The 58985-nt window shown below is 32.3% G+C and overlaps 1 protein-coding gene and 1 long non-coding RNA gene across 3 annotated transcripts; one reads left to right on the top strand and one right to left on the bottom strand.

Moving 5' to 3' along the window:
- Nucleotides 1-7463: 7463 nt before the first annotated feature.
- Nucleotides 7464-58759, bottom strand: LOC132723997 (dipeptidyl peptidase 3-like). 2 transcript variants are annotated; one of them, XM_060708805.1, is made up of 22 exons: nucleotides 58070-58759; nucleotides 57854-57949; nucleotides 56589-57002; nucleotides 55357-55614; nucleotides 47495-47524; nucleotides 35517-35677; nucleotides 33957-34076; nucleotides 32940-33029; nucleotides 32477-32614; nucleotides 22018-22189; nucleotides 18867-19015; nucleotides 18471-18601; nucleotides 17962-18020; nucleotides 17280-17474; nucleotides 15434-15540; nucleotides 14710-14802; nucleotides 14139-14201; nucleotides 13419-13543; nucleotides 11513-11650; nucleotides 10521-10683; nucleotides 9842-10007; nucleotides 7464-8602 (listed from the first exon to the last, which is right to left on the bottom strand). In XM_060708805.1, exons 1-22 carry the CDS (start codon nucleotides 58647-58649, stop codon nucleotides 8466-8468), a joined length of 3585 nt encoding a protein of 1194 aa, XP_060564788.1. In that variant the 5' UTR covers nucleotides 58650-58759; the 3' UTR covers nucleotides 7464-8465. The 2 variants fall into 2 exon arrangements, with proteins under 2 accessions (XP_060564788.1, XP_060564789.1); XM_060708806.1 differs by lacking the exon at nucleotides 13419-13543 and adding an exon at nucleotides 13265-13389 and having other exon boundaries at nucleotides 7466-8602.
- LOC132723996 (uncharacterized) lies at nucleotides 22435-29332 on the top strand. The gene is made up of 5 exons (XR_009624828.1): nucleotides 22435-23879; nucleotides 25366-25470; nucleotides 25845-25986; nucleotides 26504-26667; nucleotides 27206-29332. It is a non-coding gene; the product is annotated as an uncharacterized LOC132723996 (long non-coding RNA).
- Nucleotides 58760-58985: the final 226 nt, after the last annotated feature.

The raw sequence follows: 58985 nt of genomic DNA on the forward strand, positions 1-58985 counted from the left end.
ATTTTATTTTATTTTATTTTATTTATTTATTTATTTTTATTTAATTTTTTTTATTTTTATTTATTTATTTTTGAAGAAAATGAAAATGATTATGTATTAAATAAGCCGGTAAATTCTATAAAGACTCTAGAAGCTACGCACGTGAATTTTATATAAAATAATAACCAAAGTTCGTACTTATTGCATTATCTAATTAACTCTTTGTCTTATTCGACTGACACTCTAATTAATGAATATCACTTAACTTTATACCAGACATATTAATATCCACATCAAACATAACAAGATATCATCTTTATAAAGAAGATATCAGGCCTGTAATTGTCAGAAAGAGTGCCATCTTCTAAATACACCTCTTTTCAAATGAAACAAACCAAAACGTAATGTGACGATTATCTAAGTCGTGAATCTGATTAATATTAATTTATGATGATTTAAAATAATAGACCCGCATACCGAAAACTGATGGTCTAGATTAAAATAATATGCTATCAAACTTTAGACTGTTTTATTTTTTTTTTCAACGGATTTGATTCATTCTTTATATAGAGAGGAAGTAGGGATACAGGCAAACCTTTCTATAAAGGACATGCATAGGAATGAGAAAATGGATGGTCAATATTTACTATTTTTGTCACTGAAATACCCGTTACTAACGGAGAGAGAGAAATTTCGGTTTAAAGGGTAGTATGTGCTTTTATCCAGGTGAAATCACCTATTTCGTACACTTTTCAAGTTTGTTACTCATTAAAGTGAATCATTCCATTGTTCCATAATTTAAATTTTTTAATACCATACATAATTATGTTGTCATACATGGCAACAAATCACGAAAAAATTCTATAATTTTCTATATTATATATATGTTATATATTATATAATTGAGCCGCATCCGCGCAGTCTGATCAGGATCCATGCTGTTCGCTATCAGTTTCTCTACTTGTAATAGGGTTTGTAAGCGAACAGCATGGATCCTGATCAGACTGCGCGGATGCGCAGGCTGGTCTGGATCCATGCTGGTCGTAAACGCATTATGTTGGTTTTGTCGTGACGCGGCTCATATAATGTTGTTGGTAAGTGTGAGATATATGATCCGAAATTACATATCTGCATTTAGCAAGAAATAAATTGTTTTAGAATACAATATTATCATTCATCATATAAATGTTTATACGAAATCACCTAGAACTATTTCAACATTTTTTACAAGAAATATTTCATAAAAACATCCAAATGATAAATTTCTATTGTATTTATCAATATTTGAAATACCTATGGAAAATGTGAATCCACTTTGAACCAATTTGTAAGATTTCATTTCTATTACGCATATGCAGCATTTAGTACAGTGGAGCCTGTATCATAAAAAACAAATAAAATGATAAAGATGTGTATTTTGTTTCATTGCAATGTTTACACATTAATTACCGAGGTGACATTTACTAAATCTGCAGCGAAATACTGCGAAATTTATCATTCCGCAACGTGATCTGAATATTCTTTACTGTGATAACAGATGAATGAATTAAACGGGCATGAAAGAATGAAAACAATGTGAAACATGCAGAAAATATATTCACAAGATTAAATTGTACGAAATGTAATGAAATTCATGTCTGCATAGTTACCTGTGCTATATATTTTTCACTGGAGAATTTTTCTTTTTCTTACGTTCTTTTATTTTTGATAGCTTTGTCATAAGTGTAGATGATATTTTGTTTCTCACAAATGAAATGAAAAATCCATCTCTTTAATGTGTTATGAATACAAGTTTAGAATTTACTTTTTATTTCCTTTCCTAATCTTGACATGAATAATTAAATTTAAATAACCTTAACATTAAAATACACATCATAAATAAATAACTTGGCGTGAGAATTTTGAGGTATAAATTAGTTGTGTGCAACCTTAAAGCAATGTCATTATCAAATATATGCCCAAGACAGTGTGCACTTGGTTACTTGGAAAAACTGAATATATTCTGGTGGCAAATTTGGTATCTAATTTTGCAGGAATGAATCGGCCACACAATGATTTACTTGTATTGAATTAAATTCTTTGCTTTTTCTGTTATTTATTGCCTTTTCTGTTTGTTTTATTTGCCTTTTCTGTTATTTTCTGCCTTTTCTGTTATTTTGATCTTGCAGAAAAACGGAATGATAAACATGCTAACCCTTGACATCCTACAGACAAACAAAATAATACAAAAGGCAAAGTAAACAATATCTAAAAAAAGGTGCTTGTGCTCAGCAAATATATCTGCTACATATCTTTGACCTTTTAACAAGAGGCAAAGTAATAAACTTGTTTGTCCTTGACATACTTAAGAGACGGCAACAAGATGAACAAACACGTGTCTTTGACCTACTTAACGGTGAGAAAGAAATAATCATGCACGTACTTGCCCTACTTAAGGCAAAGTAATAAACATATATATATTTGACATCCAAACAAGCGAAAAAAATATATAAACATTCATGTGCTCGACATTAAATCTCTGCGCAAAGTAATAAATCTGCATGTCCTTGACCTCCAAACGAGGGTCACAATCACAATCATACATGTCTTTGACGTCCAGACAGAAGATAAAGTAATAAACATGCATGTCCTTGGCCTACATACTAAAGGTAATGTAATAAACTTACTCGTAGATGTCCTTGACCTCCAACAGAGGCACTATAATTTACATATACTAATGTATAGCCTTGACCTTGAACATCAAGAATACACGCCATTGGTCTGATAGAAGACGTTAACAGCGGACATAGCTTTGCCCAAATGACCAGATGTGTGGTGAACATTAAAGATAAAAGGATAATTAATGTAACATGTATATTAAATGTTCTTAAAAGTTTTTTCAAAGTAATTTATAAATGTAAATGCAGCTTAAATGGCCTGAAAGACAGTATATGCAATGAAATGTTCAACAAATGCTTAACTTTATAGGTCTGCTCAACTTTTATACAAAATGAATAGATATACACTTTTTTCATCTGTGAAAATACTCTTTGTGTGTGTGCAAGCGTGCGTGTGTTCGTGTTTTTCAAATAAATTTAGGAAGCAGACCGGTTTTGGAATAGGTTCGTCTGCTTATTATTGGTAAAATGATTCCATCAATCTTAGCAGTTCCGATTGTAAATTATGATCATTTCTTTCGCCTAATCGGGTAAATCGTGTTCTTATTTAGAAGTATCTGAGAGGATATGGTTGTGCATGTCTGTCTTAGCTTTATTCAATTTCAAGCAAGCAACTACTGACTAAAGCGTTTTGTATCTTTGGCCTAGTTCTGTGAATTGAAGTACAAAAGAACGATATGAAATTTTCCAAATAAACGGAAAAATAAATCAGGAATTACAGGGATATTTTGACGCTTACGATAATTGGTAACATGGAGTTACTTCATAGTGACCTTTTGTTTTATTAAGTAATCCGATGGAGTTTGTTCTAATGGCGGTATGTAATAATTAAATCGCTTACGGCTTTGTAAAGGTTAACAGGAAAATGGTCCACGGGGATTTCATATGTAAAATTTCAGACAAGACGAATTCCCAGTGGTCGTCTGCTCAAATTATTGTCGTTTGCAAAAGGCAAATATATCACGAATTCATCACATTGTAAGCGCTGTATTTGAAAACCTATACCATACTAAGTGTGATGCTCACTGGAGTTTCCGCGAAACATTGTTGAATAATTGACGCTGACCTTTTCCATAGTTTACAAATAACGGTCGATGATGTACACCCCCGCGTTAGGCCAAAACTATATATCCTTTGTTTAAAGTACCCTGCCCATCAACGCACTAGAGGTTCGTGCGTGTGCGTCTGTGTTTGGCTGAGTTTAAAGTTACATCTACACTGAAAATGTCATATGGCGGCATTCCACAAACCTTCCAGGAAACAGCTGGTTAGTTTTCAAACATGAGTGAAATTATGTGCGGTCATGTTTGATAACCTGTATTTCAGTGTTTCATTTTCCCTTTTTTCCTTTTCCTTTTTAAATTTTTCATACAAAAATTTCTCTTATTTCGCGTTAGAATGAATGCACAAAGACACCCAAGGTGTTCATTTTATCACGGACTTTAATAGACTTTAATTGACAATTAATTGGACTAAAGTCCGTAATTTTATGTAAAAAATTTCATTCAAAGGTTCAGGCATAGTAAAATACGAAAACATTTAGTTGGTCTGACTGTTAAATAGTTAGTCAATATATTGCGTTAAGAGGGGGACTTTATTTTAAGTATTTTGAATTTTTTAGTAACATCTGCCAAAATTCCAAGCAAGGTAAAAATACGTTTGAACTTCACGGGAGGTAACTATACAGGCATTTTGGGATAAGGTAACATTTTTGACACATGATGGTCAATTGGTCTAAATCTCAGAAACAATGAACTATTTAACCGTTGCCTTGTCACCATTTTATGCTGACGCTAATTTCACCTGTAAGAGATCACGAGTACTCATATTGCCATGCATCGATCTGTATTTGTACCCCCGTCAGGAACGCTGACGATATTGAATAGCAGTATTAATTTGTTTGTCGTGGGTGGACAGTATTGGAACTAAAATCCTCACAATATGAATAATACATCATATGATCAGTTCAGAATAAAATTAACGCATTTTCCTGTTGATGTTAATTGCAAAATTATTTTAGTGTTTTTTTGCTTCAGTGTATTATTTAATCAAGTGAAAATGTTTTCCGATGACAGGAAACAAGCTCGATGGAGCAGACGACACTGTATTATATTTTTTAACGTTAAGGAAACAGTCGATTGACATCGGAATAAATGTAATGTATACTTTGAATTAAGTAAAAAAAAGGGCCATAGATCTAGAGTACAAAACATTTTAAGCAGAGGTCAATATAAAGGTACTGGACATCACTTTGTGTGAGAAGAAAGGTAACTTATCATGTAAGCTATCAAATAATACTTAATGGTATACAAATATTCTCCAACATTAAATATAACATGAACTTTACATCCAAATTGAAATTACCAGTAAAATATATTAAGCCATTGAAACTCAAACCATATAAATCATTGAGTTACTATAAATCTCTTGTAGAGTGCACACACAAAAAAAATCAACATATAATGCTGTTTGTATATTACTCTTCATACTTAAATTCCATGCATATGGAGAAAAATGCGTTTCTGTTTCATAAAATTTTCGTTTGTAACCGACAATAATACTGACTTTCATATGCCGAAAGTGCATAGCACTGCAAGACGCCCGTATCAAATTCCCCCAAAATCAACAATCGACTATTCCAAAAATGAAATCAGGACAAGGCCATTATTAAAATTTAGGTATGTCGGTGAAACAGAATTGACATTTCATGCATCGCTTCAAGCACTTTTCTTTAAAGGACATTTCTTACCACTGAATAATTCTACACTATAATATCGCATTTCAATCTCGTATATTAAAAATTATATATGAGAAAATTGCAATTTAGTTATGTACTGTAATATAATGTAATGTATTAAGGAAGATTAATACACCGATCAGCATTATCAATAAAATGAAGTGAGTTAACTTTTAATATCTCTGAAATCTGACCAATCCCCTGCTGATAAAGCATCATACCCTTACTGCTCAATTTTATTATTTTCCATACTGAAATCCCTTACTCTACTAATGGACTATTCCAAAATTAAAGCAAGGAAAGTCCATTACACAAAATTCAGGATATCGTCAAGGATGATATTTTACTTACATTCTAGCAGATTTGTTAGTTAATTATTGTAAAGATTGCAACATAATTAGTGGAAACATAATTTGGTTTAAGCTCGATTATGATGAAAACTAGGAGGTTAATTGAACCACTTTAGACATGATAGTTTCTCGGAACTAGCCCGTATTTGTGTCATAGGAGGAAAACCTTACCCCAGTAAAGGTTCAAATCCACAAGCTAGGATTGAGAGGCAATCGCCACCACAACCCAACATGACAAAAATGGCTAGCAGAGAAACTTGCTTCGAAAAGGTCACTTTGCAGGGTTATTAAGTAATTACCTTTTTGTCAATGTAACCACGATTGTAATCATTGTTACCACAATTGCATTTTAACATTCTTATAGCTAAAGGTCTCCTATTAATTATGTTAAGCTTATAGATGATAACTGCAGTGCAGGGAAACAATAAATTCAGTTACTTTCAACCCTTAACCTGCTGGGACACAAAGTGATTAGCCTACGACACCAATATAGAGCCAGGCCGGTCTGTACATCAATGCAGCAGTCTGACCAGGCTGTGTACAATTGATAGTTTTTTTTGCATTTTGATACCCATACACTTCGGACGGGCAGTTCAAAAATCAAACAGGGCTTATCTATAAAAATCAGAAGTTTAAATGTTAAGTATAAAGAAAGAGTGGCGTGGCCGAGTAGTTAACACGTTGGACTAGTAATCTAAAGATTGCTGACTTCGTTGGCTCAAACTTCTTTTGAGTTAAATTGCAGACCATCAAACTGCATACAGGTATGTCAGTTTTCTGTTAGTAGTATATAATTTAATGGAATTTATTTATTGCCAAATAGCAAAACAAAACTAGGATGAACTGTAAATGAAATTGCATTGTGAGCTTATAAACTATTTTAACGTATTTATGAGATGTAAATTTAAGAACCTGCCCATGCCACATCCCCTTTCTTTTCTGCCTTCATCTTATATTTGCCACAGCACTGTAAAATAATTATCAGACCATTCCTCACCCACTTTCTTTTCTGCCATTGTTTTATATATTAGCCATAGCATTATGCACGACTTACCCAAACCATTTTAAACACTATAAATATTTAATAAAAATGAGCTTCGCCATGACAAAACCAACATAGTGTGTTTATGACCAGAATGGATCCAGACCAGCCTGCGCATCCCATAGTCTGATCAGGATCCATGCTGTTCGCTATCAGTTTCTCTACTTGTTATAGGGTTTGTAAGCGAACAGCATGGATCTTGATCAGACTGCGCGATACGCAGATTGGTCTTGATCCATGCTGGTTGCAAACACATTATGTTGGTTTTGTCATGGCTTGGCTCAAATAATCTTTTCCCATAAATTCTATAAATTACAGTACTGTACACATAAAAGACAAGCATATAAACTGATAAACAAGACATCATGACATATGATAAATTCTGTTTAATTCCTCTGTTATAAAACAACATTATAAATAATATTATTATACCTAACAACAAATTTGTAAGTAAACAGAATCACTGATGGAATTATAAATATTAGATAATACATAGAGGATATTTGTTTAGTTCAGTGTAAGATCGGAATATATTTCACCGAGTGAGCACCAAAAGGTATATTTCACGAGTGGCGCAGCCACGAGTGAAATATGAACTTTTGGTGTTCACAAGGTGAAATATATTTGGATCTTACACTAAACTAAACAAATTTTCTTTTTATTATATGCAAAGAAACGTTTTAAAAGACATTAAACCTAATACTTAATGAAAAGCGCGCCAAATAATAATACAACGTGACGTCATTTATGACGTCACGTCATGAAGTTGGTACCCAGTACTGTGCACGCTGGAATTTCACTGAAACAACGTAAGGGGCTTAAATTCAAAACAGTGAAATTATCAAAGTGGTAATTTCACTGTTTCAAAGAGTGAAATTACCAGTTTTATATCACTGATATATTTCTATAAACCACCGAAAAGCATGTAATAAATTCTGGTAAATGATTTGTTACTGATAAGTTAGAAAAATAATTTGAATCATGCAGATCCCTAAAAAATATAATCTAAATTTAATGGTTTGACCGTTTCATACATATGCTTTATCAATGTCAACCAAATTTCACAATCTTAATGTTTAATTTCACTAACAGATCTGTCCTGTGTCGTTTTTTTTCATCCTTAATCATAAATATTAAATGTTAGACAAATACATTCTGGCAAGTAATTTGTTACTGGTAAGTTTAGAAAATAATTTGTTATTGTGCATGCAATTCTCCAGAATATAATTTTAATTTAACAGTTTCATACATATGGTTTGTTAATGTCGACAAAATTTCATTATTTCAATGTCACTTTATATTCACTTACAATTCTTTCATTGTGTTCTCTTTATCAAATTTCATTATTTCAGTCTCATTTTAATTTCACTAACAATCCTTTTTTGTGTATTTTCAACAAAGTTTGTATGTCCTTAATCATAAATATTTAATGTAACACAATACATTTTAGTTACATTAAATGTTAGACAATATATTCTGATAAGTTATTTGTAACTTGTAAGTTAGAAAAATAATATTTTATTTAGTGCATGCCATTCCCTAGAACATAATTAGAATTTAACAGTTTCATACATATGCTTTTCAAATGTCAACCAAATTTTCACTATTTCAATGTCTCTTTAATTAAATTTTCACTATTTCAATGTCTCTTTAATTTCACTAACAATTCTTTCCTTTTTTCCGCCATCAGTTTGTATCTCCTATTCAAAGTAAGGCTTATCCTTGTTCCACAGCTCTTCGATAATGTTATCAACATCAGAGTTAGGGAATCTATCCACCCAGGATTTGATCAGACCTGCTGGACTAGCCTCGTAACTCTCTAGGCTGATGCTGCCATCTAAAATTATACCAGAAACATATCATATTACATATATTTGTTTCATTGCTTATCTTCTTAATAATTTTCAAATAAGCCACAATTTTCACAACTAAACATTCTGTGTAAAAAGATGTTATCAGGAACTCGGCAATTGTGGGTTTTTCCCAGCTAATCCATAGGTCCCCGACAGGGACTTTGGATTCTTTCATGTGAGGAAGTTATCCAGCTAGCTTACCGAACATCGGTGTTTCTACTCAGGTACCCGTTAGTGCCTGAAATAATGCACAGAAGGGCATCGGAGGTCTTCCACCACCAGTAAAGCTTGAACATCGCCATATGACCTATACTGTGACGGTGTGACGTAAAACATGAAATAATGCACAGAAGGGCATCGGAGGTCTTCCACCACCAGTAAAGCTTGAACATCGCCATATGACCTATACTGTGACGGTGTGACGTAAAACCCAATTCAACAAACAAACAAAAAAATCTGTAGGTACAAACAAACTTTTACCATTATAGCTTCACGTTTCACTACCCGTCAAAATAGATTAATCAACCTGTTGCACTTATTTTTGAAGCTGTAACTGTAAAAGATTGTTTGTACCTAATGATTAGCTGGTAAAAACCCAAATATTCTAAATTCAGGAGTTGATCTACTGTAAACCTTGTCCTGTGAGTAATATTATACATTGTTAATTCAATCACTTTGAATAGTTGCAGCAGTGTTAAAATGCATCTCCTGTAAGAAGAAACCTATTATCAACATTTCATTCTTTTTTTTGCTCTGGTTTTAAGTTACAAAACACTTTCAAGGCAAATTTAACAGAAATGAGGTCAATTTTTCTTTTTTAGAAAGGGCAAACATGTGTTTTATAATAGTGTAATAAAGGATTTAGAGCATGTTAGATGCTTATCACCTTAATAAATTAGTGCTGAATGTGAAATAAAATGCCTTTAAGATAGCGAAATGTAATCTAAGTGGTATATTAACTTCCATACAAAATACTGAATCACTATAATGGTACTGATAACCAAAAAGCAATTGTATTTCAATGAAACAAATCTTAAAATGCCATTGGCGCTTTTACACAAAATATTACTGAACAGCAATAGCATACCTCAATTTGTCTTTTTTATTAAAGAATCATGGAATAAAATGAGTATAAAAAAACAACAATCTATACATAACATACTATGAAGGTCACAGTGACAATTTCAAGGTAACTGTAACCATGACAACCAAAATAAACAAACCTCCACATAATGATGTGTTGTGCTGCACAAACATTTTTCTAGGCTGCTTTCTGGCTAGAACTATTTCTCGGAGGGATATAAAATGTGGTTCATCACTATCATGTACATCAGAGTATCTGTCATACATTTCCTTGCCATTTTTAACATCTGCTGTTGCTTTGTATACCTGTATAGTTTATAAATAACACATCATATTTAATTCTTTTATAATAACAATACATTACAAACATAAGAAAAAATTTAATATGATTAAATAAAGGCTATGTCTCAATTTTTAGTGGTAAGTGGTACAAAGCAAATAACATAACATATAAAGCTATTCTAATTAAATAAAATATACCATACGAGTACATGTAATGAAAAAAGGATTGAAAAATTTCAAGAGGCTATGTAATAATAAGGACATGATTATTTCTTTTGCTTTTCTCACAGTGTTACCTATTCCAGCCTTTAAATGCAACATTTGCTTAATTCATGAATTTGAGATCATAAAATATCTTGATACATGTCAAAAAAGTAAAACTCTTGATTTTCAGGTCCTATGAAATAGCGCAGAAAACAAACACAACTTATCCTCTGATTTTCACAAATCTTGACATAAAGTAAATCAAGGGAAAAATTCTTCACTCAAAAAGTATGAATAATACCTCTTTGGTATTGGTGTTAAGCATATACCTACCTGCAGTTTTCTAAGGAAGTCACCAATGGCAGGTTTACCCACAGAGATGATCTTTGACCTATCTAAGGTTATACGAATATCTGGATTACCATCTTCACCTTTTATCTTCTCAACTTTTACGAGGTCCTCACCGGCTTCCAGCAGTACACGAAGTATCACAAACCTGTAACAGGTAATTTTGTTTGTCACCTTACCCTAGTAAATTTATATAATGGACTTGCCGTGCTATGATTTTGGAACAGTCCATTTGTTATTATATCCTGAAATGCTAAATTTCTTTAATGGACTTGTCCAGGTTCATTTTTGAAACTGTCCATTATCAATTTTAGGGATATCAAGATGAAAATTTTGTCAGTAATAGTAATGAACCTGGTCAGACTGCATAAAATGTGAAGGCTGGCCCGACTATGCAGATGGCAATGGCTAATCCAGGAGGGAAAGGGTTAAGGAAAGTGTCATATAATATTACCAAATTTGAGTAAGAAACAGTAACTAGCCTGGCATGATATACATGTATGTACAGACTGGTTCAGTTTTTTCTTTCTGTACTTATGCTTAAAAAGTTTAGCTTTAGATTTTCATCTTTCTTAAAGTTCAAAAGTTGAACAAATAATTGTAACTTTTATCACACACCCGTGCCGATTTTGCGACTCCGTAAATATGGTATTGCACGGCCGTGCATATATTTTGCAATGAAAATGTTTCTAAGTCAGCAAAATTTAACAACCATGAAAATCATGGTAGAAATCAAAATATCATATAAAATGAAATGTTTCCAGGTCAGCAACATTTAGCAAACATGACAACGAGACGTTTCACATTCAAATGATTATTATCAATGATTATTAATATTATGATGTGTTGGCACAGCCAAGTAGTGAACTGTAAATGCTGTAAAAATCTATAAGCTTAGAGTTGCCTTCTCACTGAAACATAAATAAATGCTGCATAAACTAAATGATTATCTCTTACAACTCACGTCAAAATCTTACCTGGCATTCATATGAGCTTGCCTCCATGCACGAGTCTCGGGAAAGTAGAATTCCAGGGCTAGAAGTCCAGCACGGACCATGTTTAACCAGTTTATATAGACAATGTCATCCCCATCATCATCCTCATGACCAAATATCCTGTAATAAATATAAGATAATATTTTTGCATAGCATGACTGTGTTGATGTATAATTTAAATTTCGACAACAAAAACAGGCTTCAAACATCTCTCATCCAATTAAGATTAAACATCTCAGCCTATATTATAAAGCATTTAATCACAACGCTTGATCTGATTTTGTATTTTAAATCAATTTTTTTCCTATCACAGCATAATGAGATTACATGAGGAAACAAGAGCTGTCACAGGAGACAGTGAACCTCGACTAATTAAATACTGGACACAGTATTGAAGACAAAACTATGAAAGAAAAATCAATTATGATATAAATATATCTCTTATTTCTTCTTATAACAAGAAGTTATTGTTGTTAACATAAATTCCAAGTTCAAGGGGGAAAATTTCTGGAAATAGTTACACTAGCGTTATGGACCTTGTCACACAACATGTGTGTAATGATAAGAAATATATATTTGAAGTTTGAAGTAGATACATGTACCTTAAAAAGACAAGAAGTTATAATATTTCTTTAAGAAATTTCTTAGTTCAAAGGGAGATAAATCTGAAAATATTGCTTCAAGAGTCATGAACCTTGTCACATAAGATCTGGTTGATGATAAGGAATATGTATTTGAAGTTTAAAGGAGATACCTTTAAAACTAAAGAAGTTATAGTAAAAATAACATTTTTCAAGTAAAAAAAACTAAGTTAACGGGACTAGTACTAGAGTTATGAACCTTGTCACATAAGATGTGGTTGATGATAAGGAATATATATTTGAAGTTTGAAGTTGATACCTTCGGAAATGACAAAGTTATAGTGAAAAATATTTTCCTGCACCAAAACTTTTATCTGAAATCTGGACAAGGACGCTGAAGCCGACGACGGGGCAAGTAGGACAGCTCTCCATATACTTCGTATAGTCGAGCTAAAAATAAAGTTAACCTAAAATTCTGATTATAAAATATATACCTTAAATCAAATATATAGCATTACTCTTTATTGTAGAAAGTAAAAGTATAGCTGAGCATACAAATATTTGCTCCACATATAAGGTTATCCCTAGGAAAGAGATATTTTTCACCCCATGATTTACAAAACTTTTAGATAACCACTTGGACTACTCAATGCAAAACATATAAGCTCTGGGCCATGTAGTTTTAGAAGAGATTTAAATGTTTTGTTTTATTTTTCACATATCAAATCTATGAAAGACCAAACCTCCAAGCAGGGGCTATTTTTGAGTTATTATTATAAAACTTTGTTGAGGACCACTAGGCAATAATACATACTAAATATTTTAAGATCTGGACTTTGTACTTTCTGACAAGATTTTATTTTATCTTTAAAAATGTATTTTTTCAGCTTCAATAACTACTTACGCATAAGTCTAATACCATTTAATTAACTATTAAAGAGGAACACCGAGCAATCATTCCTGTAAAAATTGGTATAGTAAATCTACTTCAATGTTAGGGAGAACATATTCTTTAAACAAAATTAAGAATACAATTATACATGTTTCAACATGCAACTGATAAAAGACAATCACAACAGCAGACTTGTGGGCACCTCATACTCGAGTGTACTACAAAAGGAACAAACAACAACAACAACAACACAAGAAATACCGCAGAGCTTCTGTAGCCAAGCACAAATAAATTCCGACACACTCAGCTCTGCATTCCTCATATGTGGGAGCAATAGTGGAAAACTGACTTTCCCATGTCTCGCCAGCCTTGTACCATTTATCTATCTGTGAAATATATAAAGTATCAGATTTACCTCAGTGCATCTGTAGACAGACATAAATACAGTCCGACACATTCAGCCCTACACTCCTCATATGTCGACGCCACAGTAGAAAATTTACTGTCCCATGTTTCACCCGACTTGTACCAACTAGTAACCTGTGGTATTAGTGGCACATATGAGAAAATGTTGCAGAAATGAACATACCAACTTAATGGTCAGGTTGTTATATGCAAGTGTCCTAACAGTGTTTTGCAATGGTTCTATCCTGTTTTTTATTTAACAAGAAATTTAAGTACAAAAGGAATACAAATATAACAGCATTAAAAAACGTTGTATGGGTTGTTGTTTTTCTCCTCAAAATTACTCTAGCTTTGCAAAAAGACTGATCATGTAAGACCAGATGATTTTAGATGAATTTGTCCATCTAACAATCAAAACAAAACCATTCATTCATTTTTTTTTCAGGATAATTTCAAAATATGTACTGACTAAAAAGTGAACAGTGCTGACTGATTTTCAGTTGGGTAATGGCTAAAATGATCTCATCAGTGATGAGTGTTGTTATATTTTTCTGGTCCTTTGGGATCATTGATTTGTTGAAATCTGAGTACCACTCAAGCCGTTGCTAGGGGCATGAGGGATGCTGCACTCTTTCATTATACCTCATGTACAGACTCAAACCAAGTTTACAACGTCCAGAATTTTGAATGTTAATCATAACTAGAAATATAACATTAAATAGTTACAAACCTTTCCACCTGTCTCTGTATGTGTCACTGAGTTAATGTCAAAATTAAACTTTCCATTCTCATCCTATAATAACACAAATGATACTAGAAATTATCTTTTAAAAAATACAGTTCTCATTAAAGTGTATGAAAGAATCTAATTTGCTAAGTATTGCTTAAGTTCTTTCATAATTGATATATTTCAATCTCATTTAGTTTAAGAAAAGTTAGTAAAATATGGGAATATTGGAGAAAGACCATTGAAAAGAAAATAGGAGTGGTCTTTATTGACAGGTAGACTCTAGTATAAAATTTAAGTCTGCACTATAATCAATCAAAAGATCTAAAATTTAGAATTTGATATCTTGCAATTTATAATCATAAAATGTGTATTGTTAAATTTTTACTTCTTGTGCATTTCATTGTTAACACTATATTGCTTTATTAGATATTTGTTGACGCGAAGCCTTTCACTGAAATAAATTTGAAAGTTTTTAGTAACAATACATCATTGCAATATGTTTTTTTTCTCTACAAAAATTAAACACGGAAAAGAGTTACTCAGCCAAAGATGTCTATGATAAAAAAAGTACCTGATGAAAAAGTTTTCCACTTCCATGTCCCAGTAACTCGTGTAGTCCCACTTGAACTTCAAATGATGGTATCTTCAACTTGGTATACAACTCCTATATAAACAAAATGATATCCAGTTTAACGAGGGGTGATCAATAAATAATGAAAAGACCTTATCTCTGATGTTTATTGTCTAATATTTACAAGACTATTTACATTATATACTGAACATCCCTGATAATAGAAGATGTAAGAATAAACTTACACTTGTTTTTTCTTTCAGTGACCATAAAATGCAACTAATGTAATAAAAATTTTGCCTTATTTATTTTTTTTCGAGAGGGTAGAAAAGAGTGACAATGCTCTTCAGGTCATATATAGCAACTCTGTTTAATTCCAAAAACAAAATAATCATATTGTTTTCAAAGAATATTTAAAAAAAAACCCCACAAAAAACAACATTATTTAAACTACACAAGTATCATAAATTAACAGAATAAAACATTATTGTATGTAATATTCCATTGGTGTTATTTTAAGCAGTGCTTGTCAGTGATTCAATGTATACATGTCATTCCCTGTCACATAAAATTACAAACATTATTCTTAAATTATAGGTACTCTGGCATGATTCTTGCGTTATTTCTGGCACAAGCAGGTATATGAGTAGAACCAATGACTTTCCAAATTCCAAATGCTACCTTAATAGCTCTCATATGAAACAACAATCACTATGATACCCACCTTGTCAGCATCAGAGAGGAATGTAACTTTTGTATCCTTATAACCAGCTGTTAGTACATTTCCCAGAGATACATTCTTGAACCCTTCATCTTGACGAATTTCATTATCTGCAAGCAAGATAAAGACATTCAGATTCTATTCTTATCATATGTAAAACTTTGTACCATCTCTACAAAACTCGTTTTAACTACTACATGCATATGGTCTAACTAGACTGCTTTGACAGATATCAAAAGCATTAAGAGTAGTCTTTTTGTAAACAATAATTAAGTGTTTGAAGCTTGTAATTTTTGGTATAGATAAATCTAATTTACCCATGGCATATTGCTTTTAATCATTACTTGTAAAACAGATGTTAGCTTACAAATGTAGGTATATCAATAAATCTTCAAACTTTTTAAAATTTTAATAATTATTTGACAAATAAATACAGGGGAGTCACGTTTATCTGTTTAAATGGGTTTAGTTGGTTTATAACCAACAAGAGCTGTCACAGGAGACAGCCAAGCTCGACTAATAAAATACTGGACGCAGTAAGGAGGACAAAACTATGAAAGAAAAATCAATTATGTATAATTATGTATTAAGTTATAGTAAAAAAATAACATTTGTTAAAATAAATTCCAAGATCAAGGTAAATAAGTCTAGAAATAGTCACGCTAGAGTTATGAACCTTGTCACACAACATGTATGTAATGATAAGAAGTATATATTTGAAGTTTGAAGTAGATACCTTAAAAAGTAACAAAGTTATAATATTTCTTAAAGAAAATCCTAAATTCAAAGAGAAATAAATCTGTAAAAATTACTTCAAGAGTTATGAACATTGTCACATAAAATATAATTGATTATAAGGAATAAGTATTTGAAGTTTGAGGTAGATACCTTTAAAACTAAAAAAGTTATAGTAAAAAATAACATTTTTCTAGTAAAAGAATCTAAGTTGATGACGAGATAATTCTTGCAATATTGGTGCTAGAGTTATGAACCTTGTCACATAAGATGTGGATGATGATAAGGTACATTTATTTGAAGTATGAAGTTGATCCCTTTAGAAATAAATAAGTTACAGTAAAAAATAGTATTTTTTAAGGAAAATTCTAAGTTCAAGGGGAGATAAATCTGAAAATATTGGTGCTAGAGTTATGAACCTTGTCACATAAGATGGGGATGATGATAAGGTACATATATTTGAAGTATGAGGTTGTTCCCTTAAGAAATAAAGAAGTAACATTAAAAAATAGTATTTTTTAAGGAAAATTCTAAGTTCAAGGGGAGATAAATCTAAAAATATTGGTGCTAGAGTTATGAACCTTGTCACATAAGATGTGGTTGATGATAAGGAACATATATTTGAAGTTTGAAGTTGATACCTTAAGAAATGACAAAGTTATAGTGAAAAATATTTTACTGCACCAAAACTTTAATCTGAAATCTGGACGCAGACGCCGACGCCGGGGCGAGTAGGACAGCTCTCCATATACTTTGTATAGTCGAGCTAAAAACCAGTTAGAAAATTCAATAACCAATAACTGAGGTTAGTATAACTTAAAAAGTTTTATATATTACCTTTGTTTTACTATGATAAGATCAGACATTTTGTTTTTAATTAAGATGTACAGACCTGTGTTTTCATTGTGTATGGTAAAGTCCTAGTGGAAAATAATTACTCTTTTGTAATCTTGATGAGCACAATAAAATCAGAACTAAATGTCATATCTTGTTATAAAGAAACAAAGTTAAAATGTTTTTTTGTGATGGTTAGTTTACCGTTTAAAATGGCTATTAGGTTCCATTCAAATGGTTAGCATTTTTGCTAACCTTGACACCCGTACATTATACTTACAATTTGGTATGTTGATACCAGCTGGAATTCCTGATCCACCAAATGTTAACACTTCCAAAGATGTGAAATCTGGTCTGAGAAACTTGTCTTTCTCGTAGGACTGTGGCCATGGTAACTTGGCCAGTAGATGTTCAGCATTTTCTACCAGTGCACCAAATTTCGCACTCATTTCCTTGCTCACAACAGCAACAAAGCCTGTAGAAAATATAGTTGTATTTATTTAACTAACATTTAATAAGGTCAAAGGTCATAATTCATTTCTACAAGGTTGGAAGTCCTCACTTGGGATGGAATTTAGAAGTTAATAATTATACCAAAGTCCTCACTAAGGATGGCAGTGTGGCATCTACAAAAAAAAATCCTGTCCATGCAAATACTTCTTGAACATTATCAAATTTAAGCATATAAACTTTACAAAATACTGCATTTTGTTGTTGTTTTTTTTTTCTTTAATTTTTTTAGCTTTCTTGGTCCAAGTCATATAACAACTTTTTAACTAGTGGTAGACAAGCATAGGTGACAACACACTTTATTTAGAAACATACAGGTTCCAGAGTAAAACCAAAAAACATCTGTTATATAGATTTTTGACATGACATAATTCAATGCTACTGTTAGGATGAAAACTCATAGACAGTGAGGGGAAATAAATCTGACATCAGAAAAGATGTAATAATTATACCTTCAAACTCTCCTCTCACACCAAAGGGATCTCTGTATGATTCAATAAAGCCTATGTACCTAAATATGACCAAAAAAAAAAAACAGTTATACTAAAATCAATACAAACAAAATCTTAAAACTCAAACATGATTAAATATGCAAATTAAAAGTTTTGTACACCTAACAGAAACTACCTTAAAAGAGTGTTGGCTATGATTTATTATAGTTTTACAGGTAAGACAAGCAAATATGTTTTGCAACTCTTAATATGCCAACTTTTCAGCTTTGGAGGTTAACACTTCTTTCATGACCCACCAACCTTATGTAAGCAAACTAGATAGCTTCCTCCAATAGAATCAAAAGACACTGACTGATAAGATTATATATAACTGACAGCATTGAGAGGAAAGTGATTTAAAGTCAACAATGTTTACCGCTTGACCATGAAGGCCCAACCATTAGTTCTGAACTCTTACTCTTAAATGATTGATTGATATATCTTATCATAATGAAAACTAATAAACTTACGTTTCAACTACAGGGCCTGTATTTCTAATCCAGTACCTTGAACCATCTTTGTGGGCAGGTATTGACCCCGTTTTAAAACTCTTTATATACTCTCTCAACATTTTTACCTCATTATCATTGGCAGCAGCACTCTAAAAATATATTATTTATATCACCTTTACACTATAGTTGTTTTTTAATTGCCTTTATCCACTTGATATGAAATAGCGAATATCATCTGCAAGATATATATATATATCTATCATTCGCTTTCTGTAAATTCATTTTAATACTGCACAATTGTAACGTCAATTTACAATGCTTAACTGTGACCATTTTATCATTTATATTCACAGCTGCTGAAAACTACACTCATTTTCTTTAATTCATCAAAAAAGTTATTTCAAGACAAATTACCTTTGCTTTTTCCAAAGCTTGAGCTACATGGGCCATCAGTTTAGAGTAATCACCCCTTGTAACATGGAATGTCACTGGAGTGGACCAGCCTTTTGGTGTAAACTGGTGACTACCCAACATACCATCTGGACAACCAGGTAGGGGTCCATCTGTAAAATATATCCAAATCAATGACCTATAAAAGTTTATCAAGATTAAACATTATATCACAGGTTTTATTTTTATATTTTGAAAATAATAAATATGGAGCCATGTTGTATCAATGCAAAAGTGGCTGCCTGCAGAGCATTTAACTCTTTACATGATCTTTCATATGGGGGCATGGCCGAGTGGTTAAGGCATCAGACTAGTAATCTAATGATCGCTAGCCGCATGGGTTCAAACCCTATAAAGGACAGGGCGTTGTTTCCTTGAGCAAGAAACTTTTCACTCATTGCTCAGTACTGGTTGGTTCCAGGAACAGATTTGAAAGTGTGTCTATAAGCTTATAGCTTCCTACACAATCAAACTAAAACAAGAGCCCGGTTTGAGCCGGGTGATGCTCCCCGAATAGGTTTTGGACACAGAAAGTACACCTCTTGTAGTTTCAGCGTTATGTCCCTGGAAAAAGTTCAAAGTGCAATAATTCCAAAATTAGGCAAGGCAGAGTAACTGTTCTTTGCACTGCACTTCTAATCAATGTGATCTATCAACCTACAAAGTTTCTTGATGATATCTCTTATGATTTCCGAGTTATGTCCCGGACAATTTCAAAAAGTAAAAATAAACAAAGGGCAATTACTCCAGAATTAGGCAAGACAGAGTTATGATTCTTGTGCACTGCACATCTACCTATTGAGATATATCTACCTACAAAGTTTCATGTTGATATCTCTTATAGTTTTACAGCTATGTCCTGGACAAGATTTTTCTAAAAGGGGAGATAATTCAAAAATGAGGCTTAACAGAGTTATGGTTCTTTTGCACTGCACCTCTACTCAATGAGATCTATCTACCTACAATGTTTCATCTTGATATCTCTTATAGTTTTAGAGTTATGTTCCGGACAAAGTTCAAAGTGTTAAAATAAACAAAGGGCAATAACTCCAAAATTAGGACAAAAAGAGTTTTTGTTCTTATGCACTGCACATCTACCCATTGAGATCTATTCACCTACAAAGTTTCATGTTGATATCTCTTATAGTTTTAGAGTTATGCCCCAGACAAGATTTTTCTATAAGGGGAGATAATTAAAAAACCGGGTAAAATAGAGTTATGGTTCTTTGACACTGCACTCCCCCTCAATGCCCTCTACCACTGTATGAAGTTTCAACAAATTATCTCCAAGGGTTTTCAAGTTATGCTCCGGACAAGACAACGGACGGACGGACAGACGGACAAGGCGCCGACTATATGCTCCCCCGAAATTTTTCGGGGAGCATAATAAATTCTGTATAAACTCTTTACAACAACAGTACTGATTCTTCCTTAATTAAGATTTAACAGTATATTCATCTTTTTTAGAGAAACATCTCCCAAATATAACAAATCTCTGTCACCCAAATGGGGTTGCTCTGCAGAGGTTTTGACTAATTTCAGATGAAAAACAAAATGCTGATATCATATTCATGGAATTAAGATTCTTTTGTAGCTTTCAGGTTGAGGTTATTTTTATAAAAACATCTCATGTACTGTCTATGTACTGCAAGGACCACTATTCTCAGTGCTTGATAGTGGAATAAAAGCAGGTTAAAGTAAAAAAGGGAAGTAAATTTATGTACCCTTGACTACCAGTGGATATAAAAGTAACAAGAGCCATGTCAACATGGCCATCCCCCGCCGAATGTGTTTGCTCATTGGAAGAATGTATATGTAGTAGAGCAGAATAATTCCATTTTAAGGGGTCTTTTGGTAATGAAAACTGATGGCTATAGTGATTACAGATTTGAAACCTATGTGCATACTGATGGCTGAAAATAACAAAGGGCAATAACTGAAAAATAATGCAGGGTAGGTTATCATTCTTGTGTGCTGCATCCCTCCTCAGTAAAATCTATCCACCTATGAAGTTTCAAGTTGATACCTCAAATACTTTTTGAGAAAAATATTGAATTGAAAATTAAGTATGAAAAATAACAAAAGGGCAATAACTCAAAAATTATAAAAGGTAGAGTTATCATTCTTTGTGCAGTGCACACCTCCTGAGTGAGATCTATGCACCTTATGAAGTTTCATTTTGATATCTCAAAGGCTTTTTGAGTTATGCTCTGGACAAAAAATTAATTTTGAAAATAACAAAGGGCAATAACTCAAAAATAATGCAGGGTAGAGTTATCATTCTTAAGTACTGCACTCCTCCTCAATGAGATCCATCCACCTTTGAAGTTTTCAAGTTGATACCTCAAATACTTTTTTGAGATAAGCTCTGGACAAAAATAGCATGAAAAAAAAACAAAGGGCAATAACTCAAAAATTGTAATAGGAAAGAGTTATCATTCTTGCACACAACATTCCTCCTCAATAAGATCTATCCACCTATGACATTTCATGTTGATATCTCAAACACTTTTGAGTTATGCTCCACTCAGGTGAAAAATTAGGTATGAAAAATAACAAAGGGCAATAACTCAAAAATTATGAAAGGTAGAGTTATCATTCTTATGCACTACACACCTCCTGAGTGAGATCTATGCACCTATGAAGTTTCATGTTAATATCTCATAGGCTTTTGGAGTTATGCTCTGGACAAAAATCAATTTTGAAAAATAACAAAGGGCAATAACTCAAAAATCAAGCAAGGTAGAGTTGTCATTCTTGTGCACTGCACTCCTCCTCAATGAGGTCTATCCACCTATGAAGTTTCAAGTTGATAACTCAAATACTTTTAGAGATATGCTCCGGACAAAAATGTCGGACGGAAGGACGGACGGACGGAGACTATTTCTATATCCTCCGCCGAAATTTTTCGGCGGGGGATAATAAACCATAAGTTTCATATCAATACCTCAATAGAGTCAGTGAAAAGGTGTAATACAAAAGAAATATAACTTAAAGTGTTATGTTGAGTGACAGTGAAGAGAATAGCCCTTCCCTTCCGTTAAACAGTCAAGTGGATGATGAGCCCTGAAAAATGACTTAGCTAAAACTCACTGTTCAATAATAATAAACTTACTTTCTGTCTCTACTGAAGCCAGCCTAACTTCATATTCAACAGGGCCTGATCCCTGCGCACACTTTTTGAACAGTCTGGTATTATAGGCACTGAGATTCTTCGCAGTAAGGAATTCTTGAGCTACTTCTGCATCTTGTAAGTCACAGTTGCTTGAGAAATATGTGGTAGTTCCCTGTGAATAAACATAGATAATTCAGAAACATGTAACAATGAATAATACTACCAATGTATATTCAATCAAGGGCATAAATGTACACTAACTTGACAATCTGAAGATATTTTCCCATGTATTCTTTTAAGATAATTAGATAATTAGAATTTAATACTATATTCATATATTCACTTTCAAATGCAATTTCAAAGAAAAATTCAATATAAACTTAAAGTTATATTCCTGGTCAAATTCATCAAAACAGATTGTCAAATTAACGCCTTATTGTTATCAAATGCATTATTTAACTAGTATTGACAAAGTTTTCCAACTCAGAAACGCTCTCCGTAACATTTCTGACCATTCTAAAAAATGCATTTTCTTATTTGACTGGGTTAGTCAAATAAGATTTATATTTTGGCGGGAAGCCCTTCGATTATTTCCGTAAATGTTCGGATCTGAGTCACGTGATATGATTTACCAAACCAAAATAATGGCGGACAATACGAAAGGTGTGTCACGTATACGATAAATAAATTTTGAGATTGGAAAAGGAAAAAGCGAAAAGTGGAAAGAAACTGTGATTTAATTCAATCAAGGATATACTCCGGTAGTGATTCAAAGCGACGAAAAGTTCTAAAAAGGGTAATTAAAACCAAAAGCGACCGTGAAGTTGTTATCTGATTGACACTGACAGCTGAGGTGATCATCGTTTTTGTTTGCATTTAATTTTTTCTTGGTCTTAGATCTACTTATAGAAAAATTTCACCTACGAATATATAAACACAGATATTGTGTTATAGTTTTTAGGATGGTTTTGACTTATGATAAAGAAATTAAGCTTGCAGATCCACGTCCGTGTATCAAGTTTTCGTTCACTGTAATTTTCGTACCAATAAATTGTTATTGTTAACAGGTTAAATAAAAGATCGGCTGAGCCTAATCGTTTACAATTTTATGGCGTATGTTCATTGTAACCATTGTAATATTGTTTAAGATGGCCAATCACTATCTTTTAACAATCATTTAAGACACAACAAAATTATATTTTGAATAACTTTTATTTTCCAATCACATTATTGTTTTTTACTGTAAGCTGTACTGTATAGTAACTACAATGCTGTGAAATAGATTAGCCACATGTGTCTCAAAAAGGGTTAGAACTATTGACTAGCAGAACAGGCATTTCTTCAAAGCATGTTCAACTATCAAGGGTAGTCCTATAAATGTGACGTCCTTTGATTTTGAGATATTTTTGCTTTTGGGCAACCTTGACCGACATTTAAGCAATAACAAGCCCGTAAGTCTGATATATTGATCTACTATCCAGGGTTGTCGAATCTTCATAGAAATAAAGTAGAAAAAATAAAATGTTGTCTAGAAAATCGCACAAAAATCAATAATTTTGTCTCATTTGAATCATTTTTGCAGTAAAATTTCAGCATTTCACAATTTGAAAAATAATCATGGACAATAACCATAATTGTGCTGGAAACGTTAGATAATTCTTATTGACAACCCTTCTTCCTTATAAGCAGTGCAGCAATTCATGTATTGTAATTGGTTTGAATAGTCAAGATTTAAGGCCATGGTACTAGTATGCTATATTTTCAATTACAGAAATAAATCAATTTCATAGTCATCATGTGTTGCAATACCACTACCAGGGACATCAAAGATGACCTGGACTTCAGTGCATATGCAGAGGAGAGTAAGTACACCATTTTTGTTGAAAGTGACAGGTTATAATAATACCTTTCAAAATTGCTATATACACATGTAACTATATACTTGCATAACTAATTTACTTAAATAATTCATATAAAAACTGATTAATCTTAAATACTGCTGAATTCATGTTTTTTTATTAGTTTATTGAACCAATTAATGGATATATACATGTCAACATGTGATCCATATATATCATGATCAGATATTCATATGATTTAAATATTAAACAATAATGACATTTTTTAAGTGGCATATAAATTATAATACTGTATTAGAAGAAGAAAAAAAAAACATGCACTACATGGTTAATTTTGGTCCAATTGAAAGATTTTGGTGTCATCTTAAATGATGAGTTTGAAATTTGTATGACTCCATAATATTATTATAGGTAATTGTTCACTGAGGTGAAAAAATAATAAAGGGTCATTACGTCACCTTAGTGCAAAAACTCAATAACTGCATATAGATAAAGAAGCAGATATTGAGTTCTTGCACTAAGGTGACGATTATAGGTCTTAAATCCACTTGTGAAAAAATATATATGAGCCACGTCATGACAAAACCAACATAATGGTTTTGCGACCAGCATGGATCCAGACCAGCCTGCGCATCCACGCAGTCTGATCAGGATCCATGTTGTTCGCTTACAAACCCTATAACAAGTAGAGAAACAGCATGGATCCTGATCAGACTGCGCGGATGCGCAGGCTGGTCTGGATCCATGCTGGTCGCAAACGCACTATGTTGGTTTTGTCGTGACGAGGCTCATATATGGTTTTTGGAAAGGATTCTGTTATGTAGTCAATTCTCAGACCATACAACAAAATAGTTACAGATTCCTCAAAAGTGGAGTATACTTTCTTAGTTACAATCAAACATCATGAATTACTAGCTTCTTTTTTTCTTTCAAAGCTATTACATTCTATGTCAGATTGCTATGTTGGCATACAATTGCATTATTTAAATATTTTGAAATGTATCAACATGAAACTTGAAAGACTTGCTTATCAGGACAAAGTGTAATTGTTAAACAGGGGAGCATACATGTTCTTATGAAAGCAGTCATTGAATTTAGCACTGGCCCGGTGGCCCATGGCCAGTGAAAATGCGTTTGGGCCAGTGTAAATTTTAAGAAAATGTAGTTAAATATATAGTAGAATAAATTCAAAACTGGAATTGGGGCCAGTGAATTCAAAATCTTAAATTCAATGACTGTGAAAGCAATATTTTTTTAAGTTATATCCCTTTTAAACAAAGAATTTTTAATAGACTGGTGTTATCACTGCATGCAATACTGCTGTATTTGTTGTTAATAACAAGGGCAGATTCATGTCCTATAGTAAATGTTGGTGAAGACTGAATATATACAATTCTTATGTAGAATATTTTTTTGCTAAAATGAAAAGGAATTCCACAATTGATTTTTTTTCTTCTAAATCTTAAGCAAGTTATGGTTTAATCTTCAGGTAGCACTAAAGAAAGCCAATAAAATCCTTTTGGAGTTGAATTGAGACACAACCATTCATTTCTGGTTTAGTTATAAAACTGCTACAGACTATAAACTATTCATGGTAAGTAAACAATTATTATATATTTGATTTTATTTAAATGTTTGATATTTTTATATGATTATTCTGTTGCTTAAGAAATATTTAGATAAAATTCTAGATAGCAATACATAATTGTCATTTGTTGCAAGAAAATTAATGCATGCAAGATGTTTTGATGCATAATGTGGAATACTTCATAGGTTTATGGTAAGCATTTTATATGTAAAATAAATGTGAAATGCTTAGTAATGTTTCATAAAACTTGTTGAAGGCTGACTTCTTTGCCATTTTTTAATGCATGCTTATTTGTCTTGATATTTTATTTCAGGGAATAATATATTTTAGTGTCTGCATCAATCTTATAGTTATTGAGCATGAATGGATTCTGTTTTCAGATGATGGAATACACCAATGCCTAGTACAATCATGGCCCATTAGAAACCAGAATAAACCATGGCTGCAAAGGAAATAAGATGCACATAGTCTGAAAGTTCTGGCTGTTGTTCTGAATAAGATGACATAATATCTCAACTGCAGGTATGTTCTCATCAGGTACAATAAAAGAAATTTATATTGACAGGGTTCCCCCTGGAGCAATTTTAGTTTGCACCACCAGATATTGGCCAATCAAAAAGGTTGAAGCCAATGGCTCCTATGTTGGAACCATTAATTCTGCAAAGGAGATATGTCTATCTTTGTTAAGATATGCTAGCAGTTTAGAGTGAAATTTTTAAAAGGATTTATTTTCCTAACTGGAAAGGAGTATATGTCCTGATTAATACAAAGCTCATATGTCTATTGATTATAGAATGTTCAATGTTTACAGCATCTTTATATGTTAACGCAAATGGACCTACAACCATTATGTATAAATTAATTGGCACCTTTATTGCACTAATCAATTGAAGGATAGAGCTGTGTAAAATCTTTTCAAAGATAATTATTTACATACAGAGATTATATCAAGCATATGAATATGTTAATGTTAAAGGATTTTTCCTTACTAAAATCATTTAAATGAAAATATCTTTCCATTATTTGTATTCATTTTTAGAAGTACAGCTGGCATGTAGGGGTTTCAACAGCACATCTTGATGTATTGTACCAAAAGATTTGCTTACACACCACCTGTTTATAGGACGCACAATCTTCTTGCAGCCATAGATTATAATATACATGCAAATAGACCATACATCACCAACAAGGGGGATCTGTTAGGTATGCTACTAACAAAAATCCAACATGTAATGTTTCACAATTTTACAGAATGAAAGAAAACAGTGTCCAGTTTGTGTTAATAAAGTGAATTGTTTGGAACTATAATAATGTTCAACATAGATGTACTCTGTACTGAGTCTAATATGGATGTAGCATGTTTCTTTGTTTATTTCAATAGAAAGATTTCAGTTCTTCAAACATATAAAGAGGCAAAACCTAAATAAAATGTTGTGCTTTATCTTCTTTGGGCATATAGATTCTCAACATTTTTTTTTCATTTTTGCATATGAATATAAATGCTGCATATCTTAGTATTAAATATTCCTGCCTCTATGAATTATAAGATATTTTTATTGAAAGTGTGATCACTATGCATTTATATTGCCTATATAATATTAATTTCAATCAAAAGAGATTTTGCAGTCTCTGACCTGACCTGACTAATAAATTTTGAGGACATAATTACATGTAATGCATTTTGAGAATTGTATACACTTCTGATTTTTGTTATAACAGGCTTGTTAATTTCTCATTTCAGACTTCAGCAAGTCTGGGTGAATTAAAGAAGAAGAAAAAGTATCATTATACCATTTTTCATGATGCTATAACTCTGAGAATTAGTGACATGGAGCGGATATATAAAATAGAAAGTTAGAGGAAGATGACCCCCACAGACTTTCAAAATATTTGGCCCAAGTTAGCCCGAAGCCTACCCGAGCCATTCATGAGGAACATAAATCAAGATATGATTGACTTTTTATGGAAAAGAATGATACATAGTGTGTTACACTGATTGCCCATTTATTCAAACATATTTAAGCTGACATTGAACACCTGGTATTCATGATAGTTTTATGAAATATCTTTTTAGATATGGCACTGTATCTATCTTGTTTCGAAAAAAATTCTCTTGATTCATTTGTCATGACTCAAGGTCTGTTTTTAATATTTTGTCAGAAAAATGACTGCTTTTTATACAAGTGCAAAATATTATCCAATCTATTAAACTATAAGTGCTGCTATGAGCTTTAATGTAGTAACGAAGTTAAAAGTATTATTCAATTATATCTTTTGATATTCATGTACTATGTCATTCACTTTAGCTCAGCTTTTCTTTTTTTTTTTTGAAAAAAGAAATAGAGGTTGCTGCCGTTGCCTTCTGCAAACTTAAACCTTGTTCATAACTTTTAAAGTTCTTGGTGTATTGTCTAACCTTTGCCTTCATTCATAATTGACCTTGACCTTCAAGGTTAAATGTCTAAATTTTGGCTTTGCTTGCTATTTGCTATTAGTGGCTTTAACTTTATGCCCTTTGTTAATTTTCATATTTCATTTTTGTCTTGGCCATTTCTCCTGAACTATATTGTTCACAAGGCAACACATCCGACTCGCGAAGATCTAGTTGGTATTAGTCCATGAATTGTTTGTAGTCCAATCTAGTTTATTAGACCAATGACATAGGGGCATTTTATATAAAATCCTTGTTCAATCAAAAAAGGCAAGCCTTAAAATTATCTTTGTATTTACTCCCTCATCCCATTCCAGTTCAGATAGGTTAGGTGGGCTGATAAAATATTTATTTTTGTGCCCCCACTTTAGTGGCGGGCATTTAGATTTACCCTTGTGTGTCCGTCCGTATTTCACATCATGAAACTTTACTGTAATGTTGATCAGCAAGTGTAGTTGTTCACCTTGGTGTTTTCATCTGGATATTTTTAGTATTTTCAGAGTTACTGCCATTGAATTTTTGCAATTTTCAACTTGTGTTGCATGTTACTCAAGAAGTATTTGACCTAGAGCAATGAAACTTTACAGGAATGTTGAACATTATGTGTAGTTGTGCACCTGGGTATTTTCGTCTGGATTTAGTATTTTGAGAGTTATGGCCCTTGACTTAGTAAAATTTTGCAATTTTCAACTTGTGTCGCATGTAACTCAAAAAGTATTTGACTTAGAGTAATGAAACTTTACAGGAATGTTGATCAGCATGTGTAGTTGTGCATCTGGGTATTTTCGTCTGGAATTAATTAGGATTTTTAGAGTTATTGCCCTGACTTGGTAAAATTTTGCAGTTTTCAACTTGTGTCACATGTAACTCAAAAAGGATTTGACATAGAGTCATTAAACCTTACGGGAAGGTTGCTCAGCATATTTAGTTTGGCACCTGGGGTTTGGCTTGTGGATTTATCCAGTATTTGTAGAGTTATTTCCCTTGACTTAGTAAAAAACATTTCATTATGTTGTTATTTGTTCCTTGAGTGCTTGAGTGAGAATCAACCAACTTTACAGGAATAATGATCAACATCACTGTGAAGCTATGAACCTGTGACTTTCATGTGGATTTTTTTCAGTTTTGTTAGAGTTATTGCTCTTGACTTACAGTAGTATAAATTTACAATTTTCAACTTGTTCATGCATAGCTCAAAAAGTATTTATGTTTTCTTTCATTTTATTCAGCCAAACATAAATAATTTATCATTTAACTCCATAATTAATATCCTACAGGGATAAAATATAAATAAGAAAGACAATATAGGAGTGGCTACTACAGGTTCACTTTAATTTATCGAATAATTTACAATTTTCAACTTGTTCATGCATAGCTCAGTAAGTATTTCACTTGTAGGCCTGAATGTTTAAAAGAATGTTGGTCAGCATATGTACTTATGGGGTTTACTTGTCAATTTATTCAGTATTAGTAAAGTTCTTGCCCTTTACTTAGTAAAAGATTTTTAGTTTTCAAAAAATATTTGACCTAGAGTCATAAAATTGACAGAACAGTGGCGCGTAGGGGGGACCCGTGTCCTATGGACACATTCCTAGTTATTCAAAATGTTTGTCTTGTTTTATTTTTCATTAAAATTATATGTAGTTAAAACAAATTGTGAATGCATGAAAGCATCTGTTTTACTTGAAAATTTAGAACCATATTTTCAGTTTCAATCAACAAATTTCCCAACATTTTGTATATTTACAATTAAAAAATCACGAGACAGTTAAAAAGATGTCATTCTCATTGACACTCTGATTTCATTTTAGTAAACAAATCCTGGGCAATAAGATATTTTAGGTAGCTGTGCTATTTGTAGGTAGGTCGCGGGAGTGGGGAACAAACAATATTTTACATTCAGGGGTAAGCCTAAGTTTTTAGGCTTGGTAGGAACATTGCCCTTCCCCAGATAATGGCACCAACTGATTTTGAGGTAATAAGATTTAAAGCTCAAGATGGCATAAAGTTTAACTTCCTTTAAATATGTGTAACATTGTAAGGTATAGTTTATGTAACTCAGAAGGAAAAATTCTGATTGCCATTAGTTTTAAGATTGGTCCATTTGATTATAAGTTCAAGGTCTCAGTGACATGTAAACTCATTGTCCCAAGGTTTTGAACATTTCCAGGGACATTGCTTAGATTAGTAATTAAGCATTAGTTTGGAGTTAATAAGGTCTAAGGTCACAATGGCTTAAGCATAATATCCTTCATCACCAGAAACCCATAAGGGGTTAGCTCAAGTTCATATAATTTGGTTGGAATTAAGATATTATTTATTTCCTTCTACAATATTGGCCATCTTCACGCTTTATCTTCCTGTTAAGACAGCATGGATTGAATAAAAAATAAAACTATAGCTGTAAAGAAGTCACTGTTGCACAATTTTAAGAGTAAGAAAAAGAAGATATATATGCTGTTCATTTGAAAATATTTTATTGTTGTTTTACTGCCAATGTTCAAATACATGTTTCAATTTATCTGTGTTTTTGTTATTTTAACAACATTCCAAAATGTGTCCTGAAACATGCTAAGAGAAGTTGAGTGTAAATTAACATTGAAAGGTATTTGTAAAACATTGTTACAATCTGTGATCTTATTTGAATTTTAAAAAAGTACATTTGATATCAGAAAATAGAGAAATAAAGAATTCCTGCAGAAAGCCCAAAATGACAAAATTGAAACTGTTGCAGGCTCTATTTGGTGAGCCTGTTGGAAAGTGCAAGTTACCTTCCATGCCCCCCTAGCACCAGCTTTAGCAGAATTCAACATTTGAACATAAAGTGGTGAAATTTATGGTTTTATGCCATACCGGTGTACATAATCCAGAGATTAGGATTTAATTCTTGGCAATCTTATTTTCAGTGGAATGCAACTGTTCATTGTTAACAGAATAATATTTACACAGTTTGCACTGTGTTTGTATTGGAATGAAATTCTCATTAGTACATTATTTTCCATAATGTGCACTTTTACAAAAGGCTAACATAAAAATCAGGTCTTGAGTGATCATTTTCAAAATTATAGGCATCAGAACTTTAACTTGGTCCTTTTTCCATTCTTGTTTGCTTATAAAATGAAGTATAATTAAGTATACATTATCATATATCAAACGGTTGAGTCTGTAGATGTTAAATATGTATTGGCTTTTGCATGCAGTTGACTGGTTATTTAATCTGGTAACACCCTATACAGGTTATTACACCAGATTGCCAAATTATATTTCTTTTCATTATAATTTCCTAACACAGACACTTGGGTTTGGAGCTCAAAACGCCTTTAAAATAAAAAAAAAAAAACTTAATATAAGCCGTTTTGAAAAAAAATCATATTTCAACATCTATAATATAATACAGATTGAGCACCAAAGCCCAAGACTTTTGTGTCTGTGTTTCATAATATTTACATGACGCACACTACTGTATGCCATATTACTACGATGGAAGCTTGGCAATAGGTACGTATTATTTCTGGTACGAAGCGATCATAAAGAAAGGCTAATTTACCGATTTCAAATAACCACAGCAACCGTACGACATAGACATGACCAACGCTCCATTTTCTTGTTTACTGTAGATCAAGTGAGAGTCTCAGACTTTGTTCTTTTTCCGATTGTTTCGTAACGCGTTACGAGGATATAAGCTACATTCTTTAGCTAATAAATAGCTTTTCATATCGTTTATTAATTACAAAACATAAAATAAAATTGCATCCCTCATTTATATTATATCTCCTAATATCGGGGTCGCAAGTTTGTTGACGTTTCTAATTATAGCGTTTCCGAACTTGTTTCTAATTATAGCATTTCCGAACTTTTCCGTATGCAAATGAGTTAATTCCGAATGAAACCGATCGGGCCCGAGAGCTTTTACAAATGGCGGGGATTTCAAAAACTGGCGATATTATATCCAGTTGCATCCGAGTGTTTCGGCGAAATAAGATTAAAATTGTATAGCAGTTCATCATTAATGAGGATATACTTATGATTGAGGTGATAATTTCTGAAAACTAAGTTGTAGGGTAAAATATCATCGTTGAACAGTATTATAACTTTAAAAAATTTGGTATGATGAATCCATTGAGAGGAAAATATCAAATCCTATATTAACAAAATTGGCTTTTTAAAGTAAGCTCACATTGTCACAATCACACATTTTTTTTTTAATTCTTCAAAGAAAAGGCGAAACAAAATGACCACGTTAAAATGATCTTATTTCGCAGCATTTTAGAATGGAACTATGTGCTAATGATAACGTCATTTTGCGGTTGTTATTAAAGTTGTAAATTCATAAGCTAATGTGAGAAAATAATTATGAATGAAATGAAATAAATTTCCATGAACAAATATCTTATTGAGGTAAACTATTTAAAATATGAAAGAATATGCCAGAATAGGCAGGAAAAAATATCTTGCATATGTCTGTGGTTCAGATCAAAATATCTGTCCCTCGGGTACCAGTCCACTGGACATTAACAAGGCTTGCCAAATATTCCGATCCAAACCATAACATATGACAGATATTATTAAATTCAAAATCACCTTTTCTCCAAGTCCAAGTTCTCTCTGCCTGTTTTCCAGGGAATACAATCTTTCAGATACAGCATTCCATAGCGCCTTCATCTTGTCTGGGTCAGATTTGCATGCAGCACTGCCAAGGACAACAGCTTCAAATTTTTCCTACACAAATTGACAAATTTGTAAAAATTATATACAAAATGTATAGAAATAAACATTTAAATATTTCATATTGTCAAAATAATGGTACTTACAGTTTGTTTTTAGTCAGAGCACAAAAAATAAAGTCATAACATTGCATGCATACCTTTGCATGCATAGTCAAATTTTCCTTCACTCATCAATAATCTAGAATCAATTATCAAATCAATTCTAAACCATAAACTTCTAAATAGGTTATACATGTTATCTTATTTCATGGCAGTATCCTCACTTCATACCGTCAATACAATAGTTGTTAAGTGCTAATGAGTTTAAAACAATATACCTTTGGTAGGTTAGGAATGAATTTGCTGTCACCAAATGACTTGTAGTTTCCCATATTAGCGTAGAAACCTGATGCATAGATTAAAATGGCCTGAAATAGGAAAAGATCTGTACATGTTTAATACATATTTAACTGTTAAATATTACAAAGCCATCTGGTTAGCTCAATAGGTAGTGTGTTGGACTATGAATCTGGCAGCCCGGTTTGATAGACGGATAGTGCAGGTCATTTTCGTTGTGATTGATTGTGAAGTTCTTTCTATAGTCATTCCCACTGTAATTCTGCTCAGGCATGTACAGAAGTTATCAGTTCCTTGTTAAAGTAAAAGCAACAAGTACTGGTAAACTGCTTTACATCCTGCCCAGGAAGTTGCGGTGGCTGAACTGCACTCTGGTAAATTCAATGTGGCTCACTGGTGTGATCCAGAGTGAAAACTACCAACGCCACAACCATATAAGACTAAGCTGTTTCTTTTGTAGATTTATCATGAAACAATGAATTTCATTGATTGACCACTGACATTTTATGTTATTAAAATCTGATTACCATGTAGAGTCAAAGTGCAGATGACTCTATTTTTTCTTCAAGCAAACCACTTTGGATGTTAATTTGATGTCATCTTAAATTGAGACCAAAAAGGCAGAAAAATTCTTTAAGGCCACCAAAATATCACCAAAATCAGATATTTTCAAGTACCTTATAAACATTTGTGAACAAGCTATACTCCTTTCAATGCATATAAAATATATTTTGACATGTACCTGTACTTAAAAATGAGAAGGTTTAAAGTTATAAGAAGCGTTTGCTTTGAAAATTAAATAAAAAGAAGTGGCTTAAAGAGTTTTTGTAATTAGTCTTTGTTTTTATATTTATCAATTATTCAAAATAAATTCTCGCATATTTCCCATTTCCTTGCAATAAAACTTTCTCGTTTTTTATATTTTTCATTTACTTCTATTGTAAGATAGGAATAAATAATAAATTTTCAATGATATATTATAACTATTAAAAACTCACATCAAACTCTTCAGGTGAGAGCCCAAGTTCAGTTGTTGCCAATGTTTTAAGCTCATCTACAGACTGAGCTCTGAACATTTTCTGCAGAAGCAGGAATATACCAGGTGACTCTGGGGAAGTCTGAAATCAAATGTATATCTTAATTATAAATACATAATGTTTATCACTGGTATTTATGTTTTTTATCGACTGTCTGACATTCAGTTCAGCAAAACTTCATACATTAATTTTTACATCTTCATTGTATTGTCCACTGAGGTTTTTTGACATAATGGGACTGGAAATAATTTTTCGAGATACGTGTTACATTTGATGTAGGTCTAGACATATAACTTGTGTGCACAATATTAGATTATTCGTTCACTCCGTTTTTCCAGAAGTGAAAAATGACCTGAAATTGAAAAGCGATACAACGCTTTTCACTTTAATCGGGCTAAGAATAGCTCAAAAATACAAATTTCAATATATTTCTGGGCATATTTTTTAATAATGTTTTGCAAATCTTTCTGTTATAAGTGACAAAGCCGATCAGAGTAAAAAATCAAATGTTTTGGACCTCAGTGGAGTTCCTTTAATTGCGAAAATCCAAATCTAAATTTAGACTACTGGTTGGGGACCACCAAAACCGGACAACCACCAAACCCGGACAGCCCCGAAATGCTTAATTTAGAATTTTCTTTGTTCAGTGGTGGTCAGTCACTTTTATATCAACAATAAATGCATGTTTCTTCTAAAATTAAGTAAATAAATTTATTTCAACCTCCGTAAATGGTAATATTTAAATGTCTATTTCAAGAATGTTGACATTGAAATTTGGGGGCCAAGAAAGAATGCCTGACCTCATATACCAGCTATAATCATTTGCAGAGTATACAATATAATATCCAAAACTTCAGCATTTGTTGCTGAAATATTGTATATCATATTAAAAATAAAAACACCCAAGCTTTTATCTGAATTAAATCATGTCATGTACATATCTGTCCGGACACATGGTACTGTAGTGTTGACAATTTAGGTAATTTTGATACCCTCCTTGACGAGCCTCAGATATAAGTGTCAATATAATCAGAAAAAGTGAAACTGGTTTGTTAGTTAGGAGAGGAACCTAGCTGTACTATGTCAAATTTTTAGGTCTCTAGGTTTGAAATTATGAAATCTTTATGGAAAAATGTTCAAAAAGTGTCCGGTTGATGGTCCCCGACCAGTATGGGAAAAAATAGTAAATACAAAAAAAAATTAAAATTGAATGCCAGCATGAGAAAACAACACTGAACGCCATTCACTATATTCTTTTTAAATTGACATTTTGAGTTCTTTAAGATATTCTATTCTTTAGCTCTTGAAATAAATTTAAAACAGAAATTTGCTGATTGTTACCTATTCATATCTATTTTTAAGTTTAACATTTCAAGGGTAATTCACTTTTTTATTTTCAACATCATTTGACAATGTTATCGTCTTCTGATGTCATTTTTGCGTTCATTATTATTTTATTTTGATAAATATGAATCATCCTGAGTGTGGATTGTAATTGTAAAGGTATGACTAAACCATTACCTGTACAAGTACAATAAGTCCCCCATACCATGCTGCCTGTGACACATGATGGGCATACCTCTTCTCTTGGTCTGTGAGATTCTTGAATGCTGTCATACAGTCTAACAGACAAACATCTGTACTGTTTGGTAGTGTGTACTGAGACAAGTCTGCCATTTTTGCTGAAATTTAGATATTATAAATTACATGCATATGTTTATTTAGCAAAAAAAGAGAACATAGTTGCCTGTTGTTAAAGAAAATCACTTATTTTGAGCATGTCATAGTTAGATTCTAAATATATATACTAGTATGTACTTTTGCTCAGTTCCTCTACAATCTTTGAATTATATACATGTACATATATATATATATGATGGAGAGAAAATCTGTAGACAGAGAGCTGTCTCTAACTATCCAAACTGATGTAAACATAAATTAAGGTGTAATGACAGTGGCACTGAGTATTCTGATCAAACAAAACAGTCATTTGATTAATGTTTAACCTTTACTGTACTAAATATCTTAATGGACTTGTCCAGCTTCCATTCTTGACAAAAACCATAAATCATTGTAAGGAGAAGTTTCAAAATATGGTTATACTGAAAAGCTAACAGTGTAGACTGTGATAAGACTGCACAGTTGTTGGCAGTTGATTTTGGTCTGTTCTGGTCAAATGCATAGAAACAGGATAAGTTTTAAATATATATTATCAATTTATAAACTCATAGGATCACCTTCATGATATTTGTAACTCAATCTACATGTATGGGAAGTATGATTTGAAATACTTGTTTGCCAAGTTTAAAGTCAAGCAAAATAAATCATGTGTGATAATTACTTTCTTAAATTAATGGTGGAAAAAGATTTAAGTGCCACTTGGTGGATTATTGTCAGCATAAGAGACATGGCATCATCGGTAGAACCACTGACCTTACATACATGTAGCTAATCATTGATAGCATCTTCAAAAGGAAAGTTTCCAAATCCAGTGCAATACTCAAGCCCACAGTGTAAGTTGCAACTGGTTAGAAATCAGTGATCTTTATTATTCTTAATCTTACAGCTAAAAAGGTCCACAAGATAAAAAATTGTTTACAAATTGATTTCTATATAGTATAATTATTTACTTGTTTATTAGACTATTGTCATAGTTTGCGGATAAAAAACAATGATATCAGACAGGAGCATGACATGCTGTGTCAACGCTTATTTGTTAAAGGCAACAACTACCAACAAGAGCCACCGCCGGGCGGGGGCAACGCTCAACTTTTTACTTTTTCTAAACGCAAACATAGAAAGGTTTGAACATATCTTAACGTTTCCTTTTTATAAATTTAGTCGGTCTGTTTTGTCACATTAGTTTTGTTTATATATTTTGTATATATATATGAATAGAAACATTACGCAATTTCTAAAAATAGCAACATGACGCAATTTCTAAAAATAGAAACAATGACGCAATTTCTAAAAATAGAAACAATGACGCAATTTCTAAAATGACGCAATTTCTAAAAATAGAAACAATGACGCAATTTCTAAAAATAGCAACAATGATGCAATTTCTAAAAATAGCAACAATGACGCAATTTCTATAAATAGAAACAATGACGCAATTTCTAAAAATAGCAACAATGACGCAATTTCTAAAAATAGCAACAATGACGCAATTTCTAAAAATAGCAACAATGATGCAATTTCTATAAATAGAAACAATGAAGCAATTTCTAAAAATAGCAACAATGATGCAATTTCTAAAAATAGAAACAATGACGCAATTTCTAAAAAATAGAAACAATGACGCAATTTCTAAAAATAGAAACAATGACACAATTTCTAAAAATAGCAACAATGATGCAATTTCTAAAAATAGAAACAATGACGCAATTTCTAAAATTAGAAACAATTTCGCAATTTCTAAAAATAGAAACAATGACGCAATTTCTAAAAATAGAAACAATGACGCAATTTCTATAATAAGCAACAATGACGCAATTTCTAAAAATAGCAACAATGATGTAATTTCTAAAAATAGAAACAATGATGCAATTTCTAAAAAAAGCAACAATGACGCAATTTCTAAAAATAGAAACAATGACGCAATTCTATAAATAGAAACAATGACGCAATTCTATAAATAGAAACAATGACGCAATTCTATAAATAGAAACAATGACGCAATTCTATAAATAGAAACATTACGCAATTCTTTTTGTTGTTGTTGTTGTAAATATATATATACACACACACACCAATAAGTATACAAGTAAAAAATTGCTGGGAAATGCAGCAATATAATTGTCACGGCGAAAAACAACAACAACAAAAAACAAAAACAACCCCCACACACAAAAAAAAAACAACAAAAAAAAACCAGTTAAATATATTGATAAGGTATCTCCAAATAGCATTGTTTTGAATTGACATGTTAACTTGTTCAGAAGGTTTTAAAATATCATAATCATGTAACTTGTTACAAGAGCCATGTTTATATGTAGTAGAGCAGAATAATTATCATTCTTGTGTACTGCATACCTCTCGAGTGAGATTTATCCACCTATGAAGGTTCATGTTGATATCTCAAAGGCCTTTGTAGTTATGCTCTGGACAAAATTAAGTATGAAAAATAACAAAGGGCAATAACTGAAAAATAATGCACGGTAGGTTAAATGTCTTGTGTGCTGCACTCCTCCTCAATGAGATCTATCCACCTAATAAGTTTCAAGTTGATACCTCTAACACCTTTTTGAGATTATTATTATTATTATTATTATTATTATATACCACATTTCTATAGCACTCTTTTCATAAATAATAAATGTTCAAGAGTGCTTTACATAAATCCGATAAAACATAATCATATATATATAAGACATAATGAACAACATTAATTAAGTAAACCTATTAAACAATAATGATAATCTAAAACCAGTAAAGGATGGTAAGAAATACAGACACATTTAGTTTAAAATCAAGGCTCAATTAATAATAATTGAGATAAGCTCCGGACAAAAGTATGAAAATTAACAAATGGCAATAACTAACAAAATATAAAGGGTATTATTCTTTCGCACAACATTCCTCTCCAATAAGATCTATCCTCCTATAAAGTTTCATGTTGACATTTCAAATACTTTTTCAGAGATATGCTCCACTCAGGTGAAAAATTTAGTATGGAAAATAACAAAGGGCAATAACTCAAAAATTATGAAGGGTAGAGTTATCACTCTTTTGCACTGCATACCTCCTGAGTAAGACCTATCCACCTATGAAGTTTCATGTTGAAATCTCAAATGCTTTTGTAGTTATACCCTGGACAAAAATAAAGTATGAAAAATAACAAAGTGCAATAACTGAAAAAACAATGCACGGTATGTTATCATTCTAGTGTGCTGCAATGCTCCCCAATAAGATCTATCCACCTATGAAGTTTCAAGTTGTTACCTCTAACATTTTTTTTAGATAAGATCCGGACAAAAAGTTTGAAAAATAACAAATGGCAATAACTCAAACATTATAAAGGATAGAGTTATCATTCTTGCGCACAACATTCCTCCTCAAAAAGATCTATCCACCTATGAAGTTTCATGTTGACATTTCAAAGACTTTTTCAGAGATATGCTCCACTGAGGTGAAAAAATTAGTATGAAAAATAACAAAGGGCAATAACTCAAAAATTATGAAGGGTAGAGTTATCACTCTTTTGCACTGCATACCTCCTGAGTAAGACCTATCCACCTATGAAGTTTCATGTTGAAATCTCAAATGCTTTTGTAGTTATACCCTGGACAAAAATAAAGTATGAAAAATAACAAAGTGCAATAACTGAAAAAACAATGCACGGTATGTTATCATTCTAGTGTGCTGCAATGCTCCCCAATAAGATCTATCCACCTATGAAGTTTCAAGTTGTTACCTCTAACATTTTTTTTAGATAAGCTCCGGACAAAAAGTTTGAAAAATAACAAATGGCAATAACTCAAACATTATAAAGGATAGAGTTATCATTCTTGCGCACAACATTCCTCCTCAAAAAGATCTATCCACCTATGAAGTTTCATGTTGACATTTCAAAGACTTTTTCATTTACATTTACATCTCAAAGTTTGTTTTTTTTAGTTAATTTATGCTCCACTCAGGTGGAAAATTAAGTATGAAAAATAACAAAGAGGTATAACTCAAAATTTAGAAATGGTACAGTTATCACTCTTGCATTGCACACCTCCTGAGTGAGATCTATCCACATGAAGTTTCATGTTGATATCTCAAAGGCTTTTTGCTGTGGACAAAAATTGAGTTTGAAGAATAACAAAGGGCAACAATGAAAAAAATATGCAGCGTAGAGTTATCATTCTTGTGCACTGCACTTTTCCTAAATATGATTTATCCACAAATGAAGTTTCAAGTTGATACCTCCACCTATGAAGTTTCAAATTGATACTTTTTGAGATATGCTCCGGACAAAAACGTTTAGAGTGACGGACGGGAAGGACAGACGGACGGATGGAGACTAATTCTATATCCGTCTTTTCGGCGGGGGGTAATAAACATTTTCTTGTTCATATCTAAAGGAAACTCAGAATTTTGCTCACAATAACGTGACATGAATTCTGAATGAAGTTTGATGTTATGGTAAAAACTGATTTAAGGACCAAATTAAGTTATTTTACAACCTGGTATGGTGAATGTTAATTGTGAAACGCATATAGAAAAAAACCAAGTCTCATTTTAGAGAATTGCGCAAGAAAAATGAAATTATTAAACAAGAGGGCCATGATGGCCCTGAGTCGCTCACCAGAAACAACTGTTTTTCAGTGTTGGAAATTATTTTTCAAAAGAACTTGCTGAAAGGCAAGTCCAGCTCTTTCGGCAGTTCAGCTCGATCAAACTTTAACTTGCCCCTTTAGTAATATACTTTCACAACACTGATTGTTTTAGCTTTTTTTCTTCATAATAAACAATAGGACCACTAAGATGGCCCTAGATGACTCATCTAACCCATCATTTCATTATTCACTATAAAAATTGTAATATTTTGCCCTAATATTTTGGAAAGGATTTGTTAAAATATGTATGTTGCAAGTGTGTTCCTATGAGACTATGTAGAATAAATGCAGAACAACTGACCACTAGAGCAGGATTAATTTTGATTGGACAATTTTTTTTTAAACTTTCTTTTGAAATGAAAAACACAAAATGTCACATGCAAAAACATGTAAGGTGTAGTTGTTTGAAGTTCACAGTTTGGGACAATTTATTTTATACATTATGGTAACATAACTGTACCTCAAAAAAAGACAATAGGTCAAACATTGTAAAAAATATGAAAAGTAGGCCAGTTAATATCACAATTCAATTCAGCATCAGAAATTACACCCCTAGTCCAAATTTCAAGTCTGTATGTCAAGAACACAAGAATGAAAGTCAAATTATATCAAAAATATCAGAAAGTAGGTCAGTTTGATATCAAAATTCATTTCGGCATCAGAATTTACAAAACCTGGTCAACATTTAAAATCTGAATGTCAATATACAAGACAGTAGGTCAAATGATATCAGTAATACCTAAAGTAGGTCAGCTGGTATCAAAATTGAATTCAACATCAAAAATTACACAAATTACACCCATAGTCCAAATTTCAAGTCTGTACATAAAAGACAAAAAAGTAGGTTAAAGCGATATCAAATATATCAAAAGTAAAACAGTTCATATCAAAATTCAATTCAGAAACAGAAATTAAAACCCCTTGTCCCTTGTTAATTCAACAACAAAAAATGAAAAATTACAATTTTTTACAAAATTCTATAAGAGAATTGAGCAGATAAACTCATCTTTGATAGTAAAGTACAGGAGAAACCAATTTTATGTTTCTTTAGGCCTATTTTTTTCCTGGTTAATGACCTACAACTGACCTTACAATGATGCAGTTAGTCCGAATTCCAGAGCTGAAATATATTTACACATCATAAAACAGGTCATGACCCAAGCCAATGAAATTTATTAAAATTTCTTGCTGAAAATGTCTTATTTGGATAAAAAGAATGAATATACTATGTACAGGAAACTGCATATGCTATTACAGGCAATGTAAAGATGGTCTTTTCTATAAAAAAAAAAAAAGTTTTTGTAATGACACTATCATTATATTTATACTGTGACCACGAATAGTGTTAAGAGTTTAAAACATAACATATCTACTTTGTGTGAAGTCAAAACACGTATATTTCATATTTATATTTATAAGGAGACTGTGTATCCATATTCAATATTTTTTTTATATTAAAATTAGAGCTTAGAATATCTTTAAACTTTAATTTAAAGAAATGTTAGTGCATTTAAGCTTTAGCTTTAACAGGACCAATCAAACTAATATGAGCAAACTTGATTAAAGACTACCCAAGAATGCTACAAAGTTTGGTTATCATCCATCAATTGGTTCTGTAGAAGAAAATGTCTAAAGGTTTTCTATTTTAAGCTCTAGTGACCCCTAAAAGGGGCCAATCAAATTAATATGAGCAAACTTGATTAAAGACTACCTAAGGATGCTACAGACAAAGTTTGGTGATCATTCATCAATTAGTTCTGTAGAAGAAGACGTTTAAAGGTATTTCTATTTTTAGCTATAGCAGCCCCTACAAGGGGCCAATCAAATTAATATGAGCAAACTTGATAAAAGACTACCCAAGAATGCTACAGACAAAGTTTGGTGATCATCCATCAATTGGTTCTGTAGAAGAAGATGTCTAAAGTTTTTTTCTATTTTTAGCCCTAGTGCCAATCAAATTAATATGAGCAAACTTGATAAAAGACTACCTAAAGATGCTACAGACAAAGTTTGGTGATCATCCATCCATTAGTTCTGTAGTAGAAGATGTTACAGGTTTTTCTATTTTTAGCTCTGGCTGAACCCTAAAAGGGGGCCAATTGAAAATGACATGAGCAAATTTAAGTGTGACTATCACAAGGATGCTACAGACCAAATTATAGTTAAATCTGCCAGCAGTTTCAGAGAAGAAGATGATTGTTGACGCATGACGACGGACACCGGAGTATCCCCCCTTTGATACTAATAGCTCACCCTGAGCCTTCGGCTCTGGTGAGCTAAAAAAAAGAAGACAATTTTAAGTTCTTAATTGCAAATATAGAAATTAGGAATGTAATGTTCAAAGACATTTTACACGTGAAAAGATTCACTCCGAGAGAACATAGATCCTACATGAGAACACATTAGTCAAAATATGTCGTCCCTTCGTGTTTTCACATTTTCGCATTTTGAGGCGAAGACGCGAAAATATTTTGGATGGCGTTAATCAGCCACCATACATAATCTATTCAAGGCGAATTTCTCAAGCATGTCGAAAGGATGTCCGGAAATGTGTTAATATAAAACGCTGATATTTCGTGTGTTGATAAAAATACTGTTTAGATTCTATATGGTTTTGAAAAAAAAACTGTTTCTATGTAACTTTTCACGGAAATGGGCTGTACAATGATTACGTAAAAACAATAAAATGTCGGCTGTAGAAATCGAAAGGCATTTTGTCACGTGACTTTTGCCCATGCTACCGAAAACTACCCATCACAATATCATGGCGTTGAGACGCCGTGAAATAATTATGGTCATTTAATGCACAAATCTGAGAAAATTCAGTAATTTAACCTTCAAGGTCAAGGTCATTAAAGAGCCCAAGCAAATTTGGGTTTGATAAACAACAAGGTCTGGTCCTTAAGAATGTTCTGTTATAATATGAAGTTGATCCCTTCAATAATAGCAAAGTTACAGTCAGTTACCGCCAAAACAATGAAAATTTCAATAATTTGACCTTCAAAGACCATGTCATTAATGAGTGAAGGTAAAGGTCTTTCGGTATATTTTTAACAGTTATCTTTGAAGATTATTATGTTCAAGTTTCAAGACAATCCATTCAAAAATAACAAAGTTACAGCCAATAATAGCCAAAAAAATGAAAATTTCAATAATTTGACCTTCAAAGTCAAGGTCATTTATGAGTGAAGGTCAAGGTCTGTCCAGTTATTTTTAAGGGATATCCCTGAAGTTAATTATGTTCAAGTTTGAAGACAATCCATTCAAAAATAACAAAGTTACAGCCAATAATAGCCAAAAAAATGAAAATTTCAATAATTTGACCTTCAAAGTAAAGGTCATTTATGAGTGAAGGTCAAGGTCTGGCAGGTTATTTTTAAGGGATATCCTTGAAGATTATTATGTTCAAGTTTGAAGACAATCCATTCAAAAATAACAAAGTTACAGCCAATAACAGCATGAACAAGCAAAAATTGTACTTTTAACCTTGAAGGTCAAGGTCATTTATGGATGAAGGTCAAGGTTAGTGTGGTCTACTGAAAGGTCTTGTCCCAAGGGTTGTTGTGGCCAAGTATGAAGACAATACACCCAGAAATAAAAAAGTTATGATCCAGGTACAAGTTTGCGGACGGGAACGGCAACGGCAACGCCGACCCGACTATAACAATACCTCTACTTTTTTTTTCAAAAAAAAAAAAGTCGAGCTAAAAACCAACTTTCAAAAATATTAAAGTTAAAAAAGGATATGAAAAGGTCAGTATTTACAAATAATAAATCTTTGTACTGTTTGTAAATTGCAGTCAGAGCAACAGATAAGGTGCGTATTTGTGTATGTACGCAATTAATTTTATAAAATACGCAATTGATTTTTTAAGAATGCGTATCAAACCCCATTAAAAACAAGATATGTTTGTAAAACATGTATGCCCCCTATCTGCAGCCAATTAGTCATGTGATCAAGGTAATAATTATTGTGACCCCATAGGTTGTGTGCAGCAATTTAAGTTATTACAAATCTTACCAAATAATATATGCATAAATTTTATGAATCATGTAGGCCTCATTAATGACAGCCAAGTTGTTATATTGCATAAGACCTGCAAATGTGTATACCAAAAGCATTTTTAGTTCAATATAAAAATATAAACCAAGGCAACTTGAGTTGTTGAGTTATTGGTCAGAAACCATCATTAAGTACAGGGTCAATATGACATTGACCCCTTGACCCAAAAATCAATAGGGGTCATCTACTGGTCATGACCAATCATCATACCAAGTTTGAAGTTCCTAGGCCCAAGAGTTCTTTAGTTATTGATCGGAAACCGTTTTTACCTACAAGGTCAATGTGACCTTGACCTTTGACCCCTTGACCCAAAATCAATAGGGGTCATCTGCTGGCCATGACCAATCATCGTACCAAGTTTGAAGTTTCTAGGCCTAAGCGTTCTTTAGTTATTGATTGGAAACCGTTTTTACCAACAAGGTCAATGTGACCTTGACCTTTGACCCCTTGACCCAAAATCAATTGGGGTCATCTGCTGGTCATGACCAATCACCATACCAAGTTTGAAGTTGCTAGGTCTAAGCGTTCTTTAGTTATTGATCAGAAACCGTTTTTACTTACAAGGTCAATGTGACCTTGACCTTTGACCCCTCGACCCCAAAATTCAATAGGAGTCATCTGCTGGTCACGACCAACCATCATACAAAGTTTGATGTTCCTGGGCTTAAGCGGTCTTTAGTTAATTGATGGGAAACCGTTTTTACCTACAAGGTCAATGTGACCTTGACCGTTGACCCCTTGACCCCAAAATAAATACAGGTCATCTGCTGGTCATGACCAATCACCATACCAAGTTTGAAGTCACTAGGCCTAAGGGTTCTTAAGTAATTGATCGGAAACCGTTTTTTATCTAAAAGGTCAATGTGACCTTGACCTTTGACCCCTTACCCCCAAAATCAATAGGGGTCATCTGCTGGTCATGACCAATCACCATACCAAGTTTGAAGTTCCTAGGTCTAAGGGTTCTTTAGTTATTGATGGGAAACCGTTTTTACCTAAGAGGTCAATGTGACCTTGACCTTTGACCCCTTGACCCCAAAATCATTAGGGGTCATCTACTGGTCATGACCAATCACCATACCAAGTTTGAAGTTCCTAGGCCTAAGGGTTCTTTAGTTATCACTCGGAAACCATTTGGTCTACGGACCGACGGACCGACAAGTGCAAAGCAATATACCCCCTCTTCTTCAAAGTGGGGGCATAAAAATAAAATATGCAACTGTCTGAAAAACCCGTGCGTATTGTCATTTTCATCACCGCAAAATTAATCTGTCGTACGCTCGTAGTTTTGGACAAATTATTTCGATATGCATGCTATCCGAATATTCCTGAATCAATGCTAACTAATCAACAGTCTCCGGTCTTCGACGGTCTTCGAGGTCATATCAATAAAGCGTGACACCGTCGATTTGTCTACTCAGGTCGACGGTCTTTACAGATCGGCAGAGACTGTTGAATTTGCGGAGACCGTCAATAAGTAGGTCCCACCTGTATCAATAGACGCTTTGAAAGCAATATGGCGTCGTACAAAAGGGAAAATGATTTGAAACAAAACAATCGTAAATAATCAAAAATCAAAAATTTAAATTTTATTGATATTGAAACCATAAAATTCATATTTTCATAATTGAATACCCAATTGATCTTGAAATCATAGGGTATCGAGTTTTGGAATACCCAATTAAATGGAGCCAATACCCAATTCCAAAGGAAATGATGGAGTAATACCCAATTCACTTTTAAAGCTTATCTGTTGCTCTGGTAGTTACGCTTTCTTTCTTTTATGTTACATAAAAAGAGTAAGACATAAAGCTCAGCTCATATCTAGGTCCCCTAAAAGGGGTTTTGACAGTTTGGCAATTGTATATATGCTCTACACATTTTTAATGTTTAAATGTATCATAACTGACAGAAACGTAATGTTATGGGCTTTGTTAAGGAATTAAAACCAAAGAGAAATTCAGGTCATAAAACATGAATAACAATATGTACTTAAATTGTACATTAGTAAGTTATAAGACGTTTAGAAAAGTAAAAAGAAAAGTAAAAAGATTCAAGTAATAATTTACATGTGTGCGATTAATGACTGACTGCAGTATTTATCACCATATTTCTAATGCGTGACTAATGAAGTAAAGGCTATTTTTCACATATTTTGACTTTTGTAGTTATTTATGTGGATTTCAACTGCAATGTGTAAACTGGAACATAGTTATCTTATGTCCCAGGTGTAAATTACTTCCTTTGATTACATCACTTATGCAAAGAATAGCCTTTACTTTTTGGTGCATAGAAAAACCGGAAAGCACCAGATAGCATCGAAAAACCGGAAAGCACTCAAATTTCTCAAAAAAACATGAAAACTTTATTTTATCGGTTTGAAAGTGTTACCAATCGATTTATTAGATCAAAATCTATCAGACAAGTCAATTTTATGAATATATATTGATAATTATTACGAGTATTTAGGAAAATAGATATATCGAGTGCTTTCCGGTCCTGTTAAGATACATGTACATTACCGAATAGCAATTTTGTTTATCAAAGTTATACGTGAAAACTTTATTTTATTGGTTTGAAAATGTTACCAATCGATTTATTATATCAAAATTTTTCAGACAACACATTTTTATAATTATAATATGATTATTATTACGATTATTTAGGAAAATAAGATATATCGAGTGCTTTCCGGTCCTGCTAAGGTACATGTACTTTACCGAATAGCAATATAGTTTATCAAAGTAATACATGAAAACTTTATTTTATTGGTTTGAAAGTGTTACCAATCGATTTATTAGATCAAAATCTTTCAGACAACATGTCTTTATAAATATATATTGATAGTTATTACGAGTATTTAAGAAAATAGATATATCGAGTGCTTTCCGGTCCTGCTAAGATACATGTACATTACCAAATAGCAATATTGTTTATCCAAGTAACACATGAAAACTTTATTTTATTGGTTTGAAAGTGTTTTCAATCTATTTAGTAGTTGAAGATCTGTATATCATGACGTTTTTATAAATATTTTATGTTTCATTACGCGATTTTTAAAGTTGCTACAAAGTTTTTGTTGTCTGGAATTGCAAATTTTTCATACGTACGTTGCAAACATTTTTTCTTCTTCACAGTGCCTGAAAATTTATGATGAAAAAAATATATTGAACATAAATATTACAAATAAGTATCAATATCAATGTATATTATATAAAATTTATATCACGACCGCAATAGTAGGTTCGAGTGTTTCTTAAGATGTCATTTATACTGATCAGGCTATAGTCTAGCCCATACTCGAACTGAAATGGATTTACCATAATATAATATGCATTGATATTGATATTAAATAAAAAAAATTCTAGGGGTCTGCCTATGTATATATATTGTAGTTTTATATGTATATAATATAGAGATAGTTATTTGTTCATTTTGTTTTGAACACATCACTGTTTGTAGAATATTATTAAATTTTATGTTTAAATGACATCTCAATATCATAAATAATATCTCAATCAGTTAAATACATCCAGCTATTGTGTAAATATATTAACACCCGTATAAATGTGATAATTTAATCAGCGTGTGTCCGTTTAATTTAATCAGCGTGTGCCCGTGGAATAAATCATTAAATGAGGCATGAAGTGTGCCTTGATTGATGTCAATATCATATTTATTTTTCAATTATGTATGTATATATGTTTGCTAAGTTCTGTTTTATATCAGGTATTACGTGATCAGTTTAATGGATAGGACACGTGTAACGTGGACACTTGTTTATTTGGATTTAAAGTTATTTTACCAAATATAAATTGGATTTTTTATGGACTAAAGGATACATATGTAGTTTTATTAATGTCAAACGGAATAAATTTCGGAAATTCTAATGAAAAAGTGGTTAAATCACGTAAAGAAAAACGCAAGATAATCTCACCAATATCGGACATTGTACATGAGAAGATAGGCAAAGCGGACAATACACTGTGTTTGAGTTACTCACCCGTTACGAGTGGTCAATATTTAGATAGTGAACAATTGTCAAAAAAAACAAAAGCTATCAACACATCTCATTATTTTGGTTTATATGGAATGGCTTTTTCACAGGGGCCATATGGGATACCCGACCCATGTTACGGCACAGCCAGCCTCCGAATTCTCCATTCGGTGTTGGACTTCAACAGCCGCCGTGGATAGAAATTATGGAAGACCTAAGAGACATCAAATCGAAAATCAAACCCTTGGAGAAAATAGACAAAATAGAAAAAACTGTTAATTCAATTAGTCTAAAACTTTCCGACCTTGAAATCAAAGTGAAAGATATTGACAAGCGCGTGACAGAAAATGCAACCTCGTATATCAGGGATAAGTTCGAAGAAAATAATAATGCTTTGATAGAAGCAAAAAAGCAGATTAAAACACTTAAACAGTCTTGTTCATCCTTTGAAGAAAAACTCAAAACAATGACCGACAACAAAGCAAACACTGAGAAAAAGTTACTTGATCTTGAAATGAAATCAATGAAGGACAACCTTGTGTTCTATGGTATACCGGAAGTGCCGGCCGATAGACCGGAAGACTGCCAAAAGATCATTCAAGACATTATCCATAAACATCTGGAAATCACGGAGGACCTCTTTATCGATAATGCATACCGCCCTTTTCGTCGAAACGCGTCCCGGGAACCTCGCCCTATAATAGTTACTTTTCACTATAACAGCTAGACAACGTGAGCTAGTGCGTAAAACATCATTTGAGAAGAATACTTCCCTGAAGGAAGCTAACATTGGCCACAGCTCTACTGACTGAGCCATCTGGCCACTTACACATTTTTCTCCCTGTAAAAGTGAACAGTTCTGAACTGTGACACTACTTTAATATTCTGATACTCGGTCTGGTTTTTCCATGTTATAGTGGGGGAAATTCTAAATTTTGAAAGAGAAACTGTTAACAAAATCACATTCATACCTTTACCTTTACCTTCTCCTTCTTCTGAGCATTTAAGCCAAGATGGCTTGTAAGCTCCTCCCTATTATCAAGTTAACTTCAGTAAGTGTCACTTGTATTAAATCTTTGACTTTGCCAGCTCCGGTCGAGTAAATTTTTAAATGTCAAACACTTTCACTGAGAACAATGTTTTCATCTAGGTTATTCCACTGGTCAATGCATAAAATCTAATAGGAAATGAATTTTTCCTTAGTGTTTTATTCACAGTCACACTTGGTTTAAATAGCTGGAATATATGTCCACGTGTACATTTATCATTGAACACAAAAAAATTATCCGGGTCAACATTATCAAACCCATTAATTATTTTATAAATTTGAATGAGGTCAAATCGTTGTCTACGATATAAAAGTGTTGGCAAATTAAGCCTTACAAGTCTTTGTTCATAGGATAAACCTTTCAATGATGGAATAATTCTAGTTGCCCTTCTTTGCATATTTTCAATCAATTGAATGTTTTTCTTTGTAGATGGTTAATAAACAGAAGATCCATAGTCAACAATTGATCTTATCGGATAATTATTTGTAGAATATGATATAATTTCGCCTGCTAGTCATAATCAGAATTGATTGTTAAGCAGTATAATTATGATGTAGATGTAGATTTCATTCAGAATACCAAAACCAGTTGTAACATCAAAGAATTAGGTAAAAAGAAAGAGGAAAAACATTGAATACCAGTTAGGTTTTTGAATGCCACCGAAGACCAGATGTTGTTGATTTAATCTGTCATTGGTGCATCATAAACTTATGGGTTCTCCAACACTATTTTGGTGAGCTTTTTAGTATTTTCTTTTTTCGAAATCGATGAAGTATTTAATTTCGTTCGAGGCATTTTGTCTTGACGCGACCTGTCCGTGACTGTCCGCGTCCGTAAAAAATAGCTCTTCCTGCGAAGGGTATGACTGGTCACATGTCCGGGGTCCGTACTCGACAGCGAAACCTATATTTGTGGCCTTACCAGCGGATGGACCCTCATTAAGCATAGGCTATAGATAGATAGCATCATTGATTTGATCTGCATTTTGAACATGAAAGTGTAATGTGTTTTTTTATGAATGGTTTTTAAAGCAATTCAACAAAAAAGTATATTGATCTCCCAAATAAATCAATTAACAAAAGATTTTTTTTATTATATATCACCCATGTCAAATAGCTTCTATATCTTTGACTCGCGCGGAACATGATGTTAGTGAATTTCCTCATACCTGCCTAAAATTCAGGTGACAGTCTTTCCTATTATATTAAAGGGACTCCACGGAGGTTTAAAAAGTCATAACAATACATAAACCATACATAACATTTGAATATCTTACATAAGTAAGCCTGGGGACAACTTAAACAGAAATATATGCAAAGATGTTAAGAAATATACTTTGAAATAAATTGAAAAATCGTATTTTTATGCTTTTCTTAGCCCGATTTGAGTGAAAAGCGTTTATACGCTTTTCAATTTTGGTCATTTTTTTACAATTTGAATAATCATTCTGAAAAAACGAAGTGCGAGAATGATCTAAAATTTTGCACAAAGATTAGTGGTTCTTAAACCTACATCAAATGGTACATTTTAATCTGAAAAAAAATGTTTGTCCCAATCATGTCAAAAACCTCAGATGGAGTCCCTTTAATAAATACTGTATCACCATGTAACGCGTGTATAAACAAACAAAAAATTTCTGAATTTGGTCTTTTTTGAAATTCATCCCATTATTTTTCATTCCAGAGTGTGTTCTACTTTCAGTATTGAAAAAAAAACTGTTTTTTTAATGTTGGACATGAAAAAATGCATGTAATATTAGTATATTATAATATTAGTCCCTTTTGTTACTATTTGTATATTTGTTACAATTATAATAATAAAAAAAAATCAGACTTTGATATTTTTATCATCTTATGTTACTGACTACAGTAGTGACACAAACAGAACATAGTACAGTCATGTCACATAACATTTACAAGTCTTGTAAGTCTTGTTTGTATTCAATGGAATTACTTTCCTTACCAGGTAGGCATCAGTGAAAGCATTTTTTTTATATTAAATATCTTTCCCCTCTTTATAATTATGGACAGTGCATAAGATAATTATAATTACGCAAAATATCGTTTACAAAACATTCGGAAAAAATCTACAATAGTACTTTTTCTGAATATAACATGACCTGTGCGTAGGAATAATTTGGTAAGGTATCTGTAATAAGCGCATTTTTTTGCGCGGAGCTTCTCAATTGCTGCATTGCAGCAACATTTGTACTTGTTGGTCAGCAGATTCTACCATATGTTTAACTGGGCAGTAGTTTTTATTATATGTTTAACTGGTCAGCAGTTTATCGCACGTTGAATTTGATGACCATATAAAATAAGAAGGAAATTGTGGCAAAAATCATTTAAGCATTTTCTACTATATTTTTTTTTCGGGAGATGTAGAATCTGCTTTATTTACTTATATTACAACATAATAAACAATTCAAGACAACGCGCCATATTGCTTTATAACCTTAAATTGCAGTAATAATATGCTTATAACTACATGTATGATAATAAATTATTTTACATTTTAGAAGTATCATTATTTAAAATTCACGAAGTTGACCTCATCACGGATTTCCCGTAACCTCATACATCTTATTAGTATGTTCATTTTTAAACATAAAATATTGATACAACAAGTGCAAATAATACTGCAAAGACAGCAAAGGGAAAGCTCCGCAAAAAAACATTTGCTTTTATATTTATTGCTATGTATATGATATTAGATTTTATGATAATCATTGTGATTTTTTAAAATAGCATTATTATACATGGAAAATGAAAAGCAGACATTATATTGCGCGATGAATGTTAAAGGACAAACAGAATTTGGCCATTATGTTCACCTTTTAATCATACGAAAAAGGTTTTGTGACGTTAAAATAATTTTAAAGTATTGTTTTTTATATATATTTTAAAGAAAACACAGACATATTAAATAGAAATGATTCCAATTTTTGACATGTATATATTGTAGATACGTTCAAAACTTGCTTCACTTATCTTAGGGAAGATATTGGGTAAGTGGATGGATAGCTCAATCGGTTACCAGCCGCGGTACGGTATTCCGATCGGGGTTCCCGGATTCGACTCCCGATCAGCCATGCACATTTTCTATACTCCTCCGCTATATTAAAATGGGTACAGACAAACAATGTGAACTTAAACTCGGAGCTTCTATACCTTCACGGTATCCCTGTTTGGCCCAAATGTCACAAGGCGAGAAAATTTGTTGCAGTCTGGCCGGGACACGACCCGATTAACCTCCGGACATACCGTATCGCGCTCTTACGATTGAGCTAATCCGGCCGACTTATCACACCAATTCCCCTTTAATAGTGATCAGTTTCTGAAACCTGTGATCATTTCTAGCTCCCAGTACATGTATTTATGACTCTCAATTTTTTATATATCACAACATAAAAAACAAAGTAGATATTTTTATCTAACTCTACACAGTGTTAGGCACTTTCGCCAATATCGACAGAATATACTCGTAATTACTGAAACTCTCAAGTGTTGGGATTTCAACGATATAGGACATTGGATATAATGATATTATGTCTCTTCAAGCATTGGGATTTTAACGTCATAATATAAGAATATCTTGTAATAATAGACCCTCAAGAGTTGCAGGTATTCTCCAACATAAACAAAGGCATATATGTATTTATGTCTCTCCACGTGATGGGATATTCCACAATATGCAGATAGATAATATCTTATATACACTAAATCACACTCTGAGAGACTTCATACATACTATATTGAATTATATTGTTAAATCCAACACATGAGGAGACATTATAGAATAACTGCTAGAATGTAAAACTCCCAATACATTGAGAGAATATAAATACATATTATAATTTACATTATAATGTATTGAATCCCAACACATTAGAGAGAAGTAAATAAATAATATCATGTCTGATATTTTGGAAATCCCCACATTTGAGAAACTACTTATAATATATCTTGTCTACATGTTGGAAATCAAACACTTGAGGTTTCATTATTAGAAATATCTTTTCTAGACGTTAAAATCCCAACACTTGAGAGACATAATACATATATATTGTCTATATGTTGAAATCCCAACACTTGAGAGACATTATACATTCATCTTGTCTATTTGTTGAAATCCCAACAAAATATACAGAATATATGTATTATGTCTCTCAAGTGTTGAGATTTTAATGTCTAAACTGATATATTTAAAATGTCTCCCAAGTGTTTGGATTTTAACATATAGACAAGATATATGTATTATGACTCTCAAGTGTTGGGATTTTAACGTCTAGACAATATATTTGTATAATGATCTCAAGTATTGGCATTTCAGAATATAGACAAGAATAGTATATGTTATAATGTTTTCTCAATTCGTTGGATTTCAATGTCTAGATGATATATATAAATATGTATTATGTCTCTTAAATGTTGGATTTTAAACGTCTACACAAGATATTTTTATATTGACCCTCAAGTGTTGGGATTTCAACATATAGACCAAGATATATGTTTTTGTCTCTCAAGTGTTGGAATCCACAATATAGACAGATATATATGTATTATGTCTCTCAAGTGTGGAGATTTTAACGTCTAGACAAGATATTTGTATTATGACCCTCAAGTTTTGGGATTTCAACATATAGACAAGATATGTCTATTATGTCTCTCAAATGTTGAGATTTTAACATCTAGACAAGATATTTGATAATGACTCTCAAGTGTGTTGGATTTCAATGTCTAGATGAGATATATGTATTATGTCTCTCAAGTGTTGGGATTTCAACGTCTAAACAATATTTTGCATAATGACCCTCAAGTGTTGGGTTTTCAACATATAAAAGATATAAATATTATGTCTCTTAAAATGTTGGAATTTCAAACATAATAGATAGAAATATATGTATCTATGTTCTCAAGTGTTGGGGATTTTAGGTCTTTGACAAGATATCCTGTATATATGTCTCAAAGTGTTGGGATTTTAAGGTCTGGACAGATGTATTTGAAATGTCTCCCATAGTGTGGGATTTTAACTTTAGTCAAGACTTATATGTATTATGTCTCTTAAGTGGGGATTTAACGTCTAAACAAGATATTTGTATTGATGACCTTCAAGTGTTGGGATTTCATTTAAAAGACAAGAAATAATGTATAATATCTCTCAACTGTTTGGATTTTAATGTCTAGACAATATATATGTATATTTGTCTCTCAGTGTTTGATTTCAACATGAAAGACAAACTATATGTACTATGTTCTCAAATGTTTGTTATTTCAACACATAGACAAGATATATATGTTTATGTCTCTCAAGTGTTTGGGATTTTAACGTCTGGATAAGATCTTTGTATTATGACCTCAAGTGTTGGATTTTTCAACGATATAGACAAGATATATGCATTTTGTCTCTCAAGTGTGGGATTTCAACCATAAAGACAAAATATGATGTTAACTATGATTCTGTTATGTCAACACATACACAAGATATATGTATTATGTCTCTGAAGTGTTGGGATTTTAATGTCTACACAAGATATTTGTATAATGACCCTCAAGTGTTCAAGAGCTCAAAAGATTTAAGCTCATTCATGCCATTTATTCATTCAATGGCATAATTCAATGAGCAATGGCTCTTCAGAATGTTGCTGGGGTTCTAACCGGTAGGGGACTTATGGATTGCTGGCAATACTAGGATAGTTGCTTGTTTATACTGTTCTCTACATTCACATGCTCTTTGTAAGTAAAAATATATTCATTGAATATGTTGCTCAAAAAAGCTTTATCTTTCACATGAAGTAGATCTAGTAACAAATTTCAAACAAAAACAAGTTCCGCGCCAATTTCATGTATTTGAAAAAAGTTATATGTTTTTCAGACAAAAAAATATGATTCATTGTAAACATGTATTATAAAACAACATGACTCACCAAAATTCGATACTGCATCTTCTATAACGACAAGTTTGTCTGTTAACGACATTCTTTCTACGTTCAGCATTCCGCATAGTTCTGATTGAATGCGATTCATTTTGTCCACAAACATTTCAGTTTCAAAACGGTTTTGTACTGTTTCCCTTTCAGAAACTGTAGGAAATTTAAGTGTTACACGAATGGAATTCTCTGCATTGGAACCTGTTTGTACGACAGTGTCCTCGGTTTGTTTAACTTGTTTACATAACTTGGAAACTGAAATTTATATGAAACATAATTGGTACTATATCTAATAGTATTCAATAAATAAAAATATCTTAAATTGTTAAAGTGTAAACATTAGTGTGAACATTCTAAATTGCTTTTCAATATTATATCAGCATAACATTTAAAAGGATAAAGACAGATATAACTAGAACTGTGTCCAAAGGACACGGATGCCCCCACTGACAACTTATATATGGTATATAGTGAAAAAATCAACAAAGGGCCATAATTCTGTTAAATTTGGTCGCAGCAAAAATTCCTTCCTTTACTACCATCTACACATTAAGGTTGTTCATCCCTGGAAGTTTAAGCAAAATCTGCCATCCAGTTTAAGAGGAGTTGCGTTCACAAAATTACTATATGGTATATAGTGAAAAAATCAACAAAGGGCCATAATTCTGTTAAATTTGGACGCAGCAAAAATTCCTTCCTTTACTACCATCTGCACATTAAGGTTGATCATCCCTGAAAGTTTAAGCAAAATCTGCCATCCGGTTTAAGAGGAGTTGCGTTCACAAAATTTCTATGTGGTATATAGTGAAAAAATCAACAAAGGGCCATAATTCTGTTAAATTTGGTTGCAGCAAAATTTCGTTCCTTTACTCCCATGTACACATTAAGGTTGATCATCCCTAGAAGTTTAAGCAAAATCTGCCATCCGGTTTAAGAGGAGTTGCGTTCACAAAATTTCAATATGGTATATGGTGAAAAAAATCAACAAAGGGCCATAATTCTGTTAAATTTGGTCGCAGCAAAAATTACTTCCTTTACTACCATCTACACATTAAGGTTGATCATCCCTGTAAGTTTAAGCAAAATCTGCCATCCGGTTTAAGAGGAGTTCCGTTCACAAGATTTTGGGACGTACGGACGGACGGACGGACAAGTGCAACGCTATATGCTCCCACTTTGTGGGGGCATAATTATGAATTAAGTATATGGAAACTTAAATATTGGTGTACCAATGTCATCCATGACTTCCATGAATTCCTCTTTGAAGATGAGATTGACAAGTTGGATATTACCACAACCTTGCCAATTCTTTATAGCTGTTTCAATGCCTGAGAGTTGTATTGAGAGATCTCCAGTTCTGTAATCGCGGATCATTTCGAGAAAGCTTTTTACTGATGTACATTTTATTGTAAGCAACAGACACCTTTGCTTCACAATTATAATGTGTCTTCCCCTCATGAAAAAGTTTCGAAACACTTCTTTAACAGATTCCCTTACTGTATGCAGAGCACCATTCGTTAGATCTTCCTCAGCACCTGATATTTTCTGTTCGATAGCCTCGTTAAAGAATTTCTCTAAATTATCTAAAATTTCTTTCTCCTCTTCTGCACTACAATTTTCAACCTCTATCACCAGTCCAATTCCTGCATAAAACGTAATCTATTTGTTAATGAAAAATAATGATGAATCATACTTCAAATGTATACAATAAATAGGACTTTTAACCAAAATGTTATTAAGATAACAGTTGTATACTTATTTTCAATTGATTTATGCTCTGTAGTTAATACGGGTTTTACTTTTAAATATGTTCCTTTTATTTAAGTATATTTCTGTCTTCCGTAATCATTTCGGCATTTGATTTAAAAGTGATTAAAAGCCAGCCTCTTGCAAGATTCCGTCTGCTATAAAAATAGATCTTTTTTATATTGATCAAAATGGTCTTATTTAAACTTAGTTATTTTTAATTTGTTCCAAAATATAATATTCTATTATTATACCAGTATCGATGTTTTAAATTTAAACATTTGAATGAGGTATATAAATCAAAAAGGTATATAAACGCATAGGCGCTTTAATGTATAACGTACATGGCCTAAATATAGGCAAACTTTAAACAAATCCATTTTCTATTCATACAATTATCATATAATTATACTCGCGTAGTTGATTGTTAAATCTTTTCAAAATGTAATTTTATGTACTTTTTAAACATGAATGTTCATAAGGGGAATGGGACGGTAAATTTGTTTCTTTTGAAGGGGGGATTTCTCTATGTTTTAATACGATGAACTGTGGGGTTAAGTGGGGAGTGTGGTGTTGGATCATTTACTTAAAAAATATTTATATCTTTCAGAGTCATAGCAATATCAACCATATCCAAACAAGTACATGGACTGAAATTATGCACTTTATCACAATAAACATTTTTTTCGTCACTGATTTTTACCTATAAATATCTATTATGTTTTTCATATGAAAATAATCTAATTACCCGGAATGGTTACAGAAGCTCCAGATGGCAAACGAGAAACAAGTACTCCAACCGTTTCAATAAGTGTGTCAAGCTTTCCATTTGTCAAGTCTTGGCCTATGTATAAGTAAAAAGACGGATATTACGTAATAATTAATTTCAAGTTTAATTTAGAGCTTCCTTACATACAATTAGCATTTCCATATTACTTGAAAAATGTTGAGAAGATACACTTACCACTCCCAATTTTTTCCAAGACTTCTCTTTGTGTCCATTCTGAGCGGTACATATTATGAATAGCTTTAAGCGTTTCATCCATTGACAAAGGATCAGTGGCTAATGACTGAACAAGTTCATTCATTTCCTCTGTAAACATTTCATCATTGATCTCTTTTAAAAACCATTCAAAGCTGACTTTCAAATCATCAAAATACTCGTCGAATTTTTCTGTTTCTAACGTTGGGTCATGTAAATGACAAAGTTTATTCCGGATCTTTAAAAGCTTCTTGATACGCATCTTTGTTGTTTGTGACGGATCACAAATTTCTTCTAGAATGAAACAGAACATGCAAAGGTCCCAGTTATCTAGATTTGTGTGACCGGAACGTGGAAAAAATACATTTTCCTTGTTCTTTCCCAATTTCTGTTGTAATATAACATATTTATTCTTTAACAAAAAATCATCGATAGTATCTTCTTCACCATTCTCGCTAAGATCCTTAACTCTTTTCTCAACAAATCTTCTTGTTAATTTTGTTCCACCTTTTATTAATGTAAGCATAAGTCTACTGTACCTTTGGGTACCTGGTGTAGACATAGTTACTAATCTAATTTATAAATCAACTAGTATGTATACATGTATCTATATAAACTCTCGCAATATTTACAGTTTCCTTGTTTGAACCTCAAGATGATTTAAACTACTTTCGTTTTTGTCTGGCTGACTATAATCTAACAGTTGAGGTAAACATACGCGTGATAAAATCTCAACACTTGAGGAAATACCGCTGTAAACTAAACCGCTGACGATAGAGAGTAAATAGGAAACTGCTGGCCAGTTAAATGGAACCTGCGGAAAAATATAATATATTTTATGCATCTAACTGGTTAGCACTTTTTATAATAAGTTTAATTGGTCAGCAGATTCTACCAT

Source organism: Ruditapes philippinarum, unplaced genomic scaffold (genome assembly GCF_026571515.1).
Source record: "Ruditapes philippinarum isolate M1 unplaced genomic scaffold, ASM2657151v2 ctg1682_1_1_1_1, whole genome shotgun sequence".
Lineage (NCBI taxonomy): Eukaryota > Metazoa > Mollusca > Bivalvia > Venerida > Veneridae > Ruditapes > Ruditapes philippinarum.

Bases quoted from the DNA above. Each gene is read 5' to 3' on its own strand.
- LOC132723997 (XM_060708805.1), bottom strand. From the start codon at position 58,649: ATGTCTACACCAGGTACCCAAAGGTACAGTAGACTTATGCTTACATTA. The intron at 19,016-22,017 runs GTAAGTTTATTA...TATATTTTACAG, and splicing joins GGCTTCAGTAGAGACAGAAA to ATGGACCCCTACCTGGTTGT. The intron at 13,544-14,138 runs GTTTGTAACTAT...CTAATACCACAG, and splicing joins ATACAGAGACAGGTGGAAAG to GTTACTAGTTGGTACAAGTC.